The sequence below is a fragment of the Chionomys nivalis genome, chromosome 6, assembly GCF_950005125.1.
Source record: "Chionomys nivalis chromosome 6, mChiNiv1.1, whole genome shotgun sequence".
Lineage (NCBI taxonomy): Eukaryota > Metazoa > Chordata > Mammalia > Rodentia > Cricetidae > Chionomys > Chionomys nivalis.
The window spans coordinates 4,796,299-4,857,246 of record NC_080091.1 but is presented as its reverse complement, the minus strand read 5'-3'; the positions used below and the strand labels follow the sequence as shown (position 1 = coordinate 4,857,246).

The window sequence follows — 60,948 nt, the reverse complement described above, 5'->3', positions numbered from 1 at the left end:
ACCCGGCTGCCAGAGGCCGCCACGGAGGGGCTGGGGTTGGTGGAAGCCTTGGAGGATCCAAAAGAAGCTGTCTGGGGAAACTGAGGCGGGGGACTAGAGGCCAGAACCAGGCGCGGGAAGCAGCACTGGCGGCGGGCCTGGAGGGCGGAACCGGGTGGAGCATTGGTGACGGCAGCGCACGGGAATGTGCAACAGGGAGGGTCCCTCCATCCCCAACGGGCATGCGGGGCCTCTTGAGGGGATGCTGGGGACCCGGGTGCGGAGTCTGGTTATATAGAGGAGATGGAGACCTGGGCGGGAGTCTAATTGGGGGTAACAGGGACTAGGGTGGGGAGGCCTAATTGCGGGTGATGGGGACCGATTTGGGGGGTCCCTGGGATGGATGGTTGGGATGAGTCGAGGAGCCTGGGTTGAGCGTGTGATGGGGACGGGGTTGATGAGTCTGGTTGCGGGGTGATGCGGACCAGGACCGGGTACTCAGGATGGGAAGTCGCCCTGGTACACACTATCCCACTCAAAGCCCCAGCTCCGTGCGCATTCCCCGGCCCTGAGTGCGGCGCCCGGAATAGCAACCCGGTAACCCGCCCCGCAGCTGGACTTCCCAAGGTCATTGGCACCCAGGATACCAGGACCAATGTTGGGCCACGACGCTGCCTGGCGCTGTCGGTCAGTCCCCTGCCGCAGCTCCAGGCCCAACCCAAACGCCGGCTCCTACCGCACGAGGGCGCCCCAGGCCTGCGCCCTCGGTGACCCTAGTCTGGGCGCGCCTGGGAGGCCCGGTGGGAGGGACCGACTGAGTTCCCAGTCCCGCACCTCGGGGGCCCCGCTGCTTCCGCCAGTCCCTGGGGCGTCCCAGGGAAGCCTGGACGCCTTGCCTTGGGCTCTGAGCAGCCGGTAAATTCCTCTTCTCATCCTGCCAATACCCCGGCTGGTGTGGCGACAATGCAATTGGCTCCTTTCCCTACTTGGGGCGAAAGCAGTGATCCCTAGGATGGCGGTAAGTGTGGGGGTCGCGCTTCCTCTGGGGTGGAACTGAGACTGAGGGCTGGCTTGCCCAGTGACTGCTCCGTCAGTGCAGGAGAGGGGTGTACTGCTCCGGAAAGGGCATGACTGACGTGGATATACGGCCCCCCAAGAGGAGGTTGTCGAATGACCAAATCCCCTCCCCAGCCTCTCCCTTCCCGGGCCAGCCCAACCTCTGGGGCCGCAGAGGGAGGGCTCCCGGCGGCCGTCTTGAGGCAACTCCCCAGGGTTTCCAACTTCTACAGCCACCTCGGTCTCCAAGGCGCCCGAAAGGGTGGAATGACAGCGTCAGACTGGCTGACAAACGGGGAGAACCTGACTCCAGCCGGGCTGGGGGACCCCCGCCTTCCCCTTCATCAGGTACATGGGCCGTGTGGGCTGAGAAATTGAGCTCCTGTGTGCCCTTCAGAGCGCCTGGCCCCGACCCCAGAAGGGACTCACGGGGCCTTGGTTCCCGTCCCTCCGTCCCTCCTGGTTTGTCCTGCCAGGCCCGGATCACGAGGAGGGCGTGGGCCGACAATGACTTCATCCAGTCCCTGTAGATGGGGAAACTGAGGCCTCTACTCAGCCCTACCCCGCCCCCTTTCTCTGCAGACCCCCTGGGCATCGCAGCCCACACTCCTGGCAGACGAAACCATGATGCTGGAAGGAGGCCAAGTCGGTTTTCCTCTGCCCGCCACAGGGGATCTCCATAGACTATGGGTGTCCTGGAGCAGAGAGGTCCCCAGGGGCAGAGCTGGGAGGAATGAGCCCCTACTGGCTGCTCCCTCTACAGGGTCTCAGAGACTCAAGGACACTGCACAGACGGGGAAACCGAGGCCTGAGGAAAGGGAATGGTTGGCTCCCCGCCACCCGGGAAGTCAGATCAAACTTGCACCACCTAAACACTGTCCTTAAAAGATTCCTGGCATCGTTGGCGCTGGGACCAGCTGTGTGCACTAGAACAGAACACGCTAGCCAGGGGTTGTGGGGCACACCATTTATTTATTTATTTATTTATTTATTTATATTTTGGTTTTTCGAGACAGGGTTTCTCTGTGTAACGGCCCTAACTGTCCTGGAACTAGCTCTTGTAGACCAGGCTGGCCTAGAACTCACAGAGATCCGCCTGCCTCTGCCTCCCGAGTGCTGGGATTAACGGCTATAAAGTGAGTTCCAGACCAGCCTGGACTACACAATGAGACCCTGTCTTAAACAAAGAGTTGGAAAGATGTTCAGGGTTAAAGACCACATCCTGTGCTTTAAGAGAACCCACGTTGGATACCCAGCACCTTGTCAGGCTGCTCACGACTGTAACCAGCTTAACTTGAAGGAGGTCGATGCTTCTGCCATCTTCGGCCACCACACTAGAAGTAAAAATAAATTCTGTTATTTCGTTTTTAAGGACCCAGTTTCTCTGTGTAGCCCTGGCTGTCCTGGAACTCGCTCTGTAGACCAGGCTGGCCTTGAACTCACTGAGATGCACCTGCCTCTGCCTCCTGAGTGCTGGGATTAAAGGCGTGCGCCGTCACATACATCCATCTAAAAACAAGATTAATTTTAAAACAAGTAACAACGCATAAAATTTCCTAGTCCCCACGGAGTGCCTGACCTGAGTCAATAATCCCCTCAGGGCTTTCAGGAAATGGGGGCGGGACTGTTGTTACCTCATTTCTTTTTAGAGACAAGAGGGCACAGAGAGGTTTAGCCGCCATCGGGGATCACACAGCCAGCCAGGGCTGAGATGGCAATCCACCCTGGTCCCGCTGATCACCGCCTCTTGGGACTTCTGTGCTCCCTCAGACCCCGCCTCTTCCGGAACCTTCTGCTCCTGCTGTGGACCCTCCTGAGCTGTGATTTGAGGGGTATTGCTCAGGTAGGGGGTGAAGGAGCCCTGGAAGCACACAGGAGTGTGGATGGGGGACCCCAGTTCTCCTGGCTGACCCTCCTCTCTGCCCTCAAGTAGGGTCCCGGGGAATGGACGCCCTGGGGGTCTTGGAGCAGGTGCTCCAGCTCTTGTGGCCGGGGCGTCTCGGTGCGCAGCCGCCGTTGTGTCCGGTAAGTCGGGAGCCCCTCCCTCCGCCGCCGCCCGCCGGGCCGCGCCCTCTGCCTGCCCACACACGCAGTGTGCCCTTTAATCCCACGGAGCCAGCTGGAATGCGGGTGGGGCTGGTGGGGGCAGGCGATGGGAAGGGGTCCCCGAGAGGGTGGGGGAGTCCTGCTCCGCTCAGAACACCCTTTTCTTCCAGACTTCCCGGGGAGGAACCTTGCTGGGGAGACAGCCATGAATACCGGGTGTGCCAGCTGCCGGTAAACCCCAGAGTCCGCCCTAAATCTCTCTTGCTTTGTTACACCCACCCCAAATAACCCTCTCGGTGTCGCTGGTCTGATCTACCCGTCTATATCCTCTCCCAGGACTGCCCGCCGGGGGCGAAACCCTTCCGAGACCTGCAATGTGCTCTCTACAATGGCCTTCCCGTCCTGGGCACCCAGAAGACCTACCAGTGGGTGCCCTTCCACGGGGGTGAGTAATCTGACTTCCTGGGGCTGAAAGGAAACAGAGAACTTTGAAAGGAGTTAAGAAATGCCGAGAGAGGCGGGCACTGGAATGGGGTTTTGAAGCATATGTAGGAGCTGATGGAGGAAAGAAATGGTCCCTTTCACACAGGATCAAACTCCAGGCTATAGATTGGTTTAGAGTTTTATCCAGAGGCCAACAGTTTTCAGACTGATCCCACTAACAGGAAATGTTGTCGCACGGAGCTGAAAATAGCAGCTTATATAACCGGGTGCCCGGGGCAGCACGCCTCCAGACTGAAGGGGGACAGGCAGCTTCGGCCACCTGAGCTGAGTGGTGGAGAGAGAGATAGGACCAGCCTAAAACGGAGAACCTTTCATCAACCCTTGGAGCCCTATCCTGTGCCCAAGGCGTCGACTAGGTTGGCCTTGTCTCCGCCTGCCACCAGCCAGCCTGTGGGGCTTATCTGACAGAGAGGGGAAACTGAGGTACACTGCAGGCCAGTAGTACAGCCAGGCTCCAGGGCAGTTTTATTGGGCCTGAAAGAGAATGAGAGCCAGGAGGGAAGAGGGTTGGGGTATGGAGAAACGGAACAAAGAGGTGTAGGGAAATTTATGGCCGAGAGGTGGTCCTGCATGTCCTCAATTCCAGGACAAGAGAGGCAGAGGCAGGTGGATCTCTGAGTTCGGCCTGGTCTACAGAGCGAGTTCTCCTACAGCCAGGGTTATGTAAAGAGACCCTGTCTCAAAAAAGAAAAGAAAAAAAAAAGGCAGAAAGAAAGTACATGGCCTGGAGAGGAAGGGATGGAGGTTGGCTATGAAGGGCACAGCGCCTGGGGGAAGGAAGCCGGAGGTGAGGGCTGGGGAGCTGCAATGAACTGCGGGTTGGGACTGGCGATGAGTTGGAGGCCCCGGGCTCACTCATCACTCCCATCCTCAGCACCCAACCTGTGTGACCTCAACTGCCTGGCTGAGGGCCATGCCTTCTACCATAGCTTCGGCCGCGTGCTGGATGGCACCCCTTGCACCCCGGGGGCCCAGGGCCTCTGCATAGCAGGCCGTTGTCTGGTGAGGACCCCTTGGCTCTGCCCCACCACTGTATTTCCCTGCAGACTCCGCCTTTATATATGACCCCGCCCAGACGGCCTCCAGCCAATTACATCAGTTCCCGCCCCTACAAACTACTCCGCCCATCGCTGGGGGGAGGCTCCTTCAAAGCCCCGCCCATCTGGCTTCAGGCTCCACCCACTCCGCAAGTTACCCGCTCATAGCTCCTCCCACAGGCTTTGCTCCTAGATCCTTTCAGATCCCGCCTCCATGTCCAAGCCCCGCCCCACCCCTGACCCCACCCACTCTGCTCAGCTCTCACTAGGTCCCTTGCCTGCACTTTCTCCAGCCCCGCCTCTGCTCGCCCTTAGCCCCGCCCATCCGCGACGCCCGCTCCGTCTGGCCACGCCCCTTCCGCGGCCCCGCCCATCCTGACCCAGTGCCCTCGCCCCCGCAGAGCGCTGGCTGTGATGGGCTGCTGGGCTCCGGCGCCGTCGAGGACCGCTGCGGCCTCTGCGGTGGCGCCAACGACTCGTGCCTCTTCGTGCAGCGCGTGTTTCGCGACGCGGGTGACTGCCCCGTCCCGCCTCAGCGCATGCGCTTGAGGAGTATCGTTGAAAAGGGTGTCCCTTTAACAAGGCGGGCCCCCAGGAGCCAAGACTCTCGTTGATTGGACATTCGGAGGCCCCGCTCCTCGAGCCCTTCTCCTGATTGGCTCATGTCAAAGCGTCCACCCTCTCTCGAAAAAAAAATGCCCTTTTAACCCCTTTCCTGCCTCTTCTCCATAGCTTCTCATTTAATCCGCAACTATCCATCCCTGCTCACATGATTCTGGCACCCAAAGTGCACCTCTCCATTGCACACCTCAGCTCATCCTTCCCTGTGCACCCCAATACATTCCTGCGCACCCCAAAGCATCCCCTGTATACCCCAGTGCGTCCCAGTGCATCCCGCTACTGTGCACCCCTGAGCACACCCGAGCATCCCAGAAAATCCTGCCTTGCTACACCCCCAACCTCCCGCCTGTCCCAGGTGCCTTCGCCGGCTACTGGAACGTGACTCTGATCCCCGAGGGCGCCAGGCACATCCGCGTGGCCCAGAGCAGCCACAACTACCTGGGTACGGTGGGGCATCAGGGGAAACTGACGCTGGGGTGTGGGGACAGGCAGTTTCCGCGAGCGCAGACTGACTGCTTCCTTGCAGCCTTAGTGGCGCGCGACGGCCGCTACGTGATCAACGGCGACGGGGTGCCCAGCCCACCTGGCACCTACGAGGCCGCGGGTACCCGTGTGGTCTACACCCGCGGCGTGGGCCCCGAGGAGACCCTGCAGGCTTCCGGCCCCACCTCCCAGGAGCTGTTGTTGCAGGTGGGCGGGAGTGGACGGTTTGAGGCGGGACACCGGGGTAGGTTAACTGGGGAGGCAGGGGTCCGAGGGGAGAGCGGGCCGTCAGCTCCCGAGCGCCCTCCCGCTCCAGGTGCTGCTGCGGGAGCCCAACCCAGGAGTGCACTTCGAGTTCTGGCTGCCCCGGGAGCGCTATGGTCCCTTCCAGGCTCAGGCGCAGGCCCTGGGCTGGCCCCTACGACAGCCTCAGCCCCGGGAGGTGGAGCCTCAACCTGCAGAGACCCCTGTGGTCCGGGAGGCCATCCCTGCTCGGAATGCACCAGGTGAGATGGGGACAGAGGGAGCGGGGTCAGGCAGGAAGCAAGTCCGGCCTGTGTCACTCACAACACCCTCCCTGTCCCCCCCCCCCCCCACCGTAGACCACTGCGGGCCTTGCCCTGACAGCCGGGGCCGTGCACACCGGCTTCTCCACTACTGCGGCAGCGACTTTGGTGAGACCCCTGACCTTTGGCTCCTTCTACTGACCCCAATGGCCCTTAACTCCTCCTAGATAGTTGCTCTGACCCTCTCCATTGAACTCAGCTGACCCAAAAGCCTTGAGGGTTCACCTGACCCTCGGTGTCACCTTCGCGCAGTATTCCAGGCCCGTGTGCTGGGACGCCACCGCCAGGTCCAAGAGACCCGCTATGAGGTGCGTATTCTGCTCATCTACAAAAACCGCTCGCCGCTGCGCACTCGAGAGTATGTGTGGGCGCCAGGCCACTGTCCTTGCCCATCACTGGCTCCTCATCGAGAGTACCTGTTGGCTGCCAGGCGAGTAGTCAGCCCTGATGGCACACAGGACCGGCTACTGCTGCCCCACGCTGGCTATGCTCGGCTCTGGAGTCCTGCAGAGGAGAGCCGAGTTCGCCTGGCTGCCCGGCGCTGTCCAGTATAAACCCCCGGAGGTCGGAGCCTCACCAGGTGTCCCTGCGACTCAGTGACTCAGGAAAATCTCCTGCCTGGATTATTTCGAGACAGGTTCTCACTGTGTATATAACCTTGGCCGCATAGACCAGGCCGGCCTCGAACTCACAGAGGTCCACCTGCCTCTGCCTCCCCAGTGCTAGGATTAAAAGCCGGCCTGCATCATATCTAAGAACTTTAAGGACCTCCAAGATCCTGGCTACTTCCATCAAACGAGTTTGGTCCATTCCTTCTAAAATTACTATTTAACTTTTACAATAACTTAGAAAAAGAACAAATCCCTTCCCTGTCACTTACCAGCTGTACAGGCTCAGGGACACCCCAGTAAAGTGGCCGTCACTGTGCTCAGACATGCTCAGACACACCCACTCCCATCTTTTCCTGACACCCCTGCCAGTGCACTGGACCCATTAAGAGACCAGCACAGGACGGATGAGAGACTGGGAGCACACAAGAGAATCGATGAACCTCCAATCCCGCCCTCTTCAGGCTGGTGTCCGTCATGGGTGTCTATCCTACAGTCACTCAAACCATCCCTAGTGGGGTGTCCCTTTAGGCTGTCCCCTCTGGGTCCTGTCTCTGTCATATGGTCTAACCTGTCTTCGGTGACCATCCAGGTCTGGCTGGGACCCAGAGGTCAGCGGACTGTCAGCTTTACCCTTGCTCCTCCGCAGAGCCCCTCTGGCCTCTATCCCAAGTCCTCAGTTTTCCCATCTATTAGCTCTCTGTGGACACTTGGCTCTCCGATGAGCATTTATTGAGCACTGACTGTATGCGGGAGACCCGACAAGTCCTGGGGAGGCGCAGTGCTGTTGTGGGAAAAGCAATGGGTCGGCCGGGCGGTGGTGGCGCACGCCTTTAATCCCAGCACTCGGATCTCTGTGAGTTCGAGACCAGCCTGGGCTACAGAGCTAGTTCCAGGACAGGCTCCAAAACCACAGAGAAACCCTGTCTCGAAAAACCAAAAAGAAAAAAGAAAAAAAAGAAAAAAAATAAAAGCAATGGGTCACTTTGTTTAATAGTTATGTGATAGTCTTTTATGGACCAGGGTGCAGAGAACACCAAGAACCTCTCCCACATCCCACACAACGTTCAGCTGGGGTCTACAGGGATCTGTTGGATCCTAGCTCCCCCTGGTGGCGGGACCATGAATTCCCAGGCGGGAAGACGGTCTGCAGGGGCCAGTTCCAGCAGGCCTTGGGGACCTCACACCCGCCTATAACGGCTGCCCAACGTGACTAGAATCCAGGGCAGGGTCATCTCTACTCGGGTCCTGGCGCTGAGCCCGGTACACATGACAGCACGGGTAACCCAGGAGTAGTGGTAAGGCATAGGTGGCTGGTATTACTGGCTCATGCCAGGAGCGTGAGGTACTGCAGTATTGCCCAGACTGCTGGTTCCAATGACAGACAGGGAACTATCCCCTAAAACGCCGTTCATCTCAAATTTGGCTCTTTGTGGTAATCAATAAAGGGGGATGTTTTAATTTGAAAACACTGAGAGTCATTAGTAAATGAAAATGAAGACCGCAGGAAGATACCTTCGCTGGCCCGGGCCTGTGATCCCCGCGGGGAGGCGGGGGATCACCAGGGTCACCTAGGAAGCTTAAGGTTTTTTTTTTTTAAATATTTATTTATTTATTTATTTATTTATTATGTATACAATATTCGGTCTGTGTGTATGCCTGCAGGCCAGAAGAGGGCACCAGACCCCATTAGAGATGGTTGTGAGCCACCACGTGGTTGCTGGGAATTGAACTCAGGACCTTTGGAAGAGCAGGCAATGCTCTTAACCTCTGAGCCTTCTCTCCAGCCCCCTAGGAAGCTTAAGGAGAGCGTCTCAAAATAAAAAGTGGACAGTCAGGCGGTGGTGGCACACGCCTTTGACTCCAGCACTCGGGAGGCAGAGGCAGGCGGATCTCTGTGAGTTGGAGGCCAGCCTGGTCTGCAGAGCGAGTTCTAGGACAGGCTCCAAAGCTATAGAGAAACCCTGTCTTGAAAAATAAATAAATAAATAGAAGTAGACTGAGGGCCTGCCATTGTGGCGCAGATGGTGGAAAGATTGCCTGGCAAGTGTGAGAACCTGCGTTCGAGTCCCAGGAGCCGTGAAAAGGCTGTGCAGAGGATCCTGGGGCTGATGGCTTCCTAGTTCAGTGAGAGTCAGTACGGTCTCACCTAGCCTAGGCTAGACTCTGGCATCCCCTGATCCTGTCCTAACCCATACCTGGCTCCTCTGTGGTTTGAATTAAAGGGCCAGGTTGAGGAGCAATCGAGCTTCTGGCCTTGACAGAAGGGCCCCTCCTTTCCACTGCCTCTTCAATGTCTGACCCGGGTGGGTGGGGCCCACCCCAGAGGGGAGGAGCTATTGCCTGTTCCCTTTTGCAGCTCCCCCCATCCCCAACTCTGAGCAAGCTGTTTTCCCCCACACCCCTACTGGCCCCTACCCACCCAGGCCATATCTGTAGTCAGATCACATTTTCAAACCAGCTGCTGCAGCCAAGGGGACAGGCACCTGGGGCTGGGGGAGGTTAATTAAGGCTGCCTGGGAAGAAACCAGAGCAAAAGCTAAAGTCCTCCCCAAGATCTCCAAGTCACTGTAGGTCCCCTGCCCCCCCCCCTGCTCCAGGGCCAAGGGCTTTTCATTTTCACTGCTCCTCAAACTTGCCAGGCCCCGTCCACCCTCCCCCACCGTGCCCCAGGACTTTGCACCTCTGCCCTGGGACCTTTGGACACCAGCTCCTATTACCCCTGGCAAACAGCAGTCTTCTCGGTCTTACTTCTGCAATGATTTGCTGAAATTTATTTTTATTACCTTTTTTTTTTTTAAGATTTATTTATTTTGTTTATAGTGTTCTGTCTGCGTGTGTGCCTGCAGGCCAGAAGAGGGCACCAGATTTCATTACAGATGGTTGTGAGCCACCATGTGGTTGCTGGGAATTGAACTCAGGACCTCTGGAAGAACAAGCAGTGCTCTTGACCTCTGAGCCATCTCTCCAGCCCCTATTACCTTTTTTTAAAAAAAAAAAATCTTAATATGCACATCAGGCTAGCCTGGAACTCACCACATAGTTAGTCCTGGCTGGACTGGAACTGCTATGTAGATCAGGCTGGCTCAGACTCAAAGAGGTCCTCCTGCCTGTGCCTCCTCAGTTCTGGGATTAAGGACCTGTGATACTACACCCAGCCCAATACTTCTGAAAAGGTCTCATGTAGCCCAGGCTAGTCTCGAATTCCCACTGTAGCAGATGACCTTGAACTACTAAATGCATTGAGCGCAGTATCCCAAGTTTCTTCCTACCTCCTCCTCCATTCGAATGCACCAAGGTGGGGGCAACCACTGACTGCTCTAAGGCGTTTCATTTTCTGGAAACTGTGTTGGAGGCATCGAGGCCACACATCCCTTGGGAGACATTGGGTTACACAAGACAAAGTCACCCCCAGGAACAACTCGGTGACAGCATTGTGTGCAAATACATTAGGGTTTATGGCTGGTCCCACTGTGATTTCTACTGAATATTCCAACTGAAGAGCTAGGGGTGGATAGGCCAGCGAAAATGAGGGGTTTGAGGCATGGTCAGGGTGGAGCCCCGCCTAGAATCCCCAGTGAGGGGCCGGGGGCGTGGCCAAGGATGGAGCAGTGGTCCAATATTCAGAATCCCTGGATTCCCTCTGAGGACTATGAAAAATAAAATCCAATTACCAACTGTCTCGGTCTGTGACCCTGGATGTCTGCAGGGTGTGTCTGGACCCGGACAGTCCCACACTGGTCCCATGTGCACAGCCCAGCACTCCACCTGCCTAGGCACAAGTGTCAGGTGTGGCCAGAGCTGTCCTCTCACCTGCTTGTGGGGGGACAGAGGAGGGAACAGACTTGGCCCTAAGTCTATGGCGGGATGGGGGTGATTGATGTGTGTGTGGCTATGTGGTCCCTACTGAGACATTCCTGCCTGAGGGAGGGAGGGAGGGAGGGAGGGAGGGAGGGAGGGAGGGAGGGAGGGGGGGGGTAAACTGGAAGAGAAACCAGAGGAGGGAGGCTCAGAAACCAACAGAAGGGCCAGGAGTTATGTTGCCAAGGAGGACCCCAGCTCAGTTCCCAGGATGCACCTTGGCGGCTTCACACCTGCAACTGGTGCCTCTGTCCATTGCCAGCACCTCATGCACAGACATCGGTGGTGGCGCACGCCTTTAATCCCAGCACTTGGGAGGCAGAGGCAGGCGGATCTCTGGGAGTTCGAGGTCAGCCTGGTCTACAAGAGTAAGTTCCATGAAGGGAAGGCTCCAAAGCTACACAGAGAAACCCTGTCTCGAAAAAAAATTAAAAATCTCAGAAAACCCTGAGAAAGCTTTTGAACAACAGGAAGAAAACTGGTCACCCTGGCTGGGGTGACTCCCCCCCCCCACTTCTGTAAAGTAACACCAATAAACTCCACTCTCAGTCAGAGCAGCTGATTGCATGTCTCTGGCCTGTGGCTACCCCCCGATCTGGAGCAAACACTAATAATGTTTTTCCCACACAGGTGGTTCATCACTATGACCTCAGAACTTGGGTGGCTGAGGTCAGAGACTATGTTCCCAGCCAGCCTGGGCTACACACCAAAATGCTGTCTCAGGGAAGAAGGGAGGACATGGGTTTTCTGCCTGGGCCTAACCACGTGGTTGGGGTTCATTCCCGATAGTCCACCCAGCAGCTGAGCTGACACGCTCATGAGCCTGAGCCGGTGATTTTATTGCGTGCTTCGGAGGATAGATGGTACACAGGGACCCCAGGTGGTGTTTCATGTGCACCCTGACAGATGTTTGATGGGCTCATGTGGGGCTCCCGTGGAATTCATGGGCAGGTTGAACATGTGGGGGCCCAGCAAGTGGGTGTTTGACTTGGCGCTGCGGCAGATGTCCGACTTCGGTCTGTAGGTGGGCAGTTCTCTTCTGTGGCTCTCAAGGACAGATGTTTGGTGTGACTCTCACGGTGCTCCAGTGGCTCCAGCAGGCAGGTGTCCAGGCGTGGCCCTAGTATGCCAGGTGTTGTAAGAGCCAGCAGTGTCTCGGGCAGCGCAGCTGGTAACTCGGCCATTTGCAGGTGATCTCCGTGGTGGACTCGGATATGTACTCCAGAGAGGACTCAGAGTGACAGGGGGCTAGGCGCTCGGGCTCAGGCTCAGGCACCGAGCTGCCTCCGGCCACCTCTGTGGTCTGCGCCTTCGGGTCCTGCTTGTTGTTCTTGGAACCCTCATCCCCTGGCTCGCTGGGGGCCTTGCTGCCAGCCTGGTTAGGATCAGGGGGTGTGCTGGGTGACTGGGCTCTCGGCGAACCCTGGTTGGAGACGCTGATGCGCCGTGTGGAGGTGGGTGCAGATGCAGCTGCTGTCGACCGGTCAGCAGGCTGGGCTGATGCCGAGGCCTGAGGGGTCTGCTGGTTGTTCCCCAGGTGCCGGCCCGCTGTCCGAGTAGGTCCTGAGGACCGGCCCGCTGGCTGTGAAGACCCCCCAGAGCGCATGGCCGGTTGAGAGGGCCCCAAGGACGTACTGGGTAGCCGGGTACGCTGCGCAGGCCTGGAAGACATACTGCCCCGGCTGCGATGGCCCCGGGCCTTACTGGGAATCTGGGAGCCACTAACAGAGCCTGTGGCCAGCTGACCCCGGGATGCAGATGCGGAACCTGGGCTGACTGGGGATGGGGACTGTCCATTCACGGCCCTCGATGGGCTTGCTGTTGGCTTGATTGGGCTCGAGGGTCGGCGTTGCTGTTCGGTCTCTGTTTGGGCGTCTGAGGAGGAGTCAGAGAGCTGGGCCTCGGCTGTGTGCTCTTTGTCACTGGCCAGGGGCTCTGTGCACAGGCTCCCAGGGGATCTCACTTGTGCTTCAGGAGCAGACTCTGACCTGACTTGGCTGTGGAGAGGAAAGGGACAGTGTGAGTGGGGAGTGAGGAGCTGCTGGGAGTGTGTCATCAGCTCCTCTGCAGAGGCAAGCTGCTCACCCCTGCAGACACTGTGCCCAGGGAACATGCATACACGCATCCATGGGCACCTGCAAACACATGCCCAGGGCAGCATGCACAACCAAACATATGCACACAGAATGCACACAACCCTGCACAATCCCGCCTGCAGTTACGTACAGTCCGGTTCCAGAGCGGCTGGGGGCTCCATTGTTGAGGCTGGGGTGACGAGAGCCCGGCCCCGTGCCAGGGCCTGCAGTACTGGTTCCAGACAGCCAGGGAGAGAGAGGCAGACAGTAAGAGAACAGCAGAGTCAAGCAGGGGGTGGTCGCGATGCAGATAGGGAGTGTAGCCAGAGCCAGGAGGCTCGAGACAGGCGGGCAGACAGAGAGGAGAATCCAGCCATGGAGACAGACGGCAGCAAGAGGGTCAGCTGAGACCCAGGAGCCAGCTGGGCCAGGGTGGCACTGTCATGCCTCTCATCCCAGTAATCAGGAAGACGAGAAGATCAGGAAGGTCACCCTCAGCTACCTAGTGAGTTGGAGGCTAGCCTGGGCTCCACGAAATAACCGACTAGCGATGTGTGGTGGCATACACCTTTAATCCTTCCTAGCTCTTGGGAGTCCTGGATAGGTGAATCTCTGAGTTCTAGGCCAGCCTGTTCTACACAGTAAGATTCTGTCTCATAAAACAAACAACAAACAAACCCAGGATCCAGATCAAGCTCACTGAGCATCCACTCTGAATACACACCGTCCCGGGTTATCCCAGCCGCTATGTCCAACGCCCTTCCGCTGAGATTGTTCACGGCGCTGTCTAGGGCCACGTGGTGTTTTAGAAATAGTGGTCGTATGACGCGATGGTACAGTATTAGAGCCCCGTTCCAGGGTCCCGGAGTCATGCAGAATAACAGGAAGGCGCACTGCGTGGAAACACACCACAGTCACACACAGGGCCCTGCCCCACACGGGACACACCACAGTCACACACAGGGCCCTGCCGCACACAGGACACACCACAGTCACACACAGGGCCCTGCCCCACATGGGACACACCACACTGTCAGACACAGGGCCCTGCCCCACACGGGACACACCACAGTCACAGTAGGGCCCTGCCCCACACGGGAACACACCACACTGTCACACACAGGGTCCTGCCCCACACGGGAACACACCACACTGTCACACACAGGGCCCTGCCCCACACGGGAACACACCACACTGTCACACACAGGGTCCTGCCCCACACGGGACACACCACAGTCACACACAGGGTCCTGTCCCACACAGGAACACACCACACTGTCACACACAGGGTCCTGTCATACACAGGAACACACCACACTGTCACACACAGGGTCCTGTCATACACAGAACACACCACAGTCATAGTAGGGCCCTGCCCCACACGGGGAGACACCATAGTCACACACAGGGCCCTGCCCCACATGGGGACACACTATAGTCACACACAGGGCCCTGCGCCACATGGGACATACCACAGTCACGCACAGGGTCCTGCCCAACACGGGGACACACCACACTGTCATACACAGGGCCCTGCCCCACACAGGGACACACCACAGTCACACACAGGCCCTGCCCTACAGGGGACACACCACAGTCACACTAGGGCCCTGCCCCACACGGGGACACACCACACTGTCATACACAGGGCCCTGCCCTACATGGGACACACCGCAGTCACACACAGGGCCCTGCCCCACACGGGGACACACCACACGGTCATACACAGGGCCCTGCCCCACACAGGGACACACCACAGTCACACAGGGCCCTGCCCCGCTCCTTTGCTGGTCCCTGCCAGAGCTGACGGCATGCCCACCTTGCCCGCGTAGTAGAAAGGGAACCAGAACAGGAGTAGATCGCTGAAGAACTCGATCAGGCCGAACAGGGCGTACACCACCCAGTAGGTTAGCCACACAGTATCGTCTTCCTTGGCTGGGCTCTCGATAGCTTTGACTCTGTTGAGATGGGAATGTGCATGTCTGCTCTCTCCCGAGGAGCCCCCAGAAGCCCCCGCACCACGGGCTGCCCTCCACACTCACGAAGCATATGCGGGGTATACAAATCCGATGACATTGCACAGTAGAGAGGCCCCGTAGCCGAACAGAAGATACAGGCTTAGCAGCGCGAGAGCCCCTGAGGAGACAAGCATGGCCAGCAATGCCTCTGATGCAGGCTGCAGCCCCTCCTCCCTGGGGACACTCTGGGCAGTGCAACCTTGGTCCCATGTCTGCCACGCCACACCTCCCTCATGGGGAGTGCCCCAGAGTGGCCAGGGACCTTGTTCAGCTCTGGGCTAAGGCCCAGTTTTGGTTTTTTCTTCTTCTTTGAGACAGGGTCTCATGATGCAGCCCTGGCTGACCTGCCTGCTTCCACCTCGGCCCTGGGATTAAAACACTCTGCCATGCTGGCTAAGTTTCTGGTTTTTCTGTTTGACTTTTGAGAATGCGGCTAGTTTTGTAGCCCAGGCTGGCTTTGAAGCCTGGCTCCTCCTATCTCAGCCTCTGGAATGCTGGGGTGATAGAGTACACAAGGTCATCCTTGGCTAATAGTGAGGTCAGTGCCAGCCTGGGCTACATGAGGCCACGTCTCAAATCCCACTACCTAAAAAGGTTTGGGGGATGATGTGGTGGGTAAAATGCCTTCTGTGCAAGCATTACGGCTTAATTTTGGACTGCAGCGCATACCAACAAGACAAAAATGGGCTTGCTGCTGTGCACAGGCCACCCCAGCACTTGGCGGAGGGTGGCAGAGACAAAGGCTCCTTGAAGGTCATCTGACAATCAATGTTCAGCGAACTTACCATCTCCAGAGAAAATGGAGAGTGGCCAGCCAGAGGGCTCAACAGGTAAAGGCACCTGCCAAGTTACCAGGGACACCTAATCTGATTGTTGGAACAATGGGATGGAAGGAGAAAACTCGTGTGTGTGTGTGTGTGTGTGTCTGTGTCTGTCTGTGTGTGTCTCTCTCTGTGTCTTTGTCTTGGTCTGTCTCTCTTTCTCATGTGCACGCTCTAGAAACTCCCCAAACAAGCAAGGTTCCATGTCCTACAGTTTCACCTGACCAGGACTCTGCACCAGGCTGGACTGTCCGCGTGCAATGAAGAGCCCAGGGCTCCCACACGCCACTGCCCCTGTGCACTCACTGTTAGAAAGGGCACTGAGAAAGTGCTGGGGAGCACCTGGGGTCTAATCTACTCCAGAGAAGGCCAGAGACCAGGCTGAGCTGGAGGGGGTGGAAGGGGTTTATCTACCAGAGAGGACCTTTGCCCTCAGGGTAGCTGAGCCTGAGCTGTCTCCTCCTTCCTCCCCCAGACTGTTATCTGCTGGGACACAGGCTTCTGGGTCTAAGGTCAGAGAGTCCCTGCCCCTCCTTCCACCTGCTCTGGGTCTTATCCTGGGATCTGAGACTGAACAGGAGGGGAACCCCAGCTGGCCCCCGCTGACCAGGGTGACCTCCCATCACTGCCCTGAGTCCGAGTGGCCTGCTTCATTTAATGCCTGGGGGCATAGGATGGCCATTTGGGGCAGTTGAAACCTAAGATTTCTCTATTTAGATAAGGGTCCTGAAGCAAGAGAGGGACGTCAGCCTATCTCCAGCACTGGTGGGGGAAGGGCTGCCCCAGTGTACTGGTCCCCTCAATCTCTTTAACTGCAACCTCAGCAGGAGGAAGATAACCGTGGAACCAAACCTATGGGGCAGAGAGAGGAGGCGGTGACGGAGGGCGTGGGATGAGGAGGTGATGGGCAGAACTGTCCTGACTCCTGTACCTCAGTTTCCTTCCTGATGCCACCCCTCCCAGGATACTGTGATGCAATTTCCCTAATGATGTGAAAAGCCAGAACAGAGGTCACAGTCTGTACCTGGGACCTGAACAGCGGGACAACAGGCTGTCTTGGGGTGCTGAGTCACCCCAAGAAGCGGATATCCTGGGATCTGGGCACAGCCATCAGATCCCACACACACTGGGGTGTGGGGGCCCGCCCTCTAGCTGGTGGGGCTGTCTGTCTGGAGAAGGGGCTTCGTGACCTGTGACACAAGTCCTTCACACAGACCCCATGGTCTCATGATTCAGGCTGTGGGATTCTGAAGACATAAAGGGAGCACAGGAAAATCACTTTGGGAAGACACACAGGGGCCCTTACCCACCTGCACAAAGGACCTGGGAATAGAACGGACCTATAATTTGGGTGCTTGGTCGGTCCCTCCCTCAGACTCCCCATCCCCCAGATCCCAGCTGGCACCTCAGCTCAACAAATATTGACTCAAAGGTATTGTGTTGGGGCAAAGAGGGGGTGCTGGGTCAGTCTTCATGTTCCAGAGATGCATGGGATCATTTCTCCGTGAGAACATTCAAGAAGGGGCTGGGAACACATAGGCGACTGAGTAGGGGTGCTTGTTTCTCCACCCACACAGGGGCCAGCTGGCCACTGGAAAAACCAGACTTGCAGGGACTTGGGACCTGGCACGCAGGCTCCACGGGAGAGTGCTTCGAGACACTAGGGTGGCCTTTTCCAAAGACCCTGGAGCGCAGGCAGGTAAATTAAAGTCCCTCTTCTCCAGAATCTAGAATAAGACCCCGCAGGCAGCTCAGAGTCCCCAGATAACGTCAGGGTCCATGGGGGAACCAGAACATGTTCCCCTTCCATGGATGGGGCCTCAGGACATCTTGGTTTCCTGTTGGAGACCTAGGTGTGCACCCCTTCCCATGCAGGATGGAACTCTAAATCCAGGTCTGGATGCCTAGAATCTTATGAGACTTTTCACCGGGTTAACCAGGGACCTGAGGTAGACACTCCTTCCCGGTCTGAGTCTTTATGGTCTTGTAGAGGCCCTCAGGGTCCTGGGATGTGAACCCCTTTCTGGTCAGAGTCCTCAGGACTTCACAACGGACCCGGGATGTGAGTACCTTTTAGGGATACCACAGCTAGGTCTGAGTTCCTAGAACCTCCCATAACTCGTCGGAGACCCAAGACTTCAAGGTGCCCATCCCGGCCATGCACCCTTTCCAGGGATGGAACCCAGGACCTCATGTGCCCGCCAGGGACCCGTGACATGCACCCCTCTCCAGGAGGCTCACCCGCGGCCAGATACCGCTTCTCTACACCGGTCCTGGCTTCGAGCGCTCCGAGCGCTTCGGTGGCAACGTTCTTCTGCTCTAGAAACCGCTCGAAGCGCTGGCGCAGACCGTCCATGGCAGCGGCGGGCCCGGGGCAGGCCGCTCAAGCACACCCGCAGCCTCGCGCACCGGCTCCGCCGAGGCCGAATAGCCTTCGACTCCCGCGCGCCCGCCCGCCCCGCCCCCGGCCCGCTACTTTCGGGCCCCGGCCCTGGCTCCGCCCCCGGCCCCCGGCTCTGGCCAATAGGAGGGCAAGGCGGACAAAGGAGGTGGGGCCTGCCCCGTTTCCCCCGCCGCATTGCCCTCTGGCCAGGGCGGAGGCCGGCCCGACCGTGAGGTGGCCGGAGGGGGCGGGGCACCAGGCTGCCGGCGCGTTGATTGGTCAAGAGGATTGACGAAGCGCGGTGAGGTGGGTGGAGCTAGATGAGGAACAGGTGGGCGGGGTCCGGCTAAAGACAGCGCTGACTGGACAGACCAGAGAAGGCGGAGTTTATCACAAAGGAGGCGGGACTACACTGGATAAAACGATGCTGATTGGAAGATGTGCGGAGGCAGGGCTAATTCTCGAAGGAGGGGCGTGAAGGAAAGTGGGCGGGGCCAAATAAAAGGTTGAAGGGATCCCTGTGATCTTGCAACTGCTCCTTAGGCCAGATGGAGGGGTTGTCTTTGTATAAGTTGGGAAACTGAGGCTCCCGAACGCTTAGGTCTGTGTGGATGTCTCTCCATGTGGGATATTCCCACCCCTCCTGGGTGGGGGCAGAGGGAACCGCAAGGCTCCTTGGGAGCTGAAGGAATCTGGGTTGCTATGGTGTCCGGGATGGGGTGGCTTCCTGAGGCCCCGCCCCCCACCCCGCCCCCCGCTATGCGGCCCTTCCCGACCGCGCTGTGGCTGGGTCTGGCTTTGGCCCTCCTGGCTGTGGGGTGGGCTTCAGCCCGGGCCCCCATCTATGTCAGCAGCTGGGCCGTGCGGGTTACCAAAGGTTACCAGGAGGCTGAGCGTCTGGCACGTAAATTTGGCTTCGTCAACCTGGGACAGGTGGGTGGGACCTGGATGGATGGGACCTGGGGTGGGGACCTTAAGGACCTCAGATCTAGACATATGGGAGGGGGTTCCCAAGATCTCCCCAGATACGAAGAACGTGTCTGTGTGCCCCCTCCATGTTCAATTCAGGATCCTGCAGCCCTCATCTGGGCACCTCATTGAGGCCTAAAATGCCCCGGAAAGTGCACTTCATCCTTGGGGACTCTATCAAAGGAGCCAGGTCCCAGCAATGCCTCTGTCCTTCACATTCCCAGATCTTCCCTGACGACCAGTATTTCCATCTACGACACCGGGGTGTGGCCCAGCAGTCCCTGACCCCACACTGGGGCCACCGTCTGCGCCTAAAGAAAGAGCCCAAGGTGAGTGAGCCAACCAAGCCACCTTCTGTCACTCTCGTTTTTATGAGTGACCCGTAGGTTTGTGAAGTTGGGGAAGCCATCTCGCATGGCACCTACCACAACACGGCATTTGTGGGGAGCTTCTCAAGGACGGAGTTCTTCTCATGCTGGTCCTTCCCGCTCCAAGCCGTAAGATGTAGGGAAGGAACCTTGCCCAAGAGAAGAGCCTGGAGTGGATGAGTGTGTGGTGAGTCGGACGCAGAGCCCGTGGTGTTTCGGGCGCTTCTCTAGGCCCACCCACATTAGGCCAGTCCTCCTCTGGGAACAGCCCGTAGATGGCATTCAGGGAACTGGCACGGAGTTGTGTCGGTGTGAGCCATACACGATTACGAGATACACCGGAGAGCGCTGGTCCTCAGCACCAGGAGCTGTCTGAGTTGCTGTCCTGTGCAGTGACAGAAATGCCACAACCAAGGCAGCTTAGAGAAGAGTTTATTAGAACTTACAGCATCAGAGGGTGAGTCTGTGCCCACCACGTCGGGGAACATGGCAGTAAGCAAGCAGGCTGGCACGCTGGGGCAGTGACTGCTAGCCTACACCCTCATTCACAAAAGGAGGCAGAGAAATTCACTTCAGAGCCTTCCACCCGCCTCCCAGCGGCACTCCTTCTCAAGGCCACACATTTGTAAACTGTCTCCCCAGGGACTAAGTGTCTTCAGAGGCCAGAAGAGAATAGAGACAAATGAGAGGATTAGGGCGAAGGGAGGAGATGAGTTGGATGGGTGGACGGACAGACAGATCCAGTCAGGTTACCCAGGAGAGCACGGCTCTTGAGAGTAAGAAGGAGGTGTGAGGAGAGGGGGGCTTGAGCTGGTGTCCGCAGAGCTGCATGCGCAAAGGCCCTCGCTCAGGGAGGAGCAGGCTGACTGCTAGAGACCAGAGGGACGGAGGGGACGGGCTGAGACTCTGGGCGGAGCAGTCGCTCAAAAGCCCGCAGTCCTGGGTTCCATCCATTGCACTTCCACCAGGTGTGGGAGCTCACGCCTGTCATCCCGGCACTAGGGAAGTGGTGGCAGGAGGTCAGGATTTCAAGGGCAGCCTCAGCTAAGTGAGCTCCTGCCTCAGGAAACAGACAGACATAGAGAGTGAGATGGTTCAGAGGGTAAGGCGCCTGCTGCCCAGCCTGGCTGAGCTCAGTGCCCAAGATCTACAGAGTGGAAAGACAAAACTGGCTCCCGTGGTTTTATAAGATTTACATTTTTTGGGGGGGGGGTTTCGAGACAGGGTTTCTCTGTGGTTTTGGAGCCTGTCCTGGAACTAGCTCTGTAGACCAGGCTGGTCTCGAACTCACAGAGATCCACCTGCCTCTGCCTCCCGAGTGCTGGGATTAAAGGCGTGCGCCACCACCGCCCGGCAAGATTTACATTTTTTAAATGTGTATTTCTTTTGACTAATGTGTATTAGTGTTTCTCCTGCTTGTCTGTGTACCATGGACAGATGCAGGTGCTGAGGAGGTCAGAAGAGGGCACAAGATCACTTGGAACCTGTCCCAGGTGGTTGTGAGCCGCCATGTAGACACTGGAGATTGAACCCCGTCCTCCGCAAGAGCAGCCAGTGCTCTTAATTACTGAGCCATCTTCCAGCCCCCATAGTTCTTTGGCCTCCACATATGCTCTGGTGCACATATTTGTGCACACACACAGAGGAGAGAGAGGAAGAGAGGGAGGGGGAGGGGGGACAGAGGGGGAGAGGAGGGGAGGGAGGGGGAGGGGGAGGGGGGAGGGGGGAGAGAGGGAGGGGGTGAGAGAGAGGGACAGGGGGCGGGAGAGGGGGGAGAGAGAGAGGGAAGGAGAGGGGGAGAGAGAGAGGAAGAGGGAGGGAGAGAGAGGGAGAGGGGAGGGAGAGAGAGGGGGATAGAGGGGGGAAGAGGGAGGGGGAGAGAAGGGGAGGGGAGAGAGAGAGTACAAATGAAAAACAAGAGAGAACAGACACACAGGCAGTGGAAGTTGTCATGGGTTAGGGGTGTCCTGACCCAGAAACTGTGTTGAGGTGGTGGATTCTCAAAGTTCTGCTGGGTTGGGAGTGACCTCAGCTTCCAACAGGGAATTTCCAGGCCAGCTGTGGCTATGCAATGTGACTTTGTCTCAAAACAAAAACTAGTGCTGCAGGAGGGAGCCAGCAGGACTCAGCAAGAAGGATCTAGAACCAGGAAGGAGTAGGTGGGGACCAGAAGACCCACACCCGTCCCCAGTGGCTTCACGCAGGCATCCTCAGCCTTGGTAGTTTCTGAGAACACGGCTTCAGGAGCATGGGCACCCAAAGAGCAGTTCAAGCCAACATTCCTATCTCTCAGCAAGCACCTCCATGGAGGCTCAAAGCCCTCCTGCCTGCATCCCACACCCCTAGAGGTAGTGATGATCCAGCCCACCCCGTGTCCCTCTGCAGGTGCAGTGGTTTGAGCAACAGACTCTGAGGCGGCGGGTGAAGCGCTCCTTGGTGGTGCCCACGGACCCCTGGTTTTCCAAGCAGTGGTACATGGTAAGCACTTGGGCTGGGCCGAGTGGACAGGGGGCCAGCTTGAACCCCACTGACCCCAGGTTCATCTTGGTCTGTTTTAGAACAACGAGATACAGCCAGATCTCAACATTCTGAAGGTTTGGAACCAGGGACTGACCGGCCGCGGAGTGGTGGTCTCCATCTTGGATGACGGCATTGAGAAGGACCACCCCGACCTCTGGGCTAATTATGTAAGTACCGGGCTGGGGAGATGGTTCAGAGGTCAGGAGCACTGGCTGCTCTTCCTAGAGGTCCTGAGTTCAAGTCCCAGCTACCACATGGTGGCTCACAGCCATCTGTGATGAGACCTGGTGCCCTCTTCTGGCCTGCAGGTGTAATGCAAGCAGAACACTGTATACATAATTATGTGAGCCCTCCAGGGGTCTGGGCAGCAGGGCTGGTCCCCAGATCCAATCAGGTTCACCTCCTTCCCACTTTTCTTTCTCTGACTGCTCTCCAGGACCCTCTGGCCAGCTATGACTTCAATGACTATGACCCAGACCCCCAGCCTCGCTACACACCCAGCGATGAGAACCGGTAAGCTAGGCGCTGCTGTACCAGGGATTCCCTCAGCTGGTGGAAATGCCACGCTGGGCTGTGACATGGCTACTTTCCTCCTTGCCCTGGAATCAGGCATGGGACCCGCTGCGCTGGGGAGGTGTCTGCCACAGCTAACAACGGCTTCTGTGGTGCTGGTGTGGCCTTCAACGCCAGAATTGGAGGTACCAGGGGTGGAGGCTGGGGGATGTGAGGATAAGCTTGATCAATAGAGGAACGCCACTCCCAACCCCTCCCCCGTTCCCACCACGGGTTGCTGGGCAGTGCCAAGCCCCAAGCTGAGCGTGACGAAAAGGTGGCAGGGAGGTAGCCTAGTAGGGCAAGCAGTGTTGGTGCTGGCGCAAGGCCCACTCCCACCCGCGCAGGCGTGCGCATGTTGGACGGCACCATCACAGACATCGTGGAGGCGCAGTCCCTCAGCCTGCAGCCGCAGCACATACACATCTATAGCGCCAGCTGGGGGCCCGAGGATGACGGTCGCACGGTGGACGGACCAGGCATCCTCACTCGGGAGGCCTTCAGGCGTGGCGTGACCAAGGTGCACAGGGAGCGCACCGTGGGCGGGGGGGGCCCCAACCCTGAGGTTGAAGAGCTGACTCCTTCTCCGGGGTCACTTCCCACGCAGGGCCGCCAAGGACTGGGTACACTGTTCATCTGGGCCTCGGGAAACGGTGGCCTCCATTACGACAACTGCAATTGTGACGGCTACACCAACAGCATCCACACGCTGTCGGTGGGCAGCACCACGCGGCAGGGTCAAGTGCCCTGGTACAGCGAGGCCTGCGCCTCCACGTTTACCACCACCTTCAGCAGCGGAGTGGCTACCGACCCACAGATCGTGAGCACCCAGCCAAGCCCGCAGCAAGGCCCCGACCCCGTATCGACCTCAGCAGACCCCGCCCCCAGGCTTCATCCTGGCAGATGGCCCATCCACAAGACCTAGCCCACACAGGCCTGCCCCTCCCGACCCGGCTTGGGCTCACAGCCCCTCCGACCCCCTCCAAACTAGAGGCAACCATGTCGGCCCACTTAGCAACTCCTCTGCCTCCCTGGGCAAGATCCGCGCCAATGCCTCTGCTGGAGTCGACTCCCTGGTCTCGCCCGCCACACGTCACACACGGGGCCTCTGCCCCCTACCCACCTGGTGTCTGCAGTTGTGCTTCCTGCCTTCGCGCCTCTGTCCCCCAGGCTAAAGTCTCAGAATTTGGCACTTTTTCTTTTCTTGGTGTTTTCGAGTCAGGATTTCTCTGTGTAACCGCCCTGGCGGTCTTGGAACTTGCTCTGTAGAGCAGGCTGGTCCCGAACTCAGAGAGTTGACTGTTCTTGCCTCCCAAGGGCTGGGATTAAAGGAGTGCGCCGCCACCACTGCCGGGCTGGTTTTCGTTTTTTTTTTTTTTTTTTTGTTTTTGTTTTTTGTTTTTTGTTTTTAGATGTAGGGCCATGTATCATTATGAACTCAGTGCTCGGTGGTTTTGGAAACTAGTCCTTAGCAGTTTTAAACCTCGGCCCTTAGTAATTGTTGAGCTCAGTCCTCAGTACTTGTTAAACTTAGTCATTCGTATTCACCATACATAAACCAGGCTAGCCTAGAAGTCCCAGCTACGCCTGCCACAGCTCCACAAGTGCTGGGTTTGAGCGCCTGCATTACCGGGCCTGGTTGGGGCTTTTAGTACCCTTTGAGCTTAGTCCTTGGTGTCTTCATACTTAGCTCAATCTTCAGCACTTTGTGAACTTAGTCCCCAGTACCTTCCAAACAAATCCTCCATCTGGGCCGCGCACTGGGCTCAAGATCCCTCTGCTGTCTGTCACCAGGTCACCACGGATCTGCACCACCAGTGTACCGACAAACACACGGGCACCTCGGCCTCCGCCCCGCTGGCCGCTGGCATAATCGCTCTGGCTCTGGAGGCCAAGTAGGTGACCGTGGGGCCCCGCCCACCGCCCCGCCCCCACGGGCGGCGCCCGGCTCACCCGCCCTCGCCCCCCCAGCCCGCTCCTGACCTGGAGGGACCTACAGCACCTGGTGGTCCGCGCGTCCAGGCCGGCGCAGCTGCAGGCGGAGGACTGGAGGATCAACGGCGTGGGGCGCCAAGGTGCGGCGGGGCCAGGGAGGGGACCGGGGTGCCGTGCATGCAGGGCGAGTGACGGCCACCCCTCCCGCGCAGTGAGCCACCACTACGGCTACGGGCTGCTGGACGCAGGGCTGCTGGTGGACCTGGCTCGCGTGTGGCTGCCCACGCAGCCACAGAAGAAATGTGCCATTCGGGTGGTGTACACCCCAACGTGAGGAAGGCCCCGCCCCACTAGGGGAAGCCCCAGTCACGCCCCCTGGAGGGAGGCCCCCCCACATTCCAAGGAGGCAGGGAGGATGTCCCAAAGCCTCAGTTTACCCATCTAAGGGAGGAGAGTGCCCTCAGGTCCTTCGACCCCCCCCCCCCGACCACCACCACCCAGACCCGCCTCCGGGCGCCACCGGGCCCACGGCAGGCCCCCAGGACCATCCTCACCTTACCAGCTCCATCCTGCCTCGGATGCTGGTGAGGAAGAACGTGTCCGCGTGCTCCGATGGCTCGCACCGCCTCATCCGCTCGCTCGAGCACGTGCAGGTCCAGCTGTCACTCTCCTACAGCCGCCGCGGGGACCTGGAGATCTCTCTCACCAGCCCCATGGGCACACGCTCGACGCTGGTGGCCATCAGGTGTGAGATCCTCCCAAGGGACCCTGTGGGCAAGTGGAGTCCTGCCTAGCCTCCTGCAGGTGGTACCCTACGCAGGTGGGACCCAGAAGACACATGTTAGCCACCATCCTTCCTGTCTCTCCTGTGCCACCCTTTGGCCACAGACCCTTGGATATCAGCGGCCAAGGCTACAAGAACTGGATCTTCATGTCCACCCACTACTGGGATGAGGACCCACAGGGCCTGTGGACCCTGGGTCTGGAGAACAAGGGCTACTATTTTAACACAGGTGAGAGTGGGCTGTGGCTGCAGGACTGGGGACTCTGTTTTGGTTGACCTACAGCTACAGGTCCCACAACCCAGAGGTTTTCTCGGAGAGACCATGTAACAGTTACTTTAGCACACAGTAGGTGTTGTTACCTAAAGGATGGTTGAGTCCCAGTCACCGGTACACAGTAGGGCAATGTGGGGGAGGGAGGCTCTGGCCACTGGCACACAGTAGGTGACTCTACCTTGGGAAGCTGGGGAGTCTGGCCACTAGCACACAGTAGGCGCAGTTGTCCTGAGGAAGTGAGGGCCTCCAGCCATTGGCACAGTAGGTGGATAGCAGCCAGGCTCAGCTGACACGGCCCTGGGTGGGAGCCACTGAGACTGGCTACAGAGCCAGGCAGGCCACTGACAGCCTGTCCCCCTTGGTGCCCACCGTGACCCCTGCCCAGGAACTCTGTTCTACTACACGTTGCTGCTGTATGGGACGGCCGAGGACATGACAGCGCGGCCTCAGGGCCCCCAGGTGACCAGCCGCACGTGTGTGCAGAGGGACACAGAGGGGCTGCGCCAGGGTGAGTGGCCGCAGCGCATGGTCACTTGTTGGGGGAGGAGGCGCAGCAGCCCTGGGATGGGCGGGCGGGCACTGGCTGTACCTCCAGCTGCAGCCTTATCCCTGTCTCACTTCTGCCCCGTACAGGAGTTCACAGTTCCTCCACCACCCTGGCCTGGCTCTGCCTCATCTCTCCCTGAGAGTGACAGTGGCTCTACAGTCACACAGAGCAGCCAGTGACCGAGGGACAGGCCAGCTGGCCCCTCCTCTTCACCTACTGAGGCAGCTGACCAGCAACTACGCTGCCTGTCCCCTGTCCTTCATGCTGGACGAGCTCCAGGGCTCCTCCAAGGCCTGCTACCTCTGGCGGCCATCCCAGCTACCAGTCCTGGGCCATGATGCTGGCCCGGCGGCCCGGCTGGCCAGGGCCTCAGTAGACCCCTCTCGGCTTGAGGAAGGCCCACCCACCCTAGGCTAGACACCCCAGTGCCCGAGACCCTGAAGGCTGGGGAACCAGAGATGCCTGACTCAAAGAACAGAGGGCGGGACCCGAAGGCCCCGCTCCCAGGCTGGAATAGGATCCTGCCCCAGAAGGCCTTGGCAGATCAGCAGCAGCCCACTGCGTGGGCCACGGCTACGCCCAGTGGAAGAGGTGGTCTCCTTATGCATTTTGGAGCAGGACAAGGGGTGCAGTGGACAGAGGTCAAACCACAGCCACTAAACATCTGTCCCTTCCTGCCCAGAACTGTCCACAAGCCCCATGTCTGACCTCATAGTTGGCAAATAAAAGTTAAATAGATGTCAAACTTGTGGTGTCCTTCAGGGTAGGGGGTGCCCAGGGTAACCCAAATAAGACAAGGGCCCCTGGAGGACTAAAGCCATAAAGGGAGTAAAGAGACTACTCTAGGCCCAGAGACCCCCGTGGGAGGAGAGGGCCTGGGCCAAAGTACGGCCCACCACCCATCCCAGTGCCGCGATATCACACAGCCACGAGCAGACTAGCTGAGATACCACAGCCACGAGCAGAAGACTAGCTGAGATACCACAGCCACAAGCAGACTAGCTGAGATATCACAGCCACAGGCAGACTAGCTGAGATATCACACAGCCACGAGCAGAAGACTAGCTGAGATATCACACAGCCACGAGCAGACTAGCTGAGATACCACAGCCACGAGCAGAAGACTAGCTGAGATATCACAGCCACGAGCAGACTAGCTGAGATACCACAGCCACGAGCAGACTAGCTGAGATACCACAGCCACGAGCAGACTAGCTGAGATATCACAGCCACGAGCAGAAGACTAGCTGAGATACCACAGCCACGAGCAGACTAGCTGAGATATCACAGCCACGAGCAGAAGACTAGCTGAGATACCACAGCCACGAGCAGACTAGCTGAGATACCACAGCCACGAGCAGACTAGCTGAGATACCACAGCCACGAGCAGACAAGCTGAGATACCACAGCCACGAGCAGAAGACTAGCTCTTTTCTCCCTTTCCTTTCTTTCGTTGATGTTGGGGTGCTGGTTTTCGAGACAGAGTAATTAACTCACTCTGTAGACCAGGCTGGCCTCGAACTCAGAGACCCGCCTATCTCTGCCTCCTGAGTACTGGGATTAAATGCGTGCACCACCACTCAGGACAAGGAAATAAGGTCCCTGGAATACGTTACCCTGTGAATAGGCACCACCCAGTATTTATTGAGCGTCCACTGTGTACCTGGCAGTGGGTTAGTTTCTGCCCAACCAGGGAGACGCGAACTCACGCTCAGCATTCGCGCCTTCTGCCATTCGTGGTCAGGGAAAGCCTTTGATCCTTTTAGACAGCTCTTAGGAACGTCTAGGCCTAGGGCGCTTTAAGACAGGGGAGGGGTTTCCCGAGGAGCGGAGTTGGAGAAGACCGGAAGTGCAAGAACGGAGCGGCGCTCAAACAGGAAGCGGAAGTGGTGGCGACTTGGAGTAGGGGTTTTAGGGGGCTCAGTTAGCCCTGGTTTAAGCCAAACTCTGAGACCCCGGGAAAGGAGAAGGCGAGACGGACGAGGAATGGGCCTCTGCACAGGGCCGTAACGGGCGCATAGAGGTTCGCAGGGTGGGAAGGCCAAGTGGAGAGCGGATCTGCTGCCAGCGCGCGCTCCTCCGCCTGCAAGATGAGCTCCAAAGGCAAGAAACGCGTTGTGCTGCCCACGCGCCCCGCGCCGCCCACGGTGGAGCAGATCCTGGAGGACGTGCGAGGGGCGCCCCCCAACGATCCTGTTTTCACCGCCCTGGCCCCAGAAGGTAGGAGAACGCGAAACTGCGGGGTCCCAGCCTGTCCAAGTCGGGAGCAAACCTGATTGCAGCCAGGCCCCAGGGACGAATCTTTTGCTTCTCTACTAGCGGCCTCTCTGACTCTGTCAAGTGGGGTCACCAAAAGCAAAGTTGAAGGGCCGGCGAGCTTGATGACTTAAGCCAACGTAGGAGTCAGGGGCGGGAGGATTGCTGTGAGTTCAAAACCTTGTCTCAAAGGGGAAAAGGAAAAAAGCCCAAGCCCAGTGGCTCCTACGTGGAAATCTGGGGAAACGATACGTGTAGGGACTGTTTTCTGCGATTCCCCTAGAATCCAGGAACCCAAGCAGTCCTGGGTGGGACATCAAGGGTCCTGTCCTCTGGGTGACTCCAAAGCATGGGGTTTTGTCAGGCCTGTAACTGACTATTTTCTAGGGCCTAGACAGGTCTCGTGTAGCCCAGGCAGGGCTCCAACTCACTGGGTAGCCAAGGAGGACTTCCAACCCCTGACCCACCGTTTCTCCTCTCCAGAACCCCCAGATCTATCTCCAAGGGCCGAGGACCCTGAGGCCCAGCTCGAGCAACTCTACCAACAAAGCCGGGCCTATGTGGCCATGAACGAGAGGCTGCTGCAGGCAGGGGACACACTGAGGCAGAAGTTCGAGGACCTTCGGCAGGCTGATAAGAGGCTAGAACAGGATGTTAGCCAGGTGACCTCAGCCACCTCCTAGAGATGAGGCTACACCTGAGGCCGTCCGTCCAGCGCCGGGCACCTTGGCAGGCTTTGAGCCTTTGTTCCCTCTTCCATCCTTGATGGCCTCCAAGTTGGGGTGGGACTTATGGACATGGTCACCTCCTCAATTACGGGGGCATCAGCCTGGATGGCGTCTAGGACTTGGCGGAGGTCGGGGCTCAGAACCAACATGCCCCACAGTGGCCATCCCTCTGCTCCTACTTCCACCTCATGTCGGCCTGGACAGCGAGGGTCTCCATCCCCAGCATCCGCAGCAGGCCAGAACCTGTATGTCCAGCCTCACCGTGGTTGGCTGCCTCCTTCTGGCTTGGGTCCTGCAGGGTCCTGCCGTCTTGCCTGTTCTCTGGTCTCATCTCCTTGGGGCGGAGGGAACTTGGCTAGGGGGTTTTCATTCTGGGGAGTCCAGGAGTACGGGAGGAGCCCAAAGGCGGGGTGACAGTGCCCAGATCCCTGCGGGGGCCTGTGTCCTGCAGGCTCAGCTGGGCACCCACAGGACCCCTCTGTGGTGGACGTTACCCTCTGGATGGGGCTTCAGTTGACCTTGCTGACCCGCTGCTCTGGCGTGAGCAGGCTTTGTTTTTGGAAAATCAGAGAGTTGATTCTGGGTCTCACTCCCCCCTCCCCCCAGTGAGCTGGACCCTGGATCACTGGGGCCTAAGTCCACTCCAGCCCCTATGCGCCTTAGGCGCTGGCCACCCCACACGCTTCCTCACGTCCCCAGCTGACTGGGACTGTGTTTGTCCGAAATGGCCTTGGCTTGTGACTTATTCCTGCCATTCCCATTCCTAGTGGTCACAGACTGTTTACTCTGGGCTCCCGGATCCCCGCCCCCACAGGTGGTCAGTGGCTGATGTCCAAAAGCAAATGGCCAGGTGTGGTTTGGCTGACCCTGACGCGACCTTGGCTCTAGCAAGTGTCGGTCCACAGGGAGCTTGGGCCCCTGCACCAGCGCCTTGTAGCTGCAGTAGAAGGTTCTAGAATGACCTCCCCCATCCAGAGCCCGTGTTGACGATTATCAGCCCAGAGCGACTCAATGGCTTGCTTTATTAAAGATGTGAACGAGAATCAGAAGCCAGGCTGGGTGTCCTGCCAGATTGTATACATGGGGTGGGGGTCAGTATGTACAGAATATTAACCCTGTAGGACGGGACAGTGGGGGCAGCAGCAGAGGACAAACCAACCAGGTGTGAGCAGGGGGGTGACATTGGCCACCGGACAGTGTGAAAGACAGGACAGGAGGTGAGGTAATCGGGCATGTCGCCCTGTTCAAGCACCCAGTGGACCACTGGTCTCCAGCTCAGGGTGCCTGCAGCCATTGCCAGCCTGGAGGACAGCAGACACTCCAGAGGCCGACTGGCCCCGCCCCCTGGCTTTGGTTAACCCTTCAGAAGCCACTGTTCCATGCCAGCTCTTCCTGCCCTGGTCTGGATGTTGCTCTGTAGCTTGTGTGTCCCCCACTGTGTGGGGTGGAGAAGGCAAACATGGCCGACAGGGCAGGAGGCTAAAAGAATGATGGGCCTTGTGTGCTGGTGCCATGGTCCAGCCTCTGCTCCACCTGGGGTCTCACAGTGCGTGGTTTACAGGTTCAGTCTGCAGATAAGGTTCCCCCTCTCCAGCCCCAGCTGGCCATCTGCCTCCCGCTGTGTCCCACCACGGGGGCGCCCTGGAGTGCGTGGTGGGTATGGGCTGGGGTCTCAGAGTCACCTTGCTGCTTTAGCCGCTCCCTGCCAGTCCCCCACAGAGCCCTGTCCAGCGGGCAAGGTCCTGGGATTGAAGACTTTGTACCCGGTGTTCCTGCTGTGGAGTCGGCCGTAGTGGTGCCCCTAGTGGTCAGTGTGCCCAGGTGTGATGGCAATGGTGATTATGAGTCTGTCAATCCCCCCATAAGAAGGACTTGGGGAGGGACAGCGCGTCTTTGGTCCTTCCCAGGACCTTCTTAAAACCACTTCCCTCAGCAGGGGCTTGAGGCCAGCTCAAGGAGCAGTGTCCTTCTCTGGGAGCAATTCCTGCCGATGGCCATGGTTACAGGTCCCACAGGGGAGAGGTTGTTGGTGCTCTCTGCAGGAAGACACACTGAGCTGAGACCCACAGCCTGGGTCCTCAGAGGCCTGCCCATCTCCCTCTTATCAGCCTCCACCTTGATCCCTGGATTCCGGACTGAGTGAGCCAGGGATGAGGATCCTACGCCCTGACACTGCCATGGGAAGGACCAGGCTCCTCCCCACGGATGCTGGCTGCCTAGGCCTGCTCCCTTGAGCCCCCAGAGCCATCCAGCTGGCAGCCAGCGGGTCCCCAGAACTCGTCCCTCCTCTGATAGTGAAGGGACATGGGGGCAGCGGGTCCCCAGCGCCACCATTGGCAATCTCTCCAGTGCCATGATGAAGGAGTGCTTGGTGAGCAGCTTGGCCACGCCCCTCACCCAGCACTCCTCAGCTGCCTCTGGGAAGGCAAACACGCCTGGCAGAGTCCTCATTAACCAATTATCCCAGCACTAATTACAGGCTGGGCCTGGCTGAGGGAGCGCCAGCTGCCAGGATCTCACTACCCTCACTACAGCCCGTGCCCGCCCACCCACTGGGTGCAGCCCAGGGCAGGTCCTGCATAGAGCCTACGGTTTCTCTGCCCTGTGCCTGTCTACAGCCAATCCCCTCAAGCCCCAGGCATAGAAGCAAGGGCTGGCTCTAAGGTGCAGAGATGTGAGCTAGACAGGAGCTCTGAGGGCATAGCTGTGCCTACTCAGGGCATCTGGAGAGCAAGCCCCCCGGGAAGCCAGACTGTGCCACGGGGCGAAGAGAGAATGTTCCAGAAGGTTGGCCTACACCCACTACTCCAGGAGGCTGGCTGGAGAGGCCACAGGGGCTTTCTCCACGTCAGAGTCGCTGACCGCTGTGGCCACCACCATAGGGCTGGGCACGTAGTTGAAGGGGGGAACTCGTGCAGCCCTGCTGGGGGACCCATGCCTGCTGGTGGGAAAGCCCCCCATGACAGCACTCAGGCCCTCGTGGGTGAAGGGCGCTGAGGCAGGTGGCTTGGTGAGGGCTGGCCCGTCCACATCGCTGCCCAATGGAGCCGCAGGGCCGCTGGCCGGAGCCTGAGGGGGGTCCCTGCTTTCCAGGCTGGGCGAAGTGCTGGAGTTGGTCTTAGGGGTGGCAACATCCTCTGTTTGTACCACTGCGTCACTGGTCTTGCGTTGTAGAGTCCCAGCAGGGCTGTCCTCAGGTGATGGACCCTTGAGGGGCAGGGCAGTGGCAGGCAGCGTGCTACGAAGGATGTGGGGGACATCTTCATCTTTGATACGACGCCAGGTGGTCCCAGGTGCAGCCACCCTGGGCAGTGGCCTGGTCTCTCCATCACTCCCTCGGCGAGTGGTATTGGCATGAATGGTGGGCACAGAGACAGCGTTATCTGGCCTACGGGCGACGCTGATGTGTGGCAGGGACGCATACCGCTTGACTGTCTCAGGCCGCCCAGGAGGTCCCCGCACAGGCAGGCGGGAGGGGCTCTCAGAGCTGGTACGCCTGGGCGCACGTGGAGCAAGACCTGGCTTGGCCTGCGCCGCCCTCTGTGGCGCCAGGGGCTGCCGTGGGGATGCGCGCAACTCATCACAGCGAGAGGAGCAGAGGAAGACAGCAGGGAGTGCAGGCCTTCCGCGGCGGGGCGAAGCAGCCTGGGGGATGGAGGCTGTGGAGTCCGCAGAGGACAGCTCCGATCTGCGGCGACGAAGAAGACCCGGGGATTCCTTGATGAAAGTCAGCTGCCTGCGGAAGCCCGAGCGGTCTGAGGACTCACTGCCACTGGAGCGGGCTGAGGCTAGGCGCACTAGGCCCAGGCGACCACCGCGCACTCCAGAAGCCCCCTCAGTCCCCGTTCTTCCCCTAGGTCCAGGCTCTGGGGATGGCCTGGCCAGTGGTGGCGGCCCTCGCTTGACTGGTCTTTGCATGAATGGGATCCGAACAGGTGACTTCTGGGTCTTGTGTTGCTTAGCCAAAAGGGCCCGGGCCGGTGACTTGGGCACGGGGGACCCTCCAGGGCCAGGCAGAGGCCCTACAGTTGGAGTGGCCAGAGGAGACCTCCTGGGTAGGGGCTGGGACGCTGGCGAAGTCTGTGAGGAGCTTGAGGATGGCGTCTTGACGAGGCGGGCTGGAGGGGTCGCACTCCTTGGTGGCTGGCTCAAGGCTGCCAGCTCTGAGATCTTACCTGGCCGGTGGAGGCTCCGTGAACGCTGTTGTCCAGGGCTGGGGGTTTTGGTGGCAGTTTCTGACTGAGTGGAACCAGATGTTCCCATCTTCTTAGGTGTGGTACAAGGGCCGGAAAATCCTTTGGACTGAGCCCGGGAGGCTGGGCTGGCTGTGTAGATCACCGTCCGTCCCCGGAGCATTCCTGGCTCCCTTGCCATCATTTTCTGGGTACCCTTTGGCTTCTCGGGGCCACTAGGACACCGCGGACTCCCGCTGACCTTGGTGGAAGTTGCACCCCGTTTATCTGGACGCCAGACACCCCCAGCCTCTGCCCCAGAGTTTCGCATTTTCCTGGGTTTCGAGGGCTGTAAAGTGGAGCCTGCTGACAGCCCAGACACCAGAGACAAGAGGGAGTCAGACTCCGAAGATGCCTCCAGGCTGGCCTTGGCTGCTGCCTGGTGCAACCACGTGACGATGGAGTTCGCACCCTCTTGGATGGCCTGCCACTCAACACTGTCTAAGTCGGAGGCTGGATCAGAGCCAGGCACCTCCTCACGGCATTTCCGGGGTATCTCAGTGGTCAGCACGTCTGACCGTGCAGCTCTGGGCTTGCGACGTCGCAAGCCAGGTACTTGGGTTCGGCGCCTGGGCAGGGCTAAGCCGACACACCTCTGCAGTAGTCCCTCCTCCGCCCTTGGGCTAGGAGAGCTGTCCCTTTTACTGCCTGGGCCAGGGTCCTTGGTGGCTGCCTGTTCCCAGCCTCGGGGATGGCTGGACGGCTGTTCAGGGGCCTCCGGCTCACTGAGGGAGCTAGCTGAGGAATAGCAGGGTGGAGTCTCATCCACGATTAGTCTGGGCTGAGCCCTCACAGGTGGTGTGGCAGGCTGTGATGCCCTGGATGGGGTCTCCTTTCTGCCTATGGGTTTCTCACGCTTAAGAGCCCGTGGGATGGCAGACGCCTGCCGGGGTGGTGGTGGTGCCGTGGCTGGGGGTTCCTCATCAGAATCATAGAAGCAGTACACGGCTTCCTCTGTGGGTGTTGTGAGGCACAGTGACTGCAGAGCACCATCCCCACGGGTCCGGGGCTGGCATGAGCCATCCCTGTTGGATCGAGCACTCTGTGGCCTGCTGAGGGGTAACTCCAATCGAGCCCGGTTCCTCCCGGCCCCTCGGGTGTGCTCCGTACCCTTACCAGCACCTGCTGCTTTGGGTCGGTGCCCACGGACCTGCCGGGCAGGGGCGGGACGGCCTGTGGGTTTCTGCCTTTCTCCAGGCCCTCCCGGCTTGTCCCTGGAGGGTCCCTGTAAGGTCTCATCACTGAGCGATGCAGCACTGGAGAAGTTGACAGGTGTGCCCTCGGCGGAGTCAGTGCCAGAGTCATCGTCCCGAGCCGGGGCCGGCACTAACATGTACACGGGGACTGGCAGGGCCCGGCGGCCAGGCACCAAGGCAGAGACCACCTTGCGGAGCCGGGCGGGCATGGCCGCCCCCAGACATTCACGCAGTACCTCCAATTCTTTATCAACTGCTGACCGAGCCCGAGAACCAACGGGTGCTGGGCAGTCCATGCGGCAGGCAGCCTCATCCCTCCGATGGTGTCCCCCGCCACCCCCTGCACGCTCTGGGCAGGCTGGTGGCCTCAGGCGCAGTTCCACGTCCTGCTGAACATACAGCTCATGCAGGGCTAGCGCACTGAGGCTGGAAGCACAGGAGAAGTTCTCGTCCGGCTTCTCCACTGTGAAGCGCACGCTGCCTGCGTCCAGCTCTGAGGGCGGCTGGCATCGCTCCCGACAGTCTGCGATGTCTAGGAAGCGCTTCACATAGCTCTCCCACTGCAGGCTGAACTGGCTGGTCTCAGGCTGGCCGGGAGGTGCTGGTGGTGTCTTGCTGCGGCTCGGTGGCATAGTCTGCCCAGGGCTGTCGGGCAGCTCACTAGGACTCACTGTGCCACTGCCCAGCCCACTGCACGGGTCACTGGGGATGGAGCTGGCAATGGAGCGGCTCTCGAAGCTGCCCAGAGAGCTCACAGAACTACAGCGGCTCAGGACCAAGGGTGTCTCCTGGATGCAGTTCTCAGATGAACTGGATGGTGTCGCATCCTCCACCCCAAGACCTCGACTGCACCCCGGGCGGGGGGCTGGGATGGACATGGGCAAAGAGGTGGACCCGGACGCTTGCCATGCCCCATCCAGCTCCGCCTCACCAGGGCCGGTCTCCTCCAGCCCCTCCAGGGATGAATCACTGTCATCGAGGTTCCCAGCTTGGCTGGGGCCAGCATGGCCAGCGGAAGACAGAGAGGACAGTGAGCTGCACCGGGAGAGTGACATCGGCCCATCCTGTGCCACCAGCTTCTGCAGCACCTTGCTAGCCGCGGGCAGCGGAGAGGTCACCAGTTTCTCAGGGACTTTGCTCAGACTATCTGCAGGTATCCACGCTTGTTTCCGAGCTCCTGGGGAGGCTCCGGATACAGCGAGGGGTCTGATACCTGTCCCAGTGGCACCATCGAGCAGTGGCACGTGCTGATAAGTTGGGGATAGCTTGATGGTACACACGCGGGCATCAGTGGCCCCCGTGTCCCGGGCAGGCAGTTCAGCCCGGCTGGGCAGGTCCAGGTCCAGCCGGCTGGGCCGAGTCTGCCCACGCAAGGGATCATCGCGATGCTCAGCCAATGCAGCCAATGGGCAGGGCCGCATGTGTTCCCGGGGACAATAGCCATCGCTAGTGCTACCACTGTTCAGGCTGTCATTGGAGAGGCTGGTGTGGGCTGCCTTGAGCCTCAGTAGAGGGTGTGCCCGGGTGCTGGCCTCACGCCGCCCGCCTTCAGTGCCCCGGCACGGCGAGCAGGACTGGGCACGACCCTCCCTTGGTGCCTCCTGCCCAGGGTCCCCAGAGCTGAGGCTGAAGCTGTCGTCTGATGAGGTGTGCAGGGCAGAGATGTCCTCCACCAGTCGGTCGATCCGAGCCACGGCCAACGCCAGCTTGGCCTTAGCTTTGGCAGCCACAGCTGCCTCCCCACCAGCCTCCTTCTCGGCTTCTAGGCCACCCTGGCGGGCAGGTTGAGTGCGGGCCAGTGCCTGGCCCTGAAGAAAGGGACTGCCAAGGAACATAGACAGCACCGCAGGGCTGGCGGGCTCGGCTGTGGTGGCCGCAGCAGCCAGAGAAGGCGCGTCGTCATCATCAAAGCAGCCAGAGTCAGAGGCATAGTCCTGCACCAGCCCGTCTAGGTGGCGAAGGGGTGGCAAGGGCTTCTTTGAAGTGGTCTCTACCTCAGGCAGACCCTGCTTCTCCAGGTGGCCCAGGGCATGCGCCAGGCGCCGGGTGTCCAACTCAGCTTCCAGTGCCCTCTGCTTGCGGACATACAGGCTGGGCACGCAGGTGCCCGGGGAGACGGCCGTAGCCGCTGCCTGGTACTTGGCAGGTCGGTGGGCCAGCAGGTTCCGCAGAGCGGCAGCACTACCCATGGCGATCATCTTGTGTTTAGAGTGCACGAGGTTGCGCAGCATGCCCACAGCCCCCAGGTCCCACAGCAGTTCCTGGTCCCGGGGGCTGCGGGCCGACAGGTTCCAGAGTGTGCCACAGGCATTGCTCACGATGGTCAGGCTGTGCGACGTGAGGTGCTGCAGCAGCGTTTGTAGGCAGTTGTGATCACGGAGCACCTGCCTGGGGGAGCCCAGAGCACAGGGAAGGTGGGCTTGGGTACCCCAGCCCTGTGGAGCCCACCATCCACACCACACTGCAAATCAACCCATATCCGCTATAGCCCGAGGTGAGGTCACCAGCGCAGCTCCCAGCTCGGGCACGCTCACCTTGCTCTGCCATGCCCACCCTGGCTACCCACACCCCTCGCTCTGCTACACCGGCTTCTACCTCTCTGAGCCTTTAACCAAGTCAGGTCTACCCGTGCCTGTGATGAAGCGAATCCCAATTCTGTGTCGCTAAACTCCTCGGCCTGCCACGCCCACCCCGCCTGCTGTGGCCTAGCCACGCCCACACCCACCCGTCAGACCTCTGCTCAACCACATCTACCTCTATTGCTAGCAGCAGGTAGCCTAGTTACGTTCACCCTGCCAGTCACACTTAGCCACACCCCTGCCACGCCTACCATCAGAATGGACCCACTAGATTGGGCGCATGTTTGGACTTGAGAAAAATGAAATAGCAGTGGCATAAGCATAGCCGCCCCACACTGCGTGTCATGCTCAGTTGTTTGGTTTTGTTTTGAGGAAGGCTCTGAGGAGGCCGAGGCGAACTTTAAAATCGATTGCTAGCTGGCACTGCCCTCCCTGTGTCAGGTTCATAGGCGTGTGTCCCGTACCATCATACCTGTGTTATTTATTTAGCTTGGTTTTTTTTTTTTTTTTTTTTTTTGGTTTTTTTTAACTTATGGGGCTGGAGAGATGGCTCAGAGGATAAGAGCACTGGCTGCTCTTCCAGAGGTCCCAAGTTCAATTCCCAGCAACCACATGGTGGCTCACAACCATCTGTAATGAGGTCTGGTGCCCTCTTCTGGCCCTCAGGGATACATACAGGCAGAATATTGTATATATAATAAATAAATAAATCTTTAAAAACTTACTTGGTCTTATTTTTATTCACTTTTTCTTATTTATTTGCATTGGTGTTTTGCCTGTATGCGTGAGGGTATTAGAGATCTTGGAGTTACAGACAGTTGTGAGCTGCCATGTGGGTGCTGGGAATTGAACCCAGGGCCTCTGATGAAAGAGCAGTTAGTGCTCTTAACCCCTGAGCCACCTCCCCAGCCCTTACCTTTGGTTTTTGAGACAGAGTTTCTTAGTGTAACTACCCTGGCTGTCCTGGAGCTCGCTCTGTAGACCAAGCTGGCCTCGAACTTACAGATCCCCACCTACCTCTGCATCCCGAGTGATGGGATTAAAGGCATGTGCCACCACCGCCTGGCTAATTAATGATTTTATCACATGTGTAAGGGTGTTTTGCCTGTGTAGAAGTCTGTGCACTGTGTGTGCAATCCCCACCGATGCCAGAAAGCCTCGGAACTGGTTACAGGTGGTGAGCTGCCCAATCTAATGCTGGGAACTGAACCCAGGTTAGCTCAGAGTACTTACTGAGAGGCACCTAGCACCCCATCCTACCCACCCTTTCTCCTCTCTTCTTTGTTTCTTTTCTTTTCTTTCTTTATAGAAAGCATCTGAGGTGTTAGTTCCGGCTAGCCTGTGCTTCCCAGGTGCTGGGTTCAGGAGCGGGCCTTGCCATGCCCCTATTATGAACATTACTTAACAACACGGTTTATTTTATTCTATGTGTGTGGGTGTTTTGTCTGTATGTTTGTGCCCCCACTACGTGTGTCTGGTGCTAACAGAGGCAAGAAGAGGGTACGGGATCCTCGGAGCTGGAGTTACAGATGGTCGCAGCTGCTGGGAAGTGAACACAGACCCTCTCAAGAGCAGCCAGTGGTGTACCTCTGAGTTACTTCTCCAGCACCAACAATTACCATTTTAACTTACGCAGTCTAGGGCTGAGTGCTGGCTGGTGCACGCCTTTAGTCCCAGCGTGTGGGAAGCAGAGACTGGCGGATCTCTGAGTTTGAGGTTAGTCTGATCTACAGAGTGAGTTCCAGAATAGTCAGGGCTACAAAGAAACCTTGCCTCAGTGGGGAACAGCTGGCCTCGAACTCACTGAGAACCCCCTGCCTCTGCCTTCCCGGTGCCGGGATTAAAGGCGTGTGCCCTCAGGCCAGGCCTCCCATGTAATCTTCCTGTGCTGTATTTTGTAATCCACTTTGTCAACTGGATATGAGCCTAGACACAGCCCAGGTGAGGAGCCCCATCAGGTTGGTCTGTGGGAATTTTCTAGATGGCGAGGGAGGGCCCAGCCCTGGGCTTGTGGTCCTGATGTACAAGGAAGCAGGCTGAGCAAGCAGTAAGCAGCACACCTCCATGGTTCCTGCCTCTGCATCTGCCCTGAGATCCTCTCTTCCCTCAAGGATGGGCAGTGAACCCTCCCATGGTGTTTACCATAGAGTCCTAAGACACTGTGTGTTATACCCTCTTGGTACATGAGGTAGCAGCTGCCACCTGCAGCCCCCCCGCCCCATGCCATCCCCTAGCCCCAACCCTCTGCATAGCCAGGCAAATCATAGCGGAGACTGACCTGTAGTCCTCTCGGGTGGCAATGAGGCTTGACACATTGCGCAGGATCCCACCACCACTCTCGATGACTGCCAGGGAGTTCCCTTGGCAACGGTAGGTGAGCGTGCTCACCAGGAAACCCAGTGCACCGTCCACCTGGCAAATGGCTGCCTTGTTCTCCGTGCTGTGCGCAGACAGGTTCCACAGAGCACTAAGCACGCTCTTCAGGGTGGACTCCTGCAATGGGAGGGAAGGATGATCAACAGAGATTTCCCAAAAGATCAACCGCCAAGCCTGGTGGTGCAGGCCTGTCCTGCACTCTGGAGGTTGAGGCAGGAGGATTACAAGTTCCAGGACAGCCTGGAATATCTGTAATATGAATAATATGTTTAAAAGAATGCTATGAAAGTAGCTCTATGGTAGAGCCCTCCTAGAATCCCCAGTGAGGGTCTGGGGGGCGTGGTCATGGCGGAGCCCCGCCTAGAATCCCCAGTGAGGGACTAGGGGCGTGGTCAGGGTGGAGCCCTCCTAGAATCCCCAGTGAGGATCTGGGGGCGTGGTCATGGCGGAGCCCCGCCTAGAATCCCCAGTGAGGAGCAGGGGGCGTGGTCAGGGTGAAGCCCCCCTAAAATCCCCAGTGACGGGCTGGGGGCATGGTCAGGGTGGAGCCCCGCCTAGAATCCCCAGTGAGGGACTAGGGGCGTGGTCAGGGTGGAGCCCCCCTAAAATCCCCAGTGAGGGGCTGGGGGTGTGGTCAGGGTGAAGCCCCCCAAATCCCCCAGTGAGGGGCTGGGGTTGCTTAGCAGTGAGGTTTCTTGTCTAAGGTATGAATACCACTTCTCCAATCCTCAGCAGTGTGGTTTAGGGCTGGAGATCTCAGAACTTTAGGATTACCTAATTTTTCCCAGGGTCTCCCTATTCTGAGTCTGTGTCTCATGACGGTGGCTGTGGTGACTTCCTCTGACTTCTCCAATTCCCACCACCCATGCTCACCTTGGAGGCCCGCAACACACACTCCATAAGGGCGGTCATGCTGCCGACTTCCCTCAGCACCTTCTTGCTGTTGATGTCAGCCCTCCACGACAGATTACGCAGGATACTGGACACGACCTGGCCAGGGTGGTGGGGGCAGTTACAGAGGACTCAGGATCCAGGATCCAAAGGCACCTCTTCTTCCCACCCACTTTGACCCTGGGGTGTCACTCATTCCCACCCTGCCCCGGGTACCTGATGCAGCTCCTCGCTCTCGGAGGCCAGCTGAGCCACGATGGCTTCCATGCAGCCTCGACGGGCACACAGTGTAGCCTGTTGGGATTGACACGGCACAGTTGTGTCCCAGCAGCGGCAGCAAGGGACTCCCCTGTTCTTTCTCTCCCTTCCTCATGGGTATGCAGACGAAAGTGATGCCCCGATAGGAAGAGGCCCCTGGACTTTGCCAGTCCAGAGGTGTCAAGTCTGCAGACAGTTGTCCTTGCCGGTGTGCGTGTGAGCCCAAGAGAAACTCTTGCCAGCCTCTGCCCCTATGTATGCCAGAAGTGACTCCCCACCTCCCAGGGCCACATCCAGGCTGGGGTGAAGTGGGGAAAGCCTCAAGAGGACACCTGAGCCCCGCCCATCCTCCTCCTTCCCCTGAGAACCTTGTTGGCAACATCTCCGAAGGTGAGGTTGGTGAGAGTCATGCCAGCATAGCGGCGCAGGGCAAGGTTGAGTGGATCCCGGGTCATCTTATGCATCTCGTAATCCACCTGCAGTAGCTCCGCCACAGCCTGCAGCCCCCCTGTCGGAGGGGAAGGAAGGCAGGTAAGGCAGAGAGGACAAGGCTTGTTTGGTGAGGCCTGTCTCTCCATTCTACGTGAACCACTTTCCCAGGTCTCTTATTTTAACTGGTTTGGTTTTTCAAGACAGGGTTTCTCTGTGTAGCCCTGGCTTCCTGGAACTTGAACTCAAAGAGATCCGCCTGCCTCTGCCTCCTGAGGGCTGGGATTAAAGGCTTGTGCCACCACCACTGTCAGACTTCTTTCCCTGTTCTTACATGGTCCGACCCATGCTCTGTACCATGGCATTTGGAGGGGTCAGTCAAACCACTGTGTAAGGCCCAGAGGGGGTGGGGTGGAGGGAGCTCACCTAGCTCATTCATAGCCCGACGGTATTCCTCATCAAAGGACAGCTTCATCACCGCACAGGTGGCCTGGCAGATCTGAGGTTCGATGGGCACAGGGGCTGTGGGCAGTGGCCAAGTTAGAGTCCCATTCCCGTAGTGATCCCCGAGTTCTCCCTTGCCTCTCCCCACGCTCTAATGCTTCAAAATCTGTGTAACGTCACACACTTGCTGAGTAATGGTGTCCACCTCATGGCTGTGGAGCTGCTGTCGCTCATATAACTGCACAACAGAGACGGGTGAAGGAAACCTGCAGCTGCACTGTAGCACAGGCCTGTGACTTCTTCAGCGCCCCGCCCCGAGAGAAGGCAGGAGAGTCACAGGTTCAAGGCCAGCCTGGACAAATTAGGAGGGCTGGTGGCCTGTTCCAGCAGTACAGTGCTTAGAATCCCCAGAGAGGGGGCTGAGGGCGTGGCCAGGGTGGAGCCCCACCTAGAATCCTCCAGTGAGGGGGCTGAGGGCGTGGCCAGGGTGGAGCCCCGCCTAAAATCCCCAGTGAGGGGCTGGGGTCGTGGTCAGAGGTAGAGAGTATTTTGTGCCTTCCTTTGCCCCACTGTCCCTTGGGCTCAGCTCACGCAGCTGAGAAGGTGCGCAGCTGGTTGCTGTGCAGGTACTTCCCACTCACCGTCTCCTGCACCACCCTCAGTCCCGCTGTTGCGCGCCTGCAGCCAATCCCAGCAGGTCTCACAATAGGCTCGTATCTGCTCCAGCACGTGCAGCACACGCATCTCCTTGCGCGCCAGGCCCTGATCGGGCTGGGAGAAAACAATGTTGTGCAGGGCTGCGTTGGCGCGCATGCGTGCATCTTTGGCACCAGGTGCGCCGGGGGTCCCCGCATGTCCCCCAGCCCCGGTCTCAGCGCCATGAAGTATCTGGAGTAACAGTGGCAGACAGCCTGAGCGGCGCATGGCTACACAGCTCTCAGGCGAGCTGGACATGGCCAGCAATGTGCGCGCTGTATCTTCTTGGTCGCGTGTTGCCAACATGGATAGAAGCCAGAACACCACCTCCACCTGCAGGGCAACATGGGATGAGTGCAAAATGGCAGTGGGACCGTGCTCCACCACTGTTGACAGTTCCCCTTCAAGAGGTGGCCCGGCCCGTGGGCCCGTATGAAGGCTCAGTAGGTAGTGGCACTTGCCATCGAATCTGATGGAAGGGGGAACCGACTCCTGCAAGTTGTCTTCTAACCTCATCACATCAAAACATGACCGTCCCCCAAGGAGCCCACACTAAGCAGGGCACTTTAACCCCAGCAAGCAGGAAGCAGAGGCAGGCAGATTTAAGTCTGAAACCAGCCTTGACTACACAGCGAGTTCCAGACCCTCCACTCTGTCCCAGAACAAAGACCTCTCGCCTCACAGAGAGCGAGCCTCTGTCCAGGTTGAGTCTCCATCAACCGGGGTTGCCTGGGGACTCTCACCGGACGCCACTGGCAGCCCATGCTCAGATTTTCCCTTCCCACCTTGCTGTTGCCAGGCTGAGGGGTGCCATCCTCAGGGTGCGTGGGAACTTCCGGCTCCTGGTCCTCCTCCACCGACACAGGCTTCACTGCTAGCAGAGCCTGCGGGGAGAACATGAGGCCTGGGGGTTTCAGTCTGCACTGCCCACAGGCTGCAGAACCCTTCCTGGGCGCAGAATAGGGGGCTGTCACTGAGTCGACAGACATCGGTCATCACCCCTTCGGCCCTAGCTCTGCTGTCTTGGTACCTGAGGCTCGGTCTGCTGCACCCGGTCCTGGGCCTCCAACAGCTCCTTGTCAATCTGCTCCAGTCGCGAAGCGCGGATCTAGAGACCAGAAACGGGGAAGGCAAGCTAGCTTGCTTGGCTGCCTCCACCCCTCCTTGACTCCTCCCATTCAGCCCGCCCTCCACTCCCCGATGCCCGCTGTGCACTGGGCACCTGCGCGCGCTGCACCATCTCGTCCGAGGTGCCGAAACGCTCCTCCATCAGCGAGCGGATGTGCTGGGCCTCAAACTCCAGCTGCTGCCGGATGAGATCCATCTGCATCGAGAACTGCTGGGAGGGGGCACAGGCTGCGGTGAGGCGCATCCGGGGCCAGCCTCCCCGTCACACACACCCTGTTCCCCCATCTTCGCTAGGTGCCCCCGGGGTCTCACCGTGTCAACGTGTGGCAGCTCATCCAAACGCTTTGACAGGCCCTGTAGCTGAGAGTAATACCACAGCTTTTCCTTCTCCTCTTTCTCGATCTCGCTCAGCAGGAAGCATCTGGGGTAGGGGTGCGGGGTACCTTCTTATAGGTGACATTCCCAAGGACCCCCCCCATCCCTACTCCCAGCTCTGAGGTGGGCACTGGAAGAAACTGGATGAGTGGGAGGGGGAAGCTAATTGGAAGTGCAAAACAGCAATCCCTTGGGAAGCTGAGGCATGAGGATCTCTGTGAGTTTGAGGTCAGCCTGGGCTATAAGAGCTACTTCCAAGCTAGCCAAGGCTATGCAGAGAGATCCTGTCTCAATAAATAAAAAGATAAAAAGGAAACAAGGCAAAGGGAATTCTAGGAGGACCCAAGAGGCCGCAGGGCTCCGGAGTGCTCACCTCCTCCCGTTCTCCAGCTCTCAGGCCCAGAAGCCTAACTGTCCCCACAGCGCCCTGGAGGCTGGGCCGGGGGATTCTCACTAGCCTGGATCATATGCTAAGATCCCTCTCTTGGCTGGCGAAGTAGCTAGATGGGTAGGGCATTTGACACCAAGCCTGGCCATCTGAGTCTGTCCCTGTGGACCTCCTGGTGTCCATTGACCACAACACACACACCATGGTGCTCCCCAAAGAAATAGATATGGTTAGGGAGCCAAAACGAAAAAAAAAGCAGCCAGGTGGTGGTGGCGCACGCCTTTAATCCCAGCACTCGGGAGGCAGAGGCAGGCAGATCTCTGTGAGTTCGAGACCAGCCTGGTCTACAGAGCTAGTTCCAGGACAGGCTCCAAAACCACAGAGAAACCCTGTCTCTCAAAAAAAAAAAAAAAAAAAAAAAAAAAAAAAAAAAAAAAAAAAAAAAAAAAGAAAGAAAGAAAAGAAAAAAGCAATCATGGGCTGGAGAGATGGCTCAGAGGTTAAGAGCACTGACTGCTCTTCCAGAGGTCCTGAGTTCAATTCCCAGCAACCACATGGTGGCTCACAGCCATCTATAATGAGACCTGGCACCCCTTTCTGGCTTGCGGGCACACATGGAAGGAATGTTGTACACATAATAAATAAATAAATATTTAGCCGGGCGGTGGTGGCGCACGCCTTTAATCCCAGCACTCGGGAGGCAGAGACAGGCGGATCTCTGTGAGTTCGAGACCAGCCTGGTCTACAGAGCTAGTTCCAGGACAGGCTCCAAAACCACAGAGAAACCCTGTCTCGAAAAAGACCAAAAATAAATAAATAAATAAATAAATAAATAAATAAATATTTAAAAAAAAAAAAAAAGAAAAAAGCAATCAGCAAAAATCTACCCCAATTTTATGGAGTGGAAATCTGAGGCCGGAAGTCGCACATAGCTGACTTAGGTAGAGTTGATTGTCGGCTGCTCATCAGGCGGACCTCAGGCAACCCGGACGGGCTGAGCCCAGGCTCCAGCGCTGCCCCCTCCACTGGCCCTAGGCCCAGAATGTTTGGGCTTCTGTCCTTCCATCAACAAAGGCCTCCTTGAGAATCTCTGGCGTTAGGCCTGATTCTGAGCCCTGATTTTGGACTTGACTCTGTCCCTAGAGACGCCTGTATGTCTCCGACTAGGGTGGTGGTGTCCGCCAGGAGCCTTTCCCTTTGCCAGAAATGTCCCCATATCCTCTGTCCTCCTGCTGGGGTCAGCCAGACAGGAATACAGTGGAGATGGGCGTGGAAGAGCCAGGAGGTGGGTGTGACTGTATAGGGGCAGGGCCACAAGCCAATGAGCCAATCAGAGGACAGAGATCCCTGGGGGCGGATCCTTTCCACTCTCACCGCTCCTGGTCCAGTTCTTCCAGCAAGCGGATGGTGGCCCGGCTCAGCTCCCCGAAACTGTCCTTGGATGGGCCAGAGCCATGCACTGGGCTTCCCTCTGGAGTCCGGGAGGCAGGCTCCGGGCCCAGGGCTGGGGGCTGGAACTTCAGGTTGTAGAGGCTACTGATGTCAGTCTGAAGAGCTGAAAGGAGGAGCGTCACGGGTGAAGGTCAGCCACCTGCTCCTGCTGCGTCCCCGCGAGCCATGGGACAGTCCCCGACGTACTCACCCTTCAGCTGTTCCAGCACTTCCGTCTGCCCGGAAGACACCAGCACCCGCGCCTCCTGCTCCAGCTTGCCCTGAAGGTGTTTTAGAACTTCCTGCCGGCATGGTAGGGAACAGGGTTGTGGCCATCATGGCTGCCCTGGGGACCTCTCTCAGCCTCCCAAGACATCATCAGTGCTTCTGAGCCACGCCCGTCACACAGACCCTCACCTTCATGCCGGAAGTCTCTGTCTCCAGCTTGGAGAGGTGGCTGGAATTATCCCTCAGCTCCTGTCTTAAGTGCGTGTTCTCCGCCTTCAAGGCCTCCACCTGCCGTACCAGCTGCTCGTACGATGCCATGGAACTGGTCATCTTCAACTCCTGAAGTGCCTGGGGCCAAGGAGGTCACAAGAGTGGGAGCTGGTGTCCCTCAGAAAGGCCAGGGTCTGAGCCCAGCCCTCTCACCCACCCTAGGGCAAGGTTGTCTGGTGTGAACCAGTCACCTGGCCAGCATCTGAGGCAGACAGACACAGAGACAGAGGAAAACTGAAGCTGGGAGTCCTTACAGGGATGTTCGATACAGACAAGTTTAATGGATGAGTGAGCATCATTTGTGGACACCTGCAGTGACAGCCAGCCAGAGGGTCACACAGACATCGGTCACCCTGGAAGTCCAAGTCAGCAGGTGGAGGGGCCACCTGGAGGCCATCAGGATCACAGACTGACGCAGGAGAAGCTGACAGACAGACAGACAGACAGACAGACGGCAGACAGATGGGACTGATCCCCCAACAAAGCACAGACTGCCAGGCTGGCAGACGCCTGGGGAGGATAGGTCATTAGCTCACCCAAAACACCTTGAAGGCCAAGGAGCCCTGACTAAGGGAGCTATGGGCAGGAGATAGACCCAAACTCACCATGGTCATCCCAGGGCTTTGAGTCCTAGGCTGGTCCCCCTGAAGCCCCACCCCCCTCCATTCATGAAAGGCTCTCCAGAGTCTGTTCGTGGCTCAGCAGCCTCTGGCCTGAACGCGGTGCCACCCGGCAGCTTGGCCACAGCCCAGCTCTTTGTGCTCCCGAACGTCCAGCTGGCCAGTGCCTCCTCCCTCTGTCCAGCTGGCCAGTGCCTCCTCCTTCAGCTTGGCTCTCCCTCCACAGCCACCCTGAACCCCCACAACCCCCTTCCGTCTTTGTTCCCTTCTATCTGCGAAAGCCCCCTCCCTCCGCCTTTGTCTGAGGCCCACCAATGGCGTCTCGTCTCTTCTCCTGCCTCCTCCTCCTCCTCCTTGGGAGCCCCCCTCTCCTTGCCAGCCTTAAGGCTCCATCCCAAATCAACCACACCCACTCTGTTTAGGCGACACCTTCTCCTTTGCTCCCCCCACACCTGAACACACATGATCTAATACTAATTTCTCCTTTTCTGGAAAGCTCTGCCCACCCTGATGTCATCCAGGGCATGGGTGGAGGGGACCACCAAATGTCTTAGGGTCTCAGTCTCCCACCATCCCATCCTGCCTGGAGGACCGGCTGTGGCCTAGTCATGCCTTCTGGCTTCTTCCTACAACAGAACTAAATCTCAGCTGTTCCTAGGAGAGGGAAACTTGGGTCTAGGGCTAGGGGTGTGGTAAGAGTGGGAAAGGAGGCCGTGTAATCAGAACCCAGACTCTTCCTGCAGAGATGCTCAGAAGCCCAGGTAGTTAGCTGGGCATGGTGGCACATACCTCCATCCCAGCACTCAGGAGGCAGAGGCAGGTGGTCTACAGAGTGAGTTCCAGGACAGCCAGGACTACACAGAGAAACCCTTCTCGAAAAAACAAACAAAAAAAGAATTCAAGGCTAGTTTAGGCTACATATTGAGTTCATAGTTAGCCTGAGCTACTTAAGACTCTATCTCAAAAGACCAAGCTAAAAGCAAACAAAACAGACCTGTCCTCTCCGTGTCTCTGCGTGTCCACTGAAGAGCGGAAGATCTACCCCTGACTGCCCCAAAGGGCCAATGGGAGTTTCCGAGGCAGAAGTGGCTTCGCCTTGACACAAATTCTACCCATGGATCAAGGCTCACGTTTAATGGAGCCCTGCGTCTGAGCCGAAGGCAGCATGCCATGCCCAGCCAGGAGGAGGCGATGAGGCTCTGCAGGAATTGTATAGTCCACCCAATGGGATGCTTGTGCTCCACACTTGATGGCTCCCCTCAATGTCGCTTATTATCCTGACCCCACAGGGCTACCAGCTCTCCAAGCTGAATCCACCCCACCCTCACCCTTGCACCAGGCCACCCCTCCAGTGTCCTCCTGCTTGCTACTGCGGAAGACACAGTCCTCTCCAGAGGAAGCTACGAGGCTCACTGTTGGATTCCATTCTTACGGTGTTCAGACGCCTCTCATGGCTCCCCAGTGCCTGCCGGAAAAACCTTAGCACCCTACACGAACACATCCTCAGGGTGCACAAGGCCACCTTTCCTGTGATCCCTCACCCTACATATACTACAGAAAGGAGTCCCACCTACCTCTAACCCCAAGGTGGCCACCTTGGCAGGGTACAGACAGACAGACAAGTGGTAACTAGATGCGAGTCTCCTGACTCAGAGGGGGAGGCACAGGTGTGGAGGGAGATAGACACCTGGGGGGCGCATTGCCCAACTCCTGACATCCCAACACCCCAACCTTTACAGAGAGGTAAAGAAACAGACTAGAGGCACACAGCAACTCCCCCGGGACACACAGCATCCTGTTCTCTGATTCTCCTCTCCATCCCTCAGGTATCATCTATGGATCTGGGTGTTGGAGCCCATGAGTGTGTGTGTGTGTGTGTGTGTGTGTGTGTGTGTGTAGGACTAGCCGTAGTGACTCAGATGCCTGCCTCATCCGGACTCTGTTTCCCCTCAGCTCCTATTCTGCGTTTGAGCCAGTACTGACAGGGCCCGGCAGGTCGCGCCCCTGCCCTCCGCCCAGGGGAAGACGCACGCTTACTTGCATCTGGGCTAGCTGTGAGGCCCAGGGCCTCCTTTCTCCTCTTGGCTAGACCTGCAATCCAGACTTAGGGTGTCTAGGTCTCCGAGGATCTCAGCAGCAAGAGCAAAGAGGGGGGTGTTCCGAAGGGACAAAGCCCGATCTGATCCCGGTGCGGTGCTGCCGCTCCCGGCCCTGGGCGAGACCACCGCGAGCAAGCGGGGGAGGATGCGGGATGCAGGTGCTTGGACCAATGGCGGCGCGGGAAGACGAACTGGTGCCATGGCAACAGCCAATAGCAGTCCGGGGCGGGGACCCGTGGTGACCGCGGGGCGTCGGGCCTCCTTAGGGGCTGATGGGGTGGGGGCACTGGGATTGATAAACCCCTATCAAGGGAAAAGGGGTGCTTTGAAGCCAAAACCTCATGCAAAGCATCAAATTGGTAAATATTATGCCAAAATCTTGGGGGAAGGTTACTACTCAACCCACCCGCCAGGTGTGGAGATGTCAAGACAGAAAGGACTTGGGACAAGCAAAGTCAGAGTACCCTGAGGTCCTCAATGACCTGGGACTTGGAAGGCTGGGAGATGGGCAGGCACTCTGGGGCCAGATTGGCAATCGCATCTTTCACCGCCCCACCCACCACCTGACAGCACCAGCACCTCCTGTGACAATTCTTCCCCGTGTCCGTCTCACCCAGGTCTCTATTTCTGACTTCCTGACGTCCAAAGGGTGCCCTTGGGCGCTAACCGCAGAGCCTGGGCTGGAAAGATGGCTCAGAAGCCAACAGTGTATATTACTCTTCCTGCAAACACAAGTTCCATTCCCAACATCCAGGTCCAGCGGCTCCCAGCTGCCTGGAACTGGAGTTCCAGGCAATCGCACACCTCCCGCGACTGCCCACACCTGTGTCATGTGTGAGTGTGTACACACACACACACTGCCCAGGCCTGGTGTCTGAACAGTCCCTCTGGCTGCCAGCCCCACTCACACAACATAAGCGTGGTCAGTGCTGAGAGAGGTGGCTACATGGCTACTGCAGCACTTTCCCATCTGGGGACACAAACCATAGAACTTCTGCCCCTCCGTGGTGAAGGAATCTCAGGGGGTGCCAGGCAAGGCAGGGGAACCCCTCACCCTCCAGTATTTCCAAGCAGGAACAGTTAGCAGGGACCCTAAGGGTCCTCCAGCTGGCTGAGCAGCAGTGGTAGAGGGGCCCTTGCTGGAGGCGGGGAGTGGGGAAGGCTTTCTCCATGTCTGCCATCCCAGCACCGAGGCTGAGGCAGGAAGATGACTTGGCATTTGAGGCCAGCCTGTGCTAAGGTGAGACCTAGTCTCAAAAATAAAAGGGGCGAAGCGGCTAGCTTGAAGTCCAGGCATGACGGTGTCCGTGGAGCACTGGAGGGGGGTTCGCAGGGCGAACCATCAAGGCCGGGTGAGCTGGGAGGGTCCTCATAACTCAGCTCAGAGTTGAACAGGGTGGGGTGGGGTACAGAACACAGAGCCATTTGACTTCCATTCTGCCTCCACCTCCCTGGGTGACCTTGGTGTCCAGCCTGGCTTGTGGTCCTTATAGAATTAACTGTTCAGTTTCTCCAAAACACCACAGTGTGCCAAGCCCTCTAGGGCAAAGGTTGGGGGAAGGGAGACTTTACACTCCCACATGGAGACACTGAGGCTGTGCTAGGAAGGGCACACCGCTTCAATCACACCCGAGCTGCAGCCAGGCCTCTGGAGGGGTTGGGCCTCCTCCTGCCTTCATGGAAGGCTATGGGGACCCCTAGACAGGGACATTCCTCACTCCTTCCTGTCCCACCCTTGCTGAATGAGCCTCTGATGGGCTTGGACGCCACGTTAGCAGGCACTCTGAAGTCCTAAGAGCTGGAATCCGAATCCAAGGCCTGACCTTCATGATGGGGGAGACCCTGCACCTTGTGCCCTGTGCCCAGGCTTCCCAGCAGGCTCAATGCACCCTGGGACTCCGATTTGTGACACTGCAGAGGTCACTGGACCTCCAGAGTCTGACGGCTGTCTTCTTGGCGTGCAGCCAGCCTACATACACCCTCAAGTGGGCTCTCCTGGCTGTGGAGTAGGCACAGGGCAGCTACATGACCACATGCTGCTCCTCATTTGAACAGGGCTGTGCTGGGTGACAGAGGCAGAAGATGCTGGAGGGCATTGATGGCCCTCGGCTTCCCTGGGAGGGGGCAGGCTGCGGGTGCAGCCACTCCCCAGACCCCCGGTGCATGAGCACCTCTGTGGCTCAGTCATATGACCTTGGCCAGCTTGATTGTGCCCCAGTTTCCCCTTCGTGGCAGAACTGCAATCTTAGGAATGCCAGTCTGTGGACACTGAGCAGGTGGGCCCTAGCTCCGTAGTGTCTATGGGGAAACTGAGGCCTAGCAACATGCAGGGTGTGGTCGGGCCCCGCATTCTGCGCTGGCTGGACCCTGAGCGCGATGTACCCCAGCTTCAGCCCTCTGTCTCCTAACCACTGGTCTCTAGAGGGGAGGAGGGAGAGGAGAGTGAGGGTCTCTACCGCGGAGGGATGCTTCCAAATGAAGGTCTGCGCCTGCGCATGACGGAGGAGGGGTCGCTGCAGCACAGGGGAGAGGAGCCCAGCCCCAAACACATGCCCAGGCGGTTTCCTTGGCAACTATCTCCAGAGCAACTATGAAAGACCCCCGACTCATCAAGTTGGCTTGCTCCAGCCTGGGTGTCTTCACGCTGACCCCAGGGGACGGCTGTTTGCAGTCAGGACCCCACCTGGTTGTACCCACACCCTCGTCCCCGACCAGGACTCCCTGTACCCTACCTGGTCCCCGAAGAAAGCTGAGTGCAGGAGGCTTAGGAGCCCCAAGAGCCCCATGGAGCTGCGGCTGCTGGACAGTGCGGGCCCCGCCCTTGGCCGCAGGGATGGAGGCGGGAGGCAGGGAGTATTGCGCCTGCGCACAGAAGGGGGGGCGGGGGTGTCACTCCTAAGGGGAGGGGTGACCTGAGACTCTAAAGATGGAAGTGTAAATCAGGGACCCGCTTGCGAAGAGCAAAAAAGTGCATTTCTGATGGGCCTGGAGGATTCTAAGTATTAGAAACAATCCAAGGGGCAGTAATTAAAAGAACCGAGATGTGGGGTGAGCTAGAAAGCGCCACCCTGTGGCTGGGACACCCTGCACCCGTGTGTGGACAGTCATTCAACATTTGCTGGGTGCCACTCTGAGAGCTGTGGGAGGCGCACGGAGGGGCCGGTTGAATGGGGACACTGTCCGAGCTGCTGAGCCCGTCATGTATAAACACGGAACACATACTGCAGCTTGACCCTGTACAATGGACAAACAGGTCTGAACCCCCGGTCTTTGTCTACTTAGCAAAGACCAAGCTAAAGTCCACTCGGTGGTGGAGGCAGAGGCAGGTGGATCAGGGAGTTCGAGGCCAGGCTGCTCTACACAGTTCCTGAATATTCAGGCTACAGTCTCAATAAACAAAAAAGGTAAAAGTCAGGTGGTCAGATGTGGTACACTCGGGAAACCAAGACAAGGTTGAGGTTTTGTTCCTTTGATCCAGGCGACCCCGAGTGACGGAGAGACCAGGCAGAGGGGCTGGCGCAGACGTAGACAGAGAAATGGATATGGAAAGTAACGCTGTAAAGACGGGACTGGCCTGTGCCAGGAGCTGACCTGGGAGGCAGCCTGCCTCCGAGGAGGGGCCAGGCTTGGGATGCCCTTCTCCCACACCCCCAAGAGTCCCTGGTGCCGCTGCGGGCAGGTAGCTCATGCTGCGCTTGCCGAGGACTCCAGGTGATCCCAAATTCTTCAGCCTTCGTAGGCACTCGCTCATTACAGCACACAAGTACGGTGGGCAGCTGGAGTCTCCAGTAAACTGAGGTTACTTGGCTGGCTGCTAAGCCAGCAAGCGCTTGCCTTTAACCAGCGCTCAGGAGTCCCTCCACTCACAGCGCCTGTCAGAATCCCATGGGCGGGGAGGCCCAGCCCGGGGTGTAGGCTCTGGCGGTGGCCCAGGACCCGGGAGACTCCAGGGTCGAGCAGCCAGGCCACCACTGGCCCTCGCACCTCCCACGCCGCTCTCGAGCAGACCCCGCTCTCCCGGCAGCACTCATCTCAGTTCCTGCCCACTCTCTTGTGGTCCACGCTTCCCCGCGCACCCCCAGCCATCCTGCTCACTCTGCTGCCCTGTGCCGCGCCCAACAAGGCAGTCCTGAACGCCGGGCAGCTTAGATGAACCAAGGGGACCACCGCGCAGACAGCCCCGACGCCCGCCCCCCCCAGGAGCTCCAGAAGAAAGCGGACGCCGAGGACTGAACATGAGTCTTTATTGGCCACAGCTACTTGAGGGGGATGAAGCGGGAGGAGTGGGTGGCACCGATGCCAGGCCGGCCGTGCTTCACAGGCTTGTAGGTGATGGAGAACTCGCCCAGGTAGTGGCCGATCATCTCCGGCTGCAGGGGAGGGTGAGCGGAGTGTGAACGGCCGGGAGAGGGAGGAGCCGCCCCACCGCTGCCCCGCGCACCCGGCCCGCGCTCACCTTGATCTCCACCTGGTTGAAGGTCTTGCCGTTGTACACGCCCACCATGCTCCCCACCATCTCGGGCAGGATGATCATGTCCCGCAGGTGGGTCTTCACCACCTCGGGCTTCTCCATGGGCGGCGCCTCCTTCTTGGCCTTTCTCAGGCGCTTGAGCAGCGAGTGCTGCTTCCGCCGCAGGCCGCGGTTGAGGCGTCGCCTCTGCCGGGCGCTGTAGAGCTGCATCAGCTGCTCACTGCGGGGAGAAGGGCCGGGGCGGCTCAGGGCCAGCGCGGGGACCCTCCCCGGGCGCACACCCCACCACAGTGGACCCGAGCGTCACCCCGGCTGCCGAAGGCGCCGCGCCGCTTACTAGGACATGTCCAGCAGCTGGTCCAGATCCACGCCGCGGTAGGTGAACTTGCGGAAGGTCCGCTTCTTCTTCTGCTCCACTTCGGCCTGCATGAGCGCGAGTCGGGGTTAGCGGGCCCCGGAGACCCCGATCAGCGCCCCTGAGGCCTGTGACCCCCGTCCCCGGGCGGATGACGCCCGATACACCAGCGCGGAGAGCGCCGAGCCCGCGTACTCACCATCTTGGCGGCGACTCGGAAAAGGAAGCGATGGCTGCGTCTGCGCAGTTATCGCGAGCTCCGCCGGGAGGCCACGCCCCCAGCCGCACGCCCGCTTCCGCTTTCTAGAGACTCTCCGTCGCCCCCTGCTGTGTGGAGGGCAAGCAGAGGTGTGGTTCCATTTGGGGTTTTGTTTTGTTGTAGTCTATCTGCCGCTCTTTTCTTTCTTTCCCTCTCTCTGTCTCTCACATGTACAAGTTCTCAAGGAGTCCCGGTGCTCTCTAACTCATAGCAATCCTCCTGCTTCCTGCTTGACTTTGTATTTTCATTTATTTGTTTATCTTGGTTTTTCAAGGCAGGGTTTCTCTGTGTATCCGCCTGCCTCTGCCTCCGGAATGCTGGGATTAAAGGTGTGCGTCACCACCGCCCGGCTTTTGTTTGTTTTCACTTGTGTGGTGTGTGTGAGAGACTGTGCTGGTCACAGGACAAGGCAGAGGAATGAGTTCTCTCCACGTAAATCCTGAGACTTGACTTCAGGTCACCCAGTGAGCCATCTCCCCACCTACTTCTTTTCTGTTTTGGACAGGGTCTCATGTAGCTCAGGCTGGCCTCAAAGTTGACATATACTGAGAATGACTTTGTTATGCCCAAATCCACAAAGTCCCCCCAAAACCAACAAAGAGACCGAGTCCCGTATGTAAAAGCAAAGAGCCTTTATTTTATGTAAGTTTGCAAACTCCGTCTCTCCATGTGTTCAGCGTATTGGAATAAACGGACAGCCCTGAGCTCAGTTAGAGTAGGGTTTTATAGTAGTAAGGTGGGGGTGAGGTGTCTCTGAGGTTCGGGACCCCTGATTGGCTGACATTTGTCTAGGGGTGTCCTGCTGACTGTGTGCTGGCAGGTGGTCCTATCTACAGCGGTTGAAACATTAGGAATTTCCTTTGAATGTTCTGCTCTTGGGTGGTGTTCATGTAATCTGCTTCTGGTTCTTCCTGCGACCAGGTATTTATTGCTTTAGGGTCTACCTTCCTGCTGATCTATAGAACCCATCTTGGCAGGTGTATACCAAGTTGCCCTGGGAAAGCTGCCCTCGGCCCCTCTGGTAGTCCTGTCCCCACCTCTAGAGTGGTCTGTGCCACCCACCATGCCCAGCTACAAAAGGGAGGGCTGTTTTTAGTGTTGTCCCTCAGTCAGGCATGATGGCATGTGCCTTTAATGCCATCATACAGAAGACAGACAGGACAGCCAGGGCTACAGAAAGACACCCTGTGGCTCCCCCCTCACTCCATACTAGCAGGTTTTATACTCAGGATCCTCCTGGCAGCCTCCTAGGCTGATGGAGACGCTCTCAGGTGCATACTCTGCGATGCATTTGACAGAGGGCAGGACTCCGGCTGCTCTCACAACTCCCACATTTAAAAAAAACTTAAATCCAAAGTAAACTACTGGCTTAGTGCGTGGCCAGGACTGTTAGCAAAACAAAGGGAACTAGCCCTGGGGGGCGACCAATACCCTTTGTCCCACCTACTTAGTCCTGCAGATTTGAAGGCAGTTGGGGGGAGGGGGCAGGGACTCTCAAACCCAGAATTAAAGGCGTGCACCACCACCGCCCTATCTGTGAAACCCTGTCTTAAGACAAATAGGCACACACCTATTATCCCAGCACAGGTCAGGCAGGGGAGATACCTTAGTGCTTAGGGCCCCTGCTAAGGCAACGGTTCAGTGTGAGCTTGGAGGCTGCCTGCAACTCCTCCTGGGAGGTGGAGCCAGACTCCACACAGCAAGTTGGCAAGCATGATGAGAAAAACCAGCCTCTTCTGGGTTTGACTGAGAGACCCTGCCTAAAACAGTTTTGGTGGCGCACGCCTTTAATCCCAGCACTTGAGAGGCAGAAGCAGGTCGATCTCTTGAGTTCAAAGTCAGCCTGGTCTACAGAATGAGTTCCAAGAAACCACGTCACAAAAAAAAAAACAAAATAATCTACAATTAACATAAAAGGAGCAGGTAACCGTAGTCAACAAGAACAAAAACACCTGTGTAAAGAACAAGCAGGGATGGGAGATGCCAGCCTGGGTACAGTGACAGTATGACAAGGGGACCATGGTGTGGTTGTCATGGAGTCCGTGGAAATGGGCCTGCACCCCAAGCCCTGCCTAACTATGCTGTGACAGGGTCTTTCCTGGATATTCAATCACCTTATGTACAGGGTGCGTGTGTGCATAAGTGTTAGGGCACAGGAATGCTGGCCCTGGGGCCACATCACCTGGAGCTGAAGACGCTGTACACACCTGCTGGCCAGAAGAGGGCACCAGATCTCATTACATATGGTTGTGACCGGCCATGTGGTTGCCGGGAATTGAACTCTGGACTTCTGGAAGAGCAGCCAATGCTCTTAACCACTGAGCCATGTCTCCAGCCCCCCACCCCCACCCCAGCCACAGACAGATTTGCTATTTGAGACAGGGTTTCTCTGTGTAGCCCTGGCTGTCCTGAACTCTCGCTCTGTAGACCAGGCTGGCCTCGAACTCACAGATCCACCTGCCTCTGCTGGGAGTCAAGGCCTGCACCATGACCACCTGCCACTTAGTTAAATCTTTATCTTGTGTGGGCGTTCTGTCGCATGGACATCGCCGCAGCACCTGTGTGGTACCCACAGGACCCAAAAGGCACAAGATCCCCCCTGGAGGGAGTTATGGATGGTTGTGAGCTAACCATGTGGGTGCTGAGGATTGAACCTGGGTCCCTCTATGAGAGGGACAACTGCTCTTAACTGAGGAACTTCTAGAACTCACAGGAATCCACCTGTCCCTGCTGGGATTAAAGGTGTGCACCACCACTGCCCGGCCCCAAGGAACCTCCTATATAGCACCATCTAGTTCCTTTGAGACAGGGTCTCACACAGTGTGGACCTGGTTGGCTTTGAATTCAGACATCTGCCTGCCTCTGCCTCCCAGGTGCTGGGATTAAAGGCGTGCACCACCGCCGCCTGGCTTCACGTTTCCTTTAAAGGTGTACTTAAGTCCTTTAATCCCAGCACTCGGGAGGCAGAGGCAGGAGGATCTCTGTGAGTTCGAGACCAGCCTGGTCTACAAGAGCTAGTTCCAGGACAGGCTCCAAAACCACAGAGAAACCCTGTCTCGAAACCCCCCCCCCAAAAAAAAAAAAAAAAAGGTGTACTTAAGGGTGTGGAGAGATAGCCCAGCGGGTAGCACCTGGTGCACTTCTAGAGGACCTAGGTTCAATTCTCACCACCCACACGGAGGCTCTCAGCCATCTCTAACTCCAGTCCCAGGCCACTGTGGGACTGTATGCACTGTATGCAGAGGGCAGACTGACACCCACACACATTAAGGGTTGATAAACTTAGGTTCAGAGACTAACACACTTCTCACAGATGAAGAACCCAGCGAGCTCTGACATGCCCTCTGACCTCCACAAGCACACCTTGGTATAAGCCCCTCCCCACACCAAAATAAATTGTGGTGGATGTCACATCAAGGCCAAAAACGGGACTCCAAGTAACCAACCCTGTCTCCCGCATTCTGCACTTACCTTTAATGGGGCAGGTCCTGCCAAATGGTACTCACGGGCCCTCCAAAGCGCACAGAGAAGGACAGAGGGAAACAAGCCAGAGTTACAGACACAGCAGACACCACTCAAGTTCTGATCCAAACACGCTGCTTTATTCAAACTGGGTCAAACTGGTCAATGGGAACCTGAGCCTGGCTGAGGGACCTCCAGCAAGGCCATGCCTGCCACTCGTGTGGGGCTCAGGCCACCTGTGACGTCAGCACTGCCACCTGGGCCAGGGGCCCTGTGGCACCCACAGCCACACAAGCCGCTCAAAGCAAGGAATGAACAAAAAACCAAATGCACGCAGTAGTCTATGCCCGTGCCCCAGCCCGCGCCGGCGGGAGCTAGGGCCCCCACTTCCCGCACCCGAACCCTGCTTTAAATTAAAAAATAAGCCAGTATACATCGTAGAAAATTTCTCTTAAAAATCTCACAATTTGTAAATGTATATTTTTTCTTTAACATAAAAGTTTACAATATACGGTAAAACAAAAGGCTCAGGAAAATAATCTCAAAAAGGAAAAAAAAAGAAAAAAAGAAAAAAAAAGAAAAAGAAACCTGAAATTCTGAATTAAAGCTGAAGGCGTTTTTTAAACCCTGTTGTTGAACCAGTGACGTGTTTTTATTGTGCTGATGGGTCAGAGAAAAGAAATATATTTAAAACCTCAGTCCAGATGCGGCCTTCGCAGCCCCTCCCCCCCAGGTCGAGTGGTCGTTTATTTTGCTCCGAGTGTGTGATTGTCACGAGTTCACCAGTTCCGGATCCTGCAACTAGCGCCGGTAGGGGTGGAAACCCTGCACGTTGTGGTTCTGCCCGCGTCCGAAGCCGCTGCCACCAGCAGGGGGACCCCCTGAGCCCGGCACCGAGGGGCCCCCATAGGAGGGTGGCTGCTGGCTGGGGTCCGAGAAGCCCTGACCGAAGCCACTCAAGTCCTGCCCGTAACCTGCTGGGAGAGAGGCTGCTTAGCCTAGGATCAGGGGACAGAGACCTGTCCCATACTTCCTCCAGAGCATCCATTCCTGTCCCAAGGAGAGGGGGGCTGGATGTTCAATCCTGGGGTCTGAGGGTGGCCTATCACCCAGTACTGATGCACCCCACACGTGAAGTCAGAACTGGGGCACTCAACGAATGCTCAGGCCCCCTCCCCAGGCGATGGTGGCGCCACCTCCCAGTACTTGGGAGGCAGAGGCAGGCGGATCTCTGTGAGTTCGAGACCAGCCTGGTCTACAAGAGCTAGTTCCAGGACAGGCTCCAAAGCTACAGAGAAACCCTGTCTCGAAAGACCAAAAAAAAAGAAAAAAAAAGAAAAAGAATTAGGCCCATAGCGCAGACACAACCTGAGCTGACAGTGTGTCAGAACCAGGACAGCGCAGTCTTGGGGTCCAGCCTACCCTCCCAAGAACCCTTTTAGCCAAGCTCCTGGCTCAATGGGGATGACACCATTTCCTGCCTGCGTGGCCAGTGTGCAAAGCCACCTACCTATGTGCAGGCCACTCCATCCAGGGCAGCAGTAAGCAGGACCCAGGCGCCACTGGCTCTGGCCTGTGGATGGTTGACCTTAATGCCCAGAGACAGAGGAAGTAGGAGGAAGGCCACACCTCCCCCAAAACAGGCAAGTGAAAGCCACCTGGAGACCTGGCTCAGAGCTCAGCTTGCAGGCACAGCCCGTGGCCACAGCACAGCACTGCTCGCTCGCTCCAGGGGTCAGCTGTGTGACCCAATCAGGCCAGAGCAGGGTGGAAAGGTCTGGACAGGAGCAGGGCACAGTCCACACTGTAACCAGCTCCACTTTTCAGAGGAGAGGATGCCTCTTTCTGGCCTCACGTGGTACACATAAACTCACCCAAATACACATCAAATAATTATTAAAAAGAAAATTTCCTTCTATAAAAACAGGAGCAGAGGTATATACTTTCAATTCCAGCTCTTGGGAGGCAGGTATGTGTCTCTGAGTTTAAGGTCAGCCAGGCTACTTAGTTGAGACCGTGTCTCAAAAACAAAACAAAACCACCAAACAAAAAACAAAAACAGCCCACGAACCTGGGAGTGGTTGAGTTCAAGGCCAACTTGTGCTCGTACTTGTAAAAGGGAAACTCTTATCTCAAAAAACAAACAAACAAAAAAACCCAAGGGGGGGGGCAATACCGTGGTGAGGTATTTGCTGCCCAACGTGACGTGAGCTCCATTCCTAAACACATGACAAGAGAACCAACTCCAAGGTAGCCCTACTGCCCACACATGCCATGGTACATGCATGCACACATAACACAAAGATAAGTCTGAGGCTGTCACTCCAAGGAACACATGCCTAGCCTGTGTAAGAGTGTGGATTCGAACCCAGGGCAGAAGCCCACTTGTGTACAGCACAGAAGCCTAGTGAGACGGGGGCACCTATACTGGGGTGAGACAGGCTGAAGCAGGTCAAAGCCACCTTCCACAGGAGCCTGAGTCACCCACCAGAAGGTCCCAGTGCCACAAGAAGCTGACAGTGCAGAACCTGGCCACTCCCTGCCATTGCTGGGTCACTCATCCCACCTGACCAAGGCATGGCTGGCTCTGGCGCTGGGCCCACAGGTGCACACACACACCAGTGCTTTGGTGACTGCACCAAAGAGGCCCTTCCAGAAGACAGCTACAGAAGGTAGAGCCCAGGGTAACCCTGACCAAGGAAGGGCTCAACAGGACTTCTGGGAGCCCATAGCCCCACAGAGATATAAAATGGAGTACATCATCCCAGAATCCAATCTGGCGACCTCTCCTGCTCCTGCCCATCCTGGGAGCAGCCAGTCACACCCACTTACCATACTGACCATAGGGGAAGTCCGGCTGGGCTGTTGGGGGTTTGCTCATGTCGGGGGCTGCCTGAGACGGAGGTGGCGGGAAGGCCAGTGGGGCAGCCCCTGGGGTAGCAGGCGGAGGAGGGACCCCTGGAGGGGCGAACTGATCAGGAGGTGGGGGCGGAGGCCCATAGCCAAAACCTGTAGGGATCGGAGAGAAAGGCACGAACAGCTGGAACAGCTGCAGACCTGAGTACGGGTTCGAGTGGCCACTAAGAGCACTCTAGCAGACATCTCAGCAGGGCAGACTGAGACTAGAGCACCAGGCTAGCCTGTGAGCAGCCAGGATGCTAGAGCTAGCCATCACCAGAGCCAGGGTGCAGCCCCTTGCTGAATGCCTGCCTAGCTCCAAGAGGTCCTAGCCTCCACCCCAGCATCAAAAAGAAAACAACTGCTGCCGATCATGCCAGGAGGTAGGCTTGAGTTGGCTCTATCTTCCAGGTCCAGGCCAGGCTGGACAGGCAAGCTGGCCCCAGGACAACTGTTCTGCCTGGGGCAATGTGGGCTTTTGGTCTCATTAGTAAGTGCCCACTGGCCGGGCGTTGGTGGCGCATGCCTTTAATCCCAGCACGCGGGAGGCAGAGGCAGGTGGATCTCTGTGAGTTCGAGGCCAGCCTGGTCTACAAAGGGAGTTCCAGGACAGGCTCCAAAACCACAGAGAAAGCCTGTCTCGAAAAAAAACAAAAAGTAAGTGCCTACTGGGAATAACAGGGATGGCCTGGGTCAGCTCCTTTCCAGAGTTCTACCACACACTGACTGCCCGGTCCCTAGACACCACTGGCCCAAGCCTGCATGCAAGAAACTTCCCATGAACTCAGTCAGCCCTGGGAGATGAATGCAGAGTGTGGCCACTCTACCCAGCAGGATGGGGTGACAGCTGGCATGTTGGGGTAGCACTCACT

At 57.8% G+C, this 60,948-nt stretch overlaps 7 protein-coding genes and 1 long non-coding RNA gene across 18 annotated transcripts in view; 3 read left to right on the top strand and 5 right to left on the bottom strand.

Annotated features, from left to right (window-relative positions):
• The first annotated feature begins 791 nt into the window (after positions 1–791).
• On the top strand, positions 792–7,851 carry Adamtsl5 (ADAMTS like 5). Of its 2 annotated transcripts, XM_057772171.1 has the most exons (13): positions 792–997; positions 1,269–1,383; positions 2,685–2,878; positions 2,969–3,060; positions 3,252–3,312; positions 3,418–3,526; positions 4,460–4,587; positions 5,024–5,135; positions 5,599–5,685; positions 5,770–5,933; positions 6,043–6,232; positions 6,329–6,400; positions 6,545–7,851. In XM_057772171.1, exons 3-13 carry the CDS (start codon positions 2,747–2,749, stop codon positions 6,844–6,846), a joined length of 1,449 nt encoding a protein of 482 aa, XP_057628154.1. In that variant the 5' UTR covers positions 792–997; positions 1,269–1,383; positions 2,685–2,746; the 3' UTR covers positions 6,847–7,851. The 2 variants fall into 2 exon arrangements, with proteins under 2 accessions (XP_057628154.1, XP_057628153.1); XM_057772170.1 differs by lacking the exon at positions 1,269–1,383.
• A 4,763-nt stretch (positions 7,852–12,614) lies between these two features.
• Positions 12,615–18,113, bottom strand: Reep6 (receptor accessory protein 6). Of its 2 annotated transcripts, XM_057772350.1 has the most exons (6): positions 17,917–18,113; positions 14,879–14,972; positions 14,656–14,794; positions 13,561–13,729; positions 12,988–13,068; positions 12,615–12,758 (listed from the first exon to the last, which is right to left on the bottom strand). In XM_057772350.1, the coding sequence occupies exons 1-6, from the start codon at positions 18,029–18,031 to the stop codon at positions 12,721–12,723; spliced, it is 636 nt and encodes a 211-aa protein (XP_057628333.1). In that variant the 5' UTR covers positions 18,032–18,113; the 3' UTR covers positions 12,615–12,720. The 2 variants fall into 2 exon arrangements, with proteins under 2 accessions (XP_057628333.1, XP_057628334.1); XM_057772351.1 differs by lacking the exon at positions 12,988–13,068.
• Positions 18,114–18,581: 468 nt separating this feature from the next.
• Pcsk4 (proprotein convertase subtilisin/kexin type 4) lies at positions 18,582–26,721 on the top strand. The gene is given in 16 exon segments (XM_057772503.1): positions 18,582–18,991; positions 19,252–19,356; positions 21,781–21,873; positions 21,954–22,082; positions 22,352–22,428; positions 22,525–22,613; positions 22,815–22,987; positions 23,075–23,287; positions 24,262–24,362; positions 24,439–24,542; positions 24,615–24,732; positions 24,965–25,147; positions 25,291–25,415; positions 25,846–25,926; positions 25,929–25,968; positions 26,094–26,721. Coding segments are annotated over 16 exon segments (2,274 nt in total). The 5' UTR covers positions 18,582–18,679; the 3' UTR covers positions 26,425–26,721.
• LOC130876074 (uncharacterized) lies at positions 23,463–25,096 on the bottom strand. Its single transcript, XR_009057272.1, has 3 exons — positions 24,957–25,096; positions 24,451–24,679; positions 23,463–24,351 (listed from the first exon to the last, which is right to left on the bottom strand). It is a non-coding gene; the product is annotated as an uncharacterized LOC130876074 (long non-coding RNA).
• A 1,168-nt stretch (positions 26,722–27,889) lies between the features above and the next one.
• C6H19orf25 (chromosome 6 C19orf25 homolog) lies at positions 27,890–30,003 on the top strand. Its single transcript, XM_057771711.1, has 2 exons — positions 27,890–28,227; positions 28,747–30,003. Exons 1-2 carry the CDS (start codon positions 28,098–28,100, stop codon positions 28,944–28,946), a joined length of 330 nt encoding a protein of 109 aa, XP_057627694.1. The 5' UTR covers positions 27,890–28,097; the 3' UTR covers positions 28,947–30,003.
• Apc2 (APC regulator of WNT signaling pathway 2) lies at positions 29,995–51,456 on the bottom strand. 3 transcript variants are annotated; one of them, XM_057771700.1, is made up of 15 exons: positions 51,364–51,456; positions 45,832–45,990; positions 45,626–45,716; positions 45,358–45,538; positions 43,533–43,641; positions 43,315–43,431; positions 43,123–43,200; positions 42,878–42,976; positions 42,038–42,425; positions 41,379–41,474; positions 40,892–41,031; positions 40,482–40,559; positions 40,248–40,364; positions 39,277–39,491; positions 29,995–36,807 (listed from the first exon to the last, which is right to left on the bottom strand). In XM_057771700.1, exons 1-15 carry the CDS (start codon positions 51,415–51,417, stop codon positions 31,794–31,796), a joined length of 6,936 nt encoding a protein of 2,311 aa, XP_057627683.1. In that variant the 5' UTR covers positions 51,418–51,456; the 3' UTR covers positions 29,995–31,793. The 3 variants fall into 3 exon arrangements, with proteins under 3 accessions (XP_057627683.1, XP_057627684.1, XP_057627685.1); XM_057771701.1 differs by having other exon boundaries at positions 43,315–43,428; XM_057771702.1 differs by lacking the exon at positions 51,364–51,456 and adding an exon at positions 48,570–48,740.
• A 1,397-nt stretch (positions 51,457–52,853) lies between these two features.
• On the bottom strand, positions 52,854–53,724 carry Rps15 (ribosomal protein S15). Its single transcript, XM_057771710.1, has 4 exons — positions 53,657–53,724; positions 53,440–53,525; positions 53,088–53,322; positions 52,854–53,001 (listed from the first exon to the last, which is right to left on the bottom strand). The coding sequence occupies exons 1-4, from the start codon at positions 53,657–53,659 to the stop codon at positions 52,888–52,890; spliced, it is 438 nt and encodes a 145-aa protein (XP_057627693.1). The 5' UTR covers positions 53,660–53,724; the 3' UTR covers positions 52,854–52,887.
• A 3,578-nt stretch (positions 53,725–57,302) lies between these two features.
• The window catches only part of Dazap1 (DAZ associated protein 1), a 22,524-nt gene continuing 18,878 nt past the window's right edge, over positions 57,303–60,948 (bottom strand). For 4 of the 7 annotated variants that reach the window (XM_057771703.1, XM_057771705.1, XM_057771708.1 and 1 more), the window contains 3 exons: position 60,948; positions 60,011–60,187; positions 57,303–58,155 (listed from right to left, as the gene is read on the bottom strand). The exon at position 60,948 is cut by the window's right edge and continues 140 nt beyond it. In XM_057771703.1, coding sequence (XP_057627686.1) covers positions 57,980–58,155; positions 60,011–60,187; position 60,948 — 354 coding nt within the window. In that variant the 3' untranslated portion in view covers positions 57,303–57,979. The remainder of the gene's footprint in view (positions 58,156–60,010; positions 60,188–60,947) is intronic. The other 3 variants (XM_057771704.1, XM_057771706.1, XM_057771707.1) reach the window with 2 other exon arrangements.

Coding starts and splice junctions, on each gene's coding strand:
- Adamtsl5 (XM_057772170.1), top strand. CDS start 2,747: ATGGCAATCCACCCTGGTCCCGCTGATCACCGCCTCTTGGGACTTCTG. Junction 3,061..3,251: donor CGCAGCCGCCGTTGTGTCCG/GTAAGTCGGGAG, acceptor CTTTTCTTCCAG/ACTTCCCGGGGAGGAACCTT. Junction 3,313..3,417: donor ACCGGGTGTGCCAGCTGCCG/GTAAACCCCAGA, acceptor ATCCTCTCCCAG/GACTGCCCGCCGGGGGCGAA.
- Reep6 (XM_057772350.1), bottom strand. CDS start 18,031: ATGGACGGTCTGCGCCAGCGCTTCGAGCGGTTTCTAGAGCAGAAGAAC. Junction 14,973..17,916: donor GAAGCGGTATCTGGCCGCGG/GTGAGCCTCCTG, acceptor TTGTCTCCTCAG/GGGCTCTCGCGCTGCTAAGC. Junction 12,759..12,987: donor AGCCGCTCTGGAACCGGACT/GTACGTAACTGC, acceptor TCCTCTCCACAG/CCAAGTCAGGTCAGAGTCTG.
- C6H19orf25 (XM_057771711.1), top strand. CDS start 28,098: ATGAGCTCCAAAGGCAAGAAACGCGTTGTGCTGCCCACGCGCCCCGCG. Junction 28,228..28,746: donor CACCGCCCTGGCCCCAGAAG/GTAGGAGAACGC, acceptor TCTCCTCTCCAG/AACCCCCAGATCTATCTCCA.
- Apc2 (XM_057771700.1), bottom strand. CDS start 51,417: ATGGGGCTCTTGGGGCTCCTAAGCCTCCTGCACTCAGCTTTCTTCGGG. Junction 45,539..45,625: donor AGTGCTGGAACAGCTGAAGG/GTGAGTACGTCG, acceptor TCCTCCTTTCAG/CTCTTCAGACTGACATCAGT. Junction 41,032..41,378: donor TCGGGCTATGAATGAGCTAG/GTGAGCTCCCTC, acceptor CCCCTCCGACAG/GGGGGCTGCAGGCTGTGGCG.
- Rps15 (XM_057771710.1), bottom strand. Junction 53,323..53,439: donor CAGCTGCTGGACATGTCCTA/GTAAGCGGCGCG, acceptor TTCTCCCCGCAG/TGAGCAGCTGATGCAGCTCT. Junction 53,002..53,087: donor TCAACCAGGTGGAGATCAAG/GTGAGCGCGGGC, acceptor CCTCCCCTGCAG/CCGGAGATGATCGGCCACTA.